At 45.9% G+C, this 64699-nt stretch overlaps 2 protein-coding genes across 6 annotated transcripts; both read right to left on the bottom strand.

Annotated features, from left to right (window-relative positions):
- Positions 1 to 12325: 12325 nt before the first annotated feature.
- On the bottom strand, positions 12326 to 28807 carry LOC309570921 (cystathionine beta-synthase-like; the record flags this gene model as incomplete). The annotated part of the gene is made up of 16 exons (XM_082277992.1): positions 12326 to 12455; positions 13772 to 13856; positions 16412 to 16520; positions 17432 to 17566; positions 18275 to 18349; positions 19100 to 19205; positions 19402 to 19486; positions 20194 to 20319; positions 21171 to 21262; positions 22828 to 22897; positions 23417 to 23551; positions 24001 to 24080; positions 26611 to 26745; positions 27494 to 27600; positions 27841 to 28052; positions 28766 to 28807. 16 exons carry the CDS (start codon positions 28805 to 28807, stop codon positions 12346 to 12348), a joined length of 1704 nt encoding a protein of 567 aa, XP_082134118.1. The 3' UTR covers positions 12326 to 12345.
- Positions 28808 to 42059: 13252 nt separating this feature from the next.
- Positions 42060 to 58755, bottom strand: U2AF1 (U2 small nuclear RNA auxiliary factor 1). 5 transcript variants are annotated; one of them, XM_082278518.1, is made up of 8 exons: positions 58615 to 58755; positions 56162 to 56249; positions 53288 to 53354; positions 49060 to 49109; positions 48376 to 48474; positions 47078 to 47211; positions 46681 to 46773; positions 42060 to 45031 (listed from the first exon to the last, which is right to left on the bottom strand). In XM_082278518.1, the coding sequence occupies exons 1-8, from the start codon at positions 58656 to 58658 to the stop codon at positions 44893 to 44895; spliced, it is 714 nt and encodes a 237-aa protein (XP_082134644.1). In that variant the 5' UTR covers positions 58659 to 58755; the 3' UTR covers positions 42060 to 44892. The 5 variants fall into 5 exon arrangements, with proteins under 5 accessions (XP_082134644.1, XP_082134643.1, XP_082134647.1 ...); XM_082278517.1 differs by lacking the exon at positions 53288 to 53354 and adding an exon at positions 52386 to 52452; XM_082278521.1 differs by lacking the exons at positions 53288 to 53354; positions 58615 to 58755 and adding exons at positions 52386 to 52452; positions 57292 to 57456.
- Positions 58756 to 64699: the final 5944 nt, after the last annotated feature.

Genomic DNA, 64699 nt, shown 5'->3' with positions numbered 1-64699 from the left:
TCCCTTCTCCCAGGGAGCGAGTGATGTGACAAGAGGAAATGGACTCAAGTTGCCCCAGGGGAGATTGTACATTAGAAAAAAACTTAGAGCATACATTAGGAAAAAAATTTCATAGGAAGGGTTGTAAAGCATTTGAACAAAATTCCCAGGGAAGTGTTGTAGTCACCATCCCTGGAAGTGTTCAAAACTCGTGTGGATGTGGCACTTGAGAACATAGACTAATGGTGAACATGGTGGTGGTGGGTTCATGGTTGGACCTGATGACCTTAAAGGTCTTTTCCAACCTTAACAATTGCTTGATTCCATGATAAAATTACTCTTCTGGAGTGGTATGCTAGACCCCCTACATCGTCTGGGCATCTTCTCCACTGTATCTTCCTCATCTCAAAATCATCCCCTCCACTAGAAGATGTTATGTTCCTAATTTAATTATTTGGTCAAGAACAGCATTTCTCACCCTAGCAGTGAGGAACCTGCAGGTAAATCCACCCAGGAGTAGTTGGAAAATACTTTTATGGTGGTGGTGGGACCCAGAGGTCACCTCTACTCTGGCATCCAGGTGTATTAAAACTGAGACAAAAGAACCAACAGAAATAAAACAGCAAAGGGCAGCAGAGGTGCTTGGGGGCACTGAGCAACTCCCACAGTAAAACAGCTTAAAGAGAGGAGGATTCATCAGACTGGACATGAGACAAGGGGGTGGTGCTGAGAGCAGGCTGCATCCTGGGGGAGCTGGAGAAGGTGCATCAAATAATAAGCAACAAATAATGAGGCAGAATGGAATTACCAGGAACAACTACAGGGGCAGAGCAGGTAAAAAGTAGAGTGAGAAAAGGATTAAACAAGTTTGTAAAGGTTGAGTTCAGTAGCATATTTTAAGCACACAAGCCCTGATGGCATCAGTGCTCTGTAGGAAGGCAATTTGCTGTGCTGTTTTCTCTTTTGCTGGTTCATATACAGACAAAAGGAGGAGTCTGGGCTTAAAGTTTATTCTCAGCTCCTGCTATGGAACAATAGCAGAAACAAGGGTTAGAGGCAGATTTGGTGTGACTCCCTCTGCTTTGATCCTCTCTGCAAACCATCCACCACCGGTCTGTGCTAAGGAAACAAGCTGCATGGAGAAAAACCACGATTTTTGGCACCTGGAAGTTCCTCTTCTGGCTTGTTCTCAGAATGAATTTACCTCGATTCATCCATTTTTGAATAAAGGGACCTTGCAGCTCTGTAGGGTCATGGATGGAGACTTGTGTCTCACTTCTGTTGATGATGAAAGCTGCTGTTAAGCTGCTTGTCTGCCCTGTCTCCCTACACCTCTGTGGGGGTGCATTTTGCAATTAGAGCTGGTGTAACCCTTTCATTACCTTTGCTGCAGCAGAACTGGTCAATGACATGATGTTGGACCTTTCTTCTGCATTTAACTTCAGATTGAGAATTATGATGTCATTTTGAGACCCCAGAGAACCAAACCAGTTCAAAGAAGAAACATCCCATTTCTAAACACAGAGAACTGCCTGCAGTAGGGCCAGACCTGCTGCCACGTGGCGAGGATGTGGGAAATCCAGTTTAGTTAGGGAGCATCATCTTCCCCCCGGCCATAAAGCCACAGCCCTGCCCCTCCTGAGTCCCCGGGCTCCCTGCAGTGGCTGTGACTCACAGTGGCCAGCACGCTGTTGTGGCTGGGTCCTGATTATCTGAATTATTTGTGGCTTGGCATATGAGCCCAAGGGCAGCCTTAATTACCATTTCTGCCATCCTCCTCCTGCTCTCCACTCGTTTCACCCTCCTGGTGAGAGTTTCTTTGCAGCAGCGTGGCAGGACAGCCCGAGCTCCGCGCTGTGATTCCCTGGTGGTTTCCAAGCCAGCTGGGAGGATGGGGCTGGGGTTGGGTCCCTGAGGGCTGGGCTGTCCCTGGAACACAGAAACACACCACACCATTACTCCAGCAACATCAGAGGGATGCAACAGCCCGTGGTGTGTGGCTGAACCTTCTCCTTATCCAGAGGCCCCGCAGCATCTCCGAAGATGGAGGTCAACAGTCTCGTGTTGCAACCTGGCCCCACAACTAAAGCAGACAGGGAACTCTGGTCCACCTCCCCTCTAGGCCCTGAGCCACGTTTTCTATTCCAGACACCAGCCTGAGAAAGCAGCAGGAAGCCATGAGGGCACAGGGCAGTCACTCCAAAATGCCTTGGATCCTGCAGCCGACAAAATCTTTCCCAGCAAACTTTGCTTCCCGGTGCTCTTCCCCACCACTGACAAACCTGCTGCTCGTTGGGAGGGATTAAAGGAATAAAAATGGTTCATTTCCTTGCTAGCCAGGATTTGTGTCGGCCTTGAGTGTATCTCCCGAAGCAAATCTGTGTTTACCTAACGAACTAGCTGGGAAGGAGCAAAAGTCACCTGTGGGTAAAGGAGAGATAATCTGCAGTGTACCAGAGGTGGTCAGCATGCTTTCACAACTGAGGCCACCACGTACCACCCAAAATGCTGGCAAAATAGATTTTATGAGTGTATTTCCACCCCCCACCCCCCCCTTTTCCTGGTGATGTCCATCTCTACTGTAATCATGATGGGGTGAAAAGAGACAGGGAGGAGGGTGAAGTTATTGGGGCTGCAGGGCCTCACCATGCAAGCCCCCTCTCCCCTCCAGCCCTGGTGCAGGAGGGCTTCATAGCTCCCCACCTTCTAAAATAAGGTTGCATTCTCCTCACCGTGTTCAGTTTTCCTGACATCTGGTGCAAAATGAAGTCAAGAATGGGGTTTTCATTTGTTCTCTCACTCAAAGCAATTACAGACCTATTTGCTAGACACACAGACAACAAAGAAACAAGAGCTGACCCTTGACTAGGTCAACATCTACGTTCCTCTCTGCTGGAGAATTCCTCATGTTTCTCCTCAAGGGCTGGGTAATTCCTGGTGCTGCAGGAATGGCATGGATGTCCTCCTTCCACTTGCAAAACACTCTCAAATCACTGCATTTCTGTGCCCACAGTCTGGATTCATATTTACATTCATATAAGTCCAAAAACCCACAGAGTGGCTCTGAAGGTAACCTTAAAAATTGCCTGAAGTGTAGAACCACCAAAATGAGATGGCAGATAGCCTGAAATGGCACCAAAGGATGGATACATCCTCTGTGGATCACCAAAACTCTTACCTGTGTCCCAATACTCCTCTCAGTCCCTGGCTGAAGCCTCAGGTAAGATCTGGTCAGCCACCAAACACACCTGACCCACTGCAGGTGTCCTGCCACAGCCCCGTTACCTGCTGCTGAATGGAGAATCTTGAGAGGGCACAAGACTGGGCAAAGGATGAATGGAAATCTCCACTGGAGCTGGGAAGCAGGCCAAGAGACCGGGAATGATAACACCCAGCTGCTGCCACTTGAGGAAAATACATGGCAAGGAGCACAGGCTAATGTTTACAGAGCACTTTGCAGATAGGAGATTGCAGTTATCAGGTTATCAGACTGCTCTGATAACTTCAAGGGGAAGAAAATCAAGACGCTCATTAAGTAAACTGAGGGAAAAATTAGATGAACTCAGCAAGGCAGAAAGAGGTACATGCCAGCTCTCCCCATGAGAAGCAAAATGCCTTTTTCTTGCTTTATTCTAAAGAAATGGCGTTGCTGTCACTGAGCAAGACAAATGTAACATCAGTTTAACAGAATGGTGGAGTGACCCAGGCTGGAAGGGACCTTGGGAGGTCCCACTTCCAGCCTCCTGCCCAGAGCTGAGGCACCACTAAGTTCAGCCCAGGCTGCTCGGAGCTTTGTCCTCCTTAGATCTTGAAAACCTCCAAGGATGGAGCTGTACAAGCTCTCCAGAAGACCCTCTCCACCACCCCACTGACCTCGTAGTGTGAAGCCAAATCCTCCCTGCTTGCCTCATTTATTCAGGACTTCCTGAAAGCGCAGCTACTCCCCAGGTCAGAGTCAGCCTTTGCAGGGGCTGCCCAATTCCAAGTCTCCCCACAACACCGACAGTCCCCATTTCCCAAGGAGTCTGCCAGGAGATAATAGATAAGCCAATACTCACCCCTGCAACCCGTCAGCTGAGTGCCTGAGCTGAGCCCCAGCCCCAGTTTATATGGGCTGGTGGCAGCAGACACCCGTGAGCTCCGGGAGGGACGCGATTGGGTCCTGCCCCACACCTCACTGTGCCCAGCACCTGATTGCTCTGCGAGGGGAGGTGACTGGGGTATAAAAAAAAAGATAAGCAATTTATTGTTTGTTTTAATTAGTACTTATCTTCAGGAGTGCTCTGAACCCTTCCCCCAGCAATTTGGTGCTGGTTTTAGAATTCCGCTGCTGTTCTGGTTTTGTGTCTTGTGCTGGAATTTAAACCCAGCTCATCTGTGTCAGCATGGGCCTTGCTGAATCAGGCACAGGTGGTGACAGAAATGACATATTGTGTTAGGTGCTGCCTGGTGGGGACTCTCTGTGTCCTCTGGGATCCTAGGATTAGTCTCTGCACCACCTCCAGCCTAAACCTCTGTCTCCTGCTTCTCATGAAACTGCTTTACTGTTAAATTGGCTGAGAGCACTGAACAGCTTCTGCTCCATGGTGATTCCTGAGCACCAGCTGGGGATCAGGAAATTACCTGGATGCAGATTTTGCTTGAAAAGGAAGAGCCCATGAGAATTTCAGCCCCTCCTTTCCCCACTCCTGCCCAGAGCCAGGGCAGCACACAGAGCTGCCTGGCCTGGGCTGGGGCCGTGCTCCTCCAAAACACAGTGGTGAAGGAAACTTCACCACTGCTGAGGTGATCAGGCAAGAATAAGCCTTGTCAGAATGCTTATTTTGGAATTAAACTTTTGAAGACAAGACTGGTGTAGGTATTAGCACAGGGATGACTTTACCTTTGGTCTTTTTGCAATAAATGAACTCTCTGGAAAACATTGCCAGAGGTAATCCATCGCAGAAAACTCTTGTGGGCTATCTGATGTGACAGAGAACATGCAGGTCTCTTGTGGAGAGGCTGCAAATAACCCCAACCCCAGCAAGAATTGTGTTTTCTGGGCATTGCAGTTACAGAATAACCCAACCACCCCTTCCTGGTTGTCTCCTGTAGCAGCGTGTGCTCAAAAATTAGATTCTTCCCTTCAGTGACCAAACTGCAAGAAAGGGAGATCTTTTCAACCTGAAAGGAAACAATATTTAGATGGTTATTGGAGGGACAGAAGACAATTTTGAAATAAAATGCTTCCTTTAGAGAAATACTTTTTTAAATTAAATACTTTAAAGAAAAAAAAAAAAAAGGTTTAGATGGCAAGTTTGGGGACTTTGAAACAAAGAATTCCCCTTTTTGGGGGGCAAGGTAAAAGCTGCTCACTGCATCTGACCAGAATGCTCAGGCTTAGTTGCTGGCTGGGTTTAAACCATGAGAGGTCTTTTTGGTGCCCAGTGTGGGACTTTTTGGTGCACCTGGGGGATCAGTGGCTGTGCACGAGGTCACCCTGGAGCACCTCAGAGTTTGTGGTCATGCTTGAGCCCACCACAGCACAGGTCCAGCCCTGGAGGAACTGAAGCCAGGGGTAAGGCTGTGGTGGAGCAGGAACATCTCTGGAGGTGGTGTGGCTCGTGGAGAAGAACATGCACCCCACCAGACAGGGGGCTGGGGATGCAGGAGGGTTTGCAAGGAACAGCTGACCCCAGCTGACCCAAGGGATATTCCAGACCATGTGGCACCGTGCTCAGCATGTAAAGGTGTGGGAGAAGGAAGGAATGAAGGCGTTTGCCTTCCCAAGTCACCATGAGGTGTGGTGGAGCCCTGCTGTCCTGGGGGGTGGCTGAACATCTGCCTGCCATGGGGAGTGGGGAATGAACTCCATGTTTTGCTTTGCTTGTGCACACAGCTGGTGCTTTACCTGTTGCTTTAACTCAGCCCACGAGTTTTCTCAGTTTTACCCTCCTGAGTCTCTCCCTCATCCCACAGTGAGTGGCTGTGTGGGGCTGAGTTGCTGGCTGGGGTTAAACCATGACATTTTCCCACCACCACCATCCCCAGAGCTGCTGTGCAGTCGTGCTCTTTGGCATCCCCAGCCCCACAGTCACACACACAGCTGGTTTTGCCCCAGCAGGTGAGCACAGCAGGTATTTTGGGGTGGGTTTTCCTGCTTTGCCTGTGCCTGGGTTAAGCGCAGAGGAGGAGCTGGGCTGCAGGGGAATGGCTGGGGTCTGCACTGGCATCTTTGTCATGCTTCCACCCACACAGGAACACCAGGTATTTCACAGCCTGTACACATAATAAAATCTAATTTTACCTTGCTGTTCTGCAGTGCTGGTGTTACTAAGTTTAAAAAACACACGGCAGCACAGGGCACAGGTGCCCATTCCCCAGCAGCCCCATCCTCTATCTGAAGAGCTGTCTTGCAGCATTTAACCTGCAGGATTCCACTGGCTAAACATCACCATTTCCAACAAGAGGAGAGAGCAGTCAGCTGGACAAAAAAATGGGGAGAGATGACTGAGAGCACTGCGATGGCTCTGAGCTTTCACAAGAAGGTGAGACACAAACATTCATGCACAGGGAGAGGGACTCTGCTTTTAAAACAGTGTCAAAAATACTCCTTGCAGAGGTAGTTTTATAGTACTCACCTCATCTTCCCTGTGAGGGTGGGGAGACCCTGGCACAGGCTGCCCAGAGAAGCTGTGGATGTCCCATCCCTGGAAGTGTCCAAGGCCAGGTTGGATGGGACTTTGGTAAACCTGGGATAGTGGAAGGTGTCCCTGACTATGGCATGGGGTTGGAACAAGATGACTTTAAAGTTCCTTCCAACCCAAACCATCCTGTAATTCTGTGATCCCTGTGGGGATGCAGCACTCAGGTTTTATTGCTGGGCACTTCCAAGGAGAGACCTTCCATCACCACAGTCATCCCTCCTCAGCGAATTTTTCTCGTAGAGGAGACAATCTGGTATTAAAATGTTCCAGATTCTGCTGTACCAAGAGCTAAGAAATTCACATTTTCCCCTCCCATGTAATTAATATTCAAAATGGCTTTATCAAAGCAGTTGAAGCTCCACATCAGGGCTTGAGAGGATGTCAGGAGAAGGGTTAGCAATGTTTTGGGAGGGCCTAGCAAATAATTCAGGTCAGAACAGGCTTTCCTTGGTTCTTGGCTTATTTTTGGCCATCAGAGAAAAACCATCTTGCTGTGAGGGCATGAGGTTAAAACTGCCACTGGTCGAGCTGTATTGGACTGTGAGTTGGAATACTGGTGATGGTGCCTGCTGTCTGAATACTGTGGGTAAACTGGGAGAAAAGGAGGCTGTCACTTGCTGTTAAAAATATTTTTTTTTTACCTGATAAGCACACTTGGTGTAGGATTCTTACTGCAGTGCAAAATGATGCCAGCTGAAACACGATTCCAGCTGTCACAGGCCAAGGCAGGAATGGGTTAGAAAAGTTACATTTTTGTCACTGCTTTGGAGCAGCCATTCACACCCACCTCTTTCAGGAGAGGTCACCATTTCTTTGTACAACTCACGGAGTTTGCAGTGCCTGTGATGAGCCTCCCTTGATGGTGCATCTGCTGCTGGTGGCTGTGTTGAGAACGATGCTCCAGAGACACCCAGAGAAGTGCAGACCTGCTGGCTTTTCCTGGCAGGACACAGGAAGGAACCCAAGGCACAAACAGCTCCAAACACACTGGGTTTCCCACCCTTCACAGGTCAGACCTGCTCTGCTTGTCCCATGGGGCAGATCAGCTCATTCCTGTGTCCTGCTGTGTCCGAGAGGGTCTCGCTGTGGATCAGTCAGCACATTGCCTGCTCTCCAGCTTCCCCAAGGACATGCAGCGTCTGTGACAGGGACTACAGGCACAGGTGGTGCCCACAGGCCCCTTGCCCTGTTTGTTTGGGCACACAAACCCAGCTGGCCACCCCAAGCCTGGGATTCAGCAGGTGGGAGAGGAGCTATGGCGTGTTTTTAGCTCCTGAAAGAGCAGTGAAACCTGCACTGTACACAGCACTTGGCTTTTCCTCTAACTAGAGGTGGATTTTTCCATAAGACAGGGTGGTGGCAGGTGAGTTGGCTGCTCTTCTTGCCCTCCACGTCAGATCCTGTGGGCTCTCCCCTCACTCACCATCCTCCAGCACGTGACAAAAGGTAGCAGCACTTCCATCAGCAACATGAGTGTGGGTTGGTGGTTGTGTTTATTTTTTTTTTTTCTTCCCCAAAGGGAATTTATTGCTTTCATAAGGCAGCTTTCTGGACTGAAGTCCTCCCTTTATCTGCAGAGCCAGCACAGCTGATTGTACCCAGTAATTTTCCTGCTGGTGACCCGCGAGGAGGGGCAGCTCCTCAGCTGGGGACAGCTCGGTCCCAGGGCTGTCATTAGGCTGTGACTCAGCTGTCAGGAGGTCTTGCAAAAACGGGGTGTGGGCAGTGCCCTGCTCTCAGCCCCAGCCTGGAGGCTGCTGCTAACAAGGTGCTGAGGAGCCCTGATCTCTCAATGGCTGCACCTGCTGAATCCAGGGGCCGGGTTCAGAGCCTGATGTACCTCACCAGGATATTTCTTAGGCTGTCCAGCTCCGTGTTCAGCCTGCTGGAAGGTGGAACTTGATCCTTCACGCTTCCTGCAGGTCTCTGTGCCTGAGCAGCCTTTGGCCTTTTGCTGCAATGGTCTCTCCATGCCCGGGAGTGATGCCGGCTTTCTGCCCCTGGGGCTGTGACAGCAGGATCCCTTCTTCCCCCTCTGAGTGAACTGCCAAAAGGGAAAGCAAAGGCAGGGATCTGCACTTGCTGCCAGCAATGGCAGCATTTCAGGTATCACATGAGAAGGATGTTCAAGGTAAAGTCACCCCGTGCTGCTGGATCAGGGGTAAGGAGATAAAGCTGAGGACAGAGCACTGTGTGTGTGTGGGGGGGGAGGTACCCGAACACCTGGCATGAGAGCAAGGGGTTCATGCTGGCAGGACTGGCCTCTCTCTGGAGACATGGAAAGAACTGCAGTCTCACAGGCCACACACTGAGAGCGAGGGGTCTTCTGCACAAATTTCTTAGTGTAACACACACTTATAAACTTGAACTGGCATTAAAAAAAAACCAACCCAGAGCCATTCTGCAATCAAACAGCTTTTATTGAACTCTTCATATTGTACATTTGTGAATATCTGTGCAATAAATACAGCTCATAGTGTTGGTTTTTCCCAGCTCCTTGAAGCATAAGAAGTCTTCCCTTTCCCTTAGTTGACACTACACAGTAAGAAAAGCTGTTGGATGACAGGGGCAGTATCAGCAAGCTCCTGACAGTGAGCCTTGTGTGAGATTTATAAGAGCAAGCAGAAGTTTTCAGAAAGGAGCTTGGTGTGCAGATGAGACTGGTGTGGCTGCTTAGAGGAATCCCTGCTAGCCAGAGTTCTGGAGTCAGCCACAGCTTGTACAAGAAATGGGAAATAACACTGGACACAACAATGTGAAAATGATCCTTAAGTCATTGCCTGGTAACCACTTGCAAAATATTGTACAGGTTTTACTGAATAGTTGCCTTCAGGTGAGAAAATAAAAAGTATTTTTGCAGAGCTAACATTAGGACTGATAATCTCTGACAGTGACAAATACAGCATAAATTGTTGATAAAAATATCCATGTGCAAAATAGGTTTCAGGTTTAGTCAGTGCTTGCATAAGCAGCACAGGTAAACAGAAGATGCGGGCACCCACTTCAGAGAAAAAAAATACAGCTCTGTTCAGGCTCTGGCCTTCGAGCTCAGGTAAAAGACTGAACAAACTGCAGTGTCTTTCTTGGTCTTCAGAGAATTTGAAACAAGATAAGCCCAGTTTTAATCAGCCCTACCACAACTAACCAGGACCGGCAGTGAGATCCTCAGACATGCAAAGAAAGCATCACACTTAGAAGCTTTTGCAGAGGAACTTCAGCCCTTCTGGATTCCCTGTCCCCTTCTCTTTGCTGCCTGCATCCCTGCCACGGGAAAGAGCTCTGGAAAGTTTTTCAGTTGTGCAGCAACTCCATTTGTTTACCCAATTCCTCTGGTCTCACCACGGTGCTGCTGTGAATAAGAGGGGCTGGTGGCTGTCTTTTCCTCCCTGTGCCAGCGCAGAATAGGAGACTGCTCCTGTTCTTCCCAAACCACAGGGGAGCAGGTGATTTCTTTGGATCCTTTGGCTTACTTGGAATGCTTTAGACTCCCATCCCCTCTTCCCCACCATTTCTAACCACCCCCTATGTCTCAGTCCACAATGCTGCCAGTTTTCATGGCACAACAGGAATTAATGTATGAACAGTGTACTAGAAAAACAGATTAAAAGCCTCACACTTCTTTATAACTGACTAATTTGCTGCTCCACCTTTAACTCCTCTCTTGTGCTGCTCTGAAAAGCAGCTTTGGGAACCTCCTTCTACCATTTTTGTATTTCCTGCTGAATTCTGTTAGGTCAGAACATGAGCTTTTACAGGGGAAAAGGACAAACCTCAGCTACTCAAGCACCTCCCTCCCTGCTACTGTGAGTGAAGGCCAGATGGCAAAGGGGGAAAAAGTAAAAATCAGATAAAAGCCAGTAAAGTAAATATTCAAAGGCAGCAGTAATGCCAAAACCTAGCAGCAGTGACATCTACAAGGGCAGAAAACACTTCAGGTCATAGCATCTAGTGAAGTACATGGGTCCTTTTGCACGTGTGGGGATCAAAGGATGTAGTAAAAATAAGTAAATCAAAGAAAGAAGTCTGTTTTCCCTGTAAATTAAGATATGGAAGAGTATCTGACAGTAGTATTTGAAGTAATTGGAAAAGGGGTTTAGAAGTTTAGCTGGAATACTGATGTTTCAAGGGGTACAACTGACCATTCACAGACTCCTGACACAAAGAAGCATCAAGGATGTCAAAAGCATGAGGATCAAGGACCCTGCCCCTAACTGTGCTGTCATTTATGACCTTGTGAAGCAGCTCAGAAATACAGTTTGAAAGATGAGTTATGAGGCTCTGCCAAGCAGCAACTGAGGTAGGACAGAGCTGTTCAGCCTAGAAAAGCTACCATGGATTTGAACAGAGGGTTTTAACACACAGGTGCACACATCTGGCACTCACACAGGTTCACCTTTCCACTGGTCAGAGCACCCAAGCTGGGGTTGCTCCTGCAGTGAGGGGCAACAGTGAAAGAGAAATCACTGAACAGCAAAATGGGAAAAAAACCCAAAAAACACTAAAAAAAAAAAAAAAAAATCTATCACCCTTTAGAACCTTTCAATTATTATTATTGAAGTTGTATATTTTTAGACTTCATAGCAGTTTTTTCTCCAGAGCCTTGGGAAAAGTTGTCTTAAATCTTAAAGAAGTGTATGAATTCACTGGTAAACCACAGTGTAAGGTAAGGATGGGTCACTTTCCTTCAGCAATAACCCTAATCCAAAGGGGTGGCCAGTGCAGGGCTTTTCTCCTGGAATAAGGAACTACAGGGTAGGAGTACCTGAGTGAGACTTGAAATTTACAGCTCTTGACAGATTATCTTTGGCTGTTCTAAAAGAGGCACCAAAAAAGGACACTTTGACATAAATAAGAGGGTGGGGAGGGAAGAGGAAGGTAATAGATGAAACAGCATCATTTTAAAAAATCTTCAGGCAAGGAGCTTGATCTTACCTTTTAAATCTTTCCATTTGTGCTTACTTAACGGGATTGGGAAAAAAATAGGTCTGTCATGGCAGGGAAAGCTGGTGCTCTGTGTAAAACACTGTCACTGTGTTATGTTTGTCACTTCACTGCCATGCTTCTACTCCAACTAGCTTTTCCTCAGAGCAGATGGCTGGAGCGATTCTCAGCTCCAGCCCTCAGGATTTTCCTTGTTTTACACTGATGCCACCAAAAGGGAAACCCTCCTTTCTTCTCCCCATGCCCCAGTCCCAATTTTGTCTCCACACAGGTAATATCTAACTTAACACCCTTGAATGGGGGGAAAAAAAACCATCCAGAACTTTCCAGAGCTCTCTTGGGCCTCTGCTTCAGTAACTCTTTATTTCAAGACATTTTATGAATCTGAAACAATGTTTTGGAAAGCCAGCCTTTAGACATAAGAAATAAGGAACACACCAGTTAATTTAGGCAATATTTTTTACACATACATATACATATATATAGGTAAAAAAATAAATTGTCTTGATAAGAAATATTGCTTAACCTGATTAAGAAACAAGTCCCAGAAGCTGTGCAATACAGCAGGACACACTGGCTGGATAGCTGACACCAGGATAGCTAACTGCTTATTTTCAGAATTTAAAAAAAAAAACAACAAAAACCCAACAAAAAAAACCCACATTCTACTTAGGACATAAACCTGATTCTTTGTTGGAGATTGCAAAATGTTGAAGAGGCTCCACGTTGGTGCTTGGCTTTAGTTGGATTTCCTCTCCCGCTCCCGTGCGGTTACAAAGTTCAGGAGGTCGATGGCTGTCACGATGCCAAACACCATCTGCCGCTTGCTGGAGGAGCCATCCGTGTGATCTGCACAGAGAAAAAGGCAGCTCTGCCTTCAGGAGGCACAAACACACCCCCTTCTGCTTGGTTTTAGTGGCAGTGTTTGTAAAAGTGGGGGCTGAGCCATCCCAGGTCCACAAGCCTGGAGCTCTTTGGTGATCCTGGCACACAGAGGGGAAACACAAAGGGCACCTTGGCCAAGAGTCCCAGAGGAAGTGACAAGGATTTTCAGCTCAGAAAGGCTCCTCATCAAAAGGGACACTGAGACATTATGGAAGGAAGGATAAGAGTCTGCTGCATTTATTTTTCTTGACACAAAAATTCAAACCAGGCCCTCTGCCATAAAGTGTATTTTCCTCAAACATTAATTACTTGAAACAGCTGCAGGTGGCATTACCCCATTGGAAGCAGGAGCCACTTGGACAGCCCAGTGGAACCACATTTTGAGGAAGAAACGTGACACAGGAAGATGGTTATCCTCCTGCATCCCTGTCAAATACAGAATCAGTATAAAAACCTTAATACCCCATTTATATCCAAAAAATTTACTATCCATTTAATCTGTGCTGCATTGAGAGCACAGGTTCAAGTGATTTTCTCATTGTGAGCCTAAGCCTTGACCTGGGACTCAAGTGGCAACATGACCTCTGGCCCTTTATCTATTGTCTAAATTCCTTGTTCCTAAAGTCTGCCTGTACTGAGGTGTGTAGTCTACTTCTATAACCAGTTTTTTCAGTCAGCTGGACTGCCATGGGCTTTTTATTTACCCATCTCTGTTCCACTGCAAGCTTTCAGTGAGATTCTAGGTTTATAAATAGTCAGCTCAGAGCCAAGAGCACATCCTTATGGAGATTATCAGGAACAACCCCAAATCTGATGGCTCTTCTTCCTCCAGTTGTAATTGAGAAACTAAAGATAAATTTATCTGGCACAACTTAACATAGTTTTGACTCTTGTTTCTCAGTGTTTGTAACTTTGCAAGCTGTCTGCTGTAAGGAAGATGAAACAGGACAAAATACTATTCACATATAAGAGTAATATACCCCAGATTTGAAGATTTATTTAGTCTAATTAATCATAGAATGGCTTGGGTTGGAAGGGATCTTAAAAATCATCCCATTCCAATCCCTGCCACGGGCAGGGACACCTTCCAGTAGACCAGGTTGCTCCAAGACCTGTCCAGCCTGGCCTTGGACACTTCCAGGGATGAAAATGAGTAGCACATAGTCTGACACAGAAAGAGGATTTTGCTACTGCAGAGCTCATTTACTCATTCACACTCCCCTTGCTTCTTGTTACCACTCACAAATTTGCTCTCACAAGGTGCAGTACTTTGTACTCACATTGAATCTGTTCATGAACCACTAGAGCAAAGTGGTCTATTTCCAAGATGTGAGAGAGTTTCCCCAAGTTGTCTTTCAGGTTAATCTGAGGAGAGAGTTACAAAACTTGAATAAAACAGTCCTTTCTACGTTTAGTGGTCAATAATCCCCACACAATTCATGCAGAACTAAAATCAGTACATCAGCATTTGTGTGCTGCTACCACCTGAAGCATTAGAAAACACCAATAAATCAAGGCCAACTTAAAAGATCCATTTTCTTTGTTTCTAATTTTCAAGAAAACGAAGCACTACATGAAGTTATTCATTCTGACTCTGTAAACATAATGAATATAATGAAAATCTGAAAAATGCTAAGAATCAAAGAAGGTCTCAAGTGTTCCATGTGTCTCAACAAAAGAAGTTACCATAAAACTCTTTATATTTGGTGATTTTTATTCCAAAAGGATTGTGACAAGGTGAGTGAATCAGGCTGCAAAGCACTGGGGAAGGGAATATGATCTGCAAAGGCAGAAAAACCTAAACAAGCCAAAAACGAAACCAAGGGTGAAAGATTGCTCAGCTAACACTGGATTTGGGTGCAAATCAAGGAACTGAGATTTAAGAATTCATCTTTTGTGAAGTTCAACTTTGCTAAGACTGAACAAGAAAGCACCCTGTGTTAATTCTGCAAAGAAACAGATACTTGCAAAACGCTTCAGCAATCACCTACTGCAATTATTTAGAAAAATGTCTAAAACTGTTCAAACATAATTTAACATATGAAGAAGCAGCCACAGCTCCATTAACCAGGTGACTCTCCCCAGCACCCACCATCTGACATACTTTTATTAAAGGAATTCACACGAAAGAAGAGTCTTGCACTGCAGATTCAAAAAGCCTTTACTCTGTGAGAAATAAGTGCCATGGCATGAACAGCTGGGCTGCACTGGAACACAGAACTCTGTTTCCATACTGGGAGTCAGAGGATTCCCAGCAGCCTGTGTTTAAGGGACCAGCTGTAGTGCAGACTGAGGAACCAATCCTTAAACTTGTGGGCCAGGAAAGGAAGGAGGTGGGAAATCTGGATCCGCTGCCACATGGAGTCACCCACCAGTCCCAAATCTGTTTTCAGGGACTGGGCAGGTTATGGACAACCAGGACAAGCAGCCTTTAGCAGCACTGGGACAACCACGAAGACATAAACATGCCTAGAGATGCTCAGTGGAAATTTAACAGAACCCCCATGGAGTTTTCACCTGTCTCCCTACTGCTCATTCAAGCTCCTTAAACATTTTGCCTACAGGTTTTCTCACATTTAGGCTTTTTTTTTAAAAGCTTACTAAGTCTTTAAAGCAATGAGTCTATGCACATGGTACTACACTGCACATGACTGGGAACCCACACCACTGGAACTAACATCTGACTCCACAAGGACAGCTCTTCCCTCCACTAGCACTTGTTTGGGTTGGCAAATTATCCTGTGACTGGTGTTTCAAGTCCCTAGAGCACAATGGTACCAGGGACTTTCAAAAAATCTATAACCACTCTGCTTCCATTCTAAGAGATTGCCCCAAAATAATTGCAGGGATCCTATCAAAGCAGGCTGCCCATGTTAAACAATCACAGAATGGTTTGTGTTGGAAGGGACCCTAAGGATCACCCAGACCCACCCCCCTGCCATGGGCAGGGACACCTTCCACTGTCCCAGGTTGTTCAGAGCCCCACCCAGCCTGGCCTTGAACACTTCCAGGGATGGGAAATCTACAACCTCTCTGAGCAACCTAAAAAAGCCAAAAGATCCATCTTTCCAAAATGTACCTTTGCCCTGGTTTACAGGCTAAGCCTCTTATTTGATGCAGCTGTGGTATCCCATGTAGGCTATCAGAAGTCATTTTGGTGACACAGATGATTCATTTTCCCAATTTCGCTCATGAACAAGCCAAATCCCCTTGACTAAAGTGGTAAAAAAAGCAAAATCCACAATACTTCTGAGGTTATGTGCATTCCACTATGTTTCTCCACTAACCCATCAATTCAAATGGAAAAATAACCACTTTTAGTTAACATGTCAGCAGCACCACAGCTTGTGCCACTCCCCTTCCAACCTCCACCAAGAAAGTACCAGAAATAAAGTGAAAAGAAATGGTTAAGCTGTTCTTGACTGAAGAAGCCTTCAAGCTGCCCATGGCAAGAGCCACAACCTCAGAAGTGCAGAGAATTGGCACCAGAGCAGCCACAGAAACCATCAGACACCACCAGCCCCAGAGACTCTCGAGGTGTCCAAGTGAGGGAGAACGTGAACTAAGTGGTTGTGTTACGCACCACATTTCCCCACGATGCTGGATTGTCTGTCTGGGGAGGAAAAAATAAATTTACATTTGTCCATAAGGAACCAGCACCCTTGCTCAGCCTCAGGGTGGCTCACAGGTTGAGCAGAAGCATTACACACACTTCCAGAACACAGCAGTTGCTCCACTTTGGGGCAGTGTTGAAACTTAAAGCCTAGTGAAAACGAAGTCAAGCATTTCACGTTTTTTCAAAAGAAAATTCTGTGCTCAGTAACAGCCCAGGTAAACCTCACCCAGCCTGTGTAGTGTGAGCACACCTACTCCAGTTCTTGCAAGCAGAGAACCAGGAGCTGCAGAATATACCTGCCTACCTGTTGGAATTGCTTGTAGATTACTTTTCTGACTTCATCAGAAGGCTTAACTTTTCCAACAAGCAGTGAGGAAAGCATGTTACCCAGGGTAACCATGCCCAGAATCACCCTGAGGAAGGAGAGAGAAGGTAGGGATAAACAACACAAAAGCCCCAGGTGTTCCTGTAGAACAAAGCACCCACTGTAAGCCAGCCTGCAGGAGTCAGTTCAGCTACTTCATGGCAATAATGCAGCATTATCCATGGGACACTTGGGTTCTGTGTGTCTGCAGGAGACAGAGTACAGTTCTCAGAGGTCCTGGAGATTCACACACAAGGCAGCAGGTGCTGCAGGTCCTTCTGAGCACCAGGCTCTTTGTATCTCTGCTCCTTGCAGCTGCAGAGGGCTACCTGCAGTCTCAGAGAGCTTTTGGAAAGCACAAACTTTTCCCACACTCTGATCTGTCCTTTTGAAAGCTCACCCCAGTTTGGCTCATGTCCCTTTTTCCTACGAGGATCTACAACAATTCATCCCTCAGGTCAGCACAAATGAGCAACTCTTCAATACTCAGCCTGTCTGCAGGAGACCTGCAGGGTGGTAAGGCACATCCCAGCTTGCTGGGGACACCCTGGTTTGTAGGGGTCACTGCAGCACTGCACTATAACACAGTGTGCTGAAGAAACTCTGTGAAAGCTCTGATAGAGGTGGGCACGTTCAGGCTTGGTTGTTTGAAATAGGAGTTTTTGCTTTGTTACGTTAAACTGGTATTATTATTAAAAGAAATTAAATTATCCTGCAGAGACACACTGAGTAAGCACATCAAAATAATCATTAGAATCGTGTGAAGGGCAGGACAATCTGGCAAGAAAACACACAGTCCAGCATTGGTGTGTTCAAGGCAACATTTCCGAGCTGCGTTAATCAATGAAAAAGGATCAGTGAGAAGGCAATTACACTTCCAGCAAGCATTTAAAAGACATCCCCGAAGAGCTGGCAAGGGAAGTGATACATATGGATGAAGAGTGATATATGTGGACATACCCAGATTCATCAACAACTGGTACCTGGTCGAATCCCTTCTCCCGGAGGATTTCCACAGTCTTTGCACAGGTAACAGTTGGAAGCACGGTCAGGGGGGCAGAGAGGCTCAGCTCCTGAATACTGATGTTCCACCACCTGGGGATGGAATGAAAAACAAACCCATGCAAGTCTTCTGGAGAGAACAGAACCAGTTCTCCATGCACTGTGGCCTCCAGCACCACAGGAATGACAAAAGGCTGCAAGGAAGAGTCAGGATTCAGCCAGAGTCAATAAAGCTTCAGGGCTCTCAAGTTTTATCCCCAATATCAGAAAGTCACTGAAGTGTGAGAAGGCTTGAAAATCAAAACCCTTTTCCACATTTCATCTGCTTTCTGTGATTACAGATAGTTACTGGAGAGCACTAACCTCCTCAATTCCATTATTTATATCTTACACAGAAATTTTGTGCTCCTACTCAAAGACCTATTTACAGTCATTGCAGGCAACAATTTAGGGAAGATTCCCTCCCACCTATGTAGACTTGCAGTGCTTTGCACTCAGGAACTCTGATTTTGAAAGGATTCTTTGTATACTACCTTTTCTTTTATTTCAGATATAACGCTCTTCATTAAAAAAACCAATCTTTAAGTACCAAATTTTCTTCTGCTGCCATACAACTCAAGGAAGGATGTCAACTAATTAGAGCAGATTTGATTAACAGCTGCAATTATACATCAAGACAATAGCATGGAAGATCAGCTAAATCAAAGGAGAAGTGTAAATTGAAATGAGCTTTAAATTAGCAACTGCCATAAACTCGATTGAGTAGACTCATGGAGATCCAAATGGATCTGACAGGCTTACCAAGGTTTGTTGCCAAGGTCTTCTTCTTTCATGAACCCTTTCTGAATCATCCATTTGTCACTCAAGAACTTGGACCTGCAGAGCACCAGGAAGTGAAAATCTCATTAGCAGGGGCTGAACATCTGACAGCAAACAGAGGCAACTGTTCACAGCTCACTGTCACCAACAGCTAAAGTGTAGCTGGAAATAGCCATCATTTGCCATCCAAGCTTACCAGCCAGGGACATGGGGAAGAAATACTCATGGGAAGAAAAAGGAATCCCATAGGAAACAAAACTCCCAACTACATCAGCCCCTTGGAATACGATAGAGACAAAGCCTGGAATGGGGATGTTCCAGGCAAGGTCTGTCTGCAGCTTCTGTCTGTCTAATATTGAGCTGGATGCAGCAGAAGTCAGGAAACTCAGCTAAAAATACCATGTTTTGGGATATGTTTTCTCAGCACAGCTCGAAGCCCGGGGGCTGCCACCTGCAAACTCACCCTGAGGGTGGCTGCTGGGCTGCAGGAGTGCTGGGTCCTGCTGTTTGGGCACAGGGACCCCTCCAGGAATGGGATAACCAGTGATCCCCCACAAATGACACAGTGAACGCAAAGCCTTTGCTGTGAAAGGTGCTAACCACTGATGATTATCTACTGAAATCAGAGCTCAACTTTAAAAGGGAAAAGATCATCCCTGCTCCATGTCAGATGCTTTTTAGACAGCTCAGAACTTGTGCCCCAAAGACATTCCTTGCTGGGATACCTGGGTGTTACAAGGAGGTCTGTAAGGAGGTCTGAGGGTCTGCCTCACCCCTTTCCCAGAGGGAAAACCAGCAGGTCCTTACATGTAGTTCCTGATGGAGTCAGGTAAGATGACAACGCAGCGCTGACCCTCCTTCAGCTCCTTGGCTGCCTTCACGGCTACAGACATGGCACTGCCCGAGCTGCCACCTGCCACAACACACAGAGGGGCAAAACCGTAAAACCGCGAAATGACAACGATCAAAAGAGAGGAGCAGGAAGAACAGAGGAGCCCAGAGCGAGGAAGACAAGTTCTGAAGTGGAACAAAGTCTCTGTGATCTGCACAAGGCTTCAGCCACCCAAGGACTACTCAGAGAAAGCCAGAGGGGTCCCGCCTGCTCTTACCACACAGCAGTCCCTCCTCGCGGATCAGCATCCGTGCTAAAGCAAACGACTCCTCATCATTGCTCTTGTACCACTGGTCCACAGTCTGGGGAAGGGCAGGAGACACAAACAAGGCTCTGTTTGAATGAGGAGAGACAGGGCAACCACACAACCAGTGTGAATTCAGCCCTGGCTCTTTGAGGGAACAGCTGCCCTGCTGAGCCCGGGTTTCCATCCTCCTCCAAATGCCAAGAGGGGTTTTTTGCCAAGGTAAGATGATCACATCAGCACAAGGGGCTCCTTATTGGCACCCTGCTGTGAGAGCAGGCTGCTGTGAGTCAGCCTCAGACAGCATCAGCTTCCTCCCCTCTTGGAGGGCTTCCCAGGGACACAGGATCTGCTCAGGACGCAGTCACACCACTTTGTCCACAACGGGTTGGGATGCTTTGTTGGAGGGGATTTCTTTATTGCTTAGTTGTTGGGTTTTTTGTTTGTTTGTTTTTATTGTGTGTGTTTCAGGATTGTTTTTTTCAGGTGTGTTTTGGGGTTTTTTTAAGCATAAAAATAAGTGTGTGTTCTAGGAAAACGTTATCGACTTGCAGCATTTTCACCTGGCATTGTAAAACAAATGTAGCCAGTTCAGAAGCCTTTCAAGGGCTGTTTTTGCTGATGGAAAGAACAGGAATAGCTCTGCCTGCTAGCCCTTCCATTTCAGCTCAAAGAAATACTTCCCCAAGTTTTTCCTCTGCCTTTAACCTCACTCCTGCATCCCAGCAGAGGGCAAAGGGCAGTAAACCAAGCAGTGTGACTTACAGATCTATCCAACACTGTGGGGACAAAATCATATCCAATTCCTTCCACTTCATACATTGTCTTGTCAGTCTTGTTCAGTTCTTCTGGTTCAGCGAGGATGGAGCCTTCAGGATCCACACCTATAATCTGGAGAAGCAGTTTCCACTCAGGCCACCGAGACACACAGCTTTGGAGAGCACAGCCCCTGTGAGCACTGGCTTTGTCACAGACGCTGGTAGCATACAGCCAAGTGACAGCAACCTGGTCTCCTGTTGATTTCCTCCTGGCAACATTTACCTCCCCTGGGAGCAAAATGCTTTGCTGCTTCTGACCCCTTGGAAACCCATCCCATCTCCTCAGGCTGTGGACACTGATGGCACCACTTGTTCTACACGAGTTTTACTTGGTTTAACAGAAAACAGGGCTTCCCTGAGACAGGGCTGTCCTCATTCACATGTCAGACATCATTACAGACAACTCAGTTTGTGTAAAGTGCAAGCAGATCAGTTTTATTTTCCTTACCACTCCATGCCTGCATAGGAAAATACTCATGATTGAAGCAGGATCACAAGTTCTGTGAGGAAATCTATCACATCATACAGGAGAACACACAGGCTGGTGTGTGCAGCGACAATTCCACTGGGCAGAACCTCAGCAGCTCCAGAGCAGTTGGGGAAGGCACAGCCAGGGAGGGAACTCAAGGCTGCAGAGCACACACCAGAGAAGGAAGTTTCCCAGACACCCCATGGAGGCATCTGAGGGTCACTGTTCATCTGCTGAGCCAAACCTGAACTCTGGTCACCAGTGGGAGCAGAGCACGGTGATTTCAGACACTCTGAAACCCTCTCTGCAGCCAGAAGTACATTCTAACTGATTCTAGCTGAGAACACCCAAGAGCTTCCCACAGAGACCCAGGGCAGGCTTACAAGGAGTGGGATGTGCCAAGTGAGGCAGTTTGAGGAGACACTAAAGAGAAAAGCAGTGAGCTTGTCACTTACTTTGCATCCTGGACACTTCTCCTTCAGCTTCCTGGAGATGCCAGTGATGGTACCTCCTGTGCCAGCCGTGGCCACCACCATGTCCACCTTTCCTGTTTAAGGGGGTGGGAGAGAAGTGTGAAATCTCCAACAGAATGATGGATTGAAAGCTCACTTACACCCAAGGACAGACTTCCTTCAACAGAAATGCACAGAGTGGCTGAAAAGGGCACAACAGGGCTCTTTGCTTACCAGGAGCTGTTGTGAGACCTGCCTTGAAACTGCATTTGCTCAATCATCATTTTCTCCAACAAGGGTTTTGAAATGTCCACCCAGAGGCCTGGCAAGGCACCAATCTGTGGCACTTTGGACACAGCTGGAGGTGGCCACAGAGCTGACAGCTGCAGTTTTCCTGTTACTGTATTTGCTGATACAGACAATTCATTCTCTAAGTTAAACTGAGCAGCCCATTATGTTTGTTAATTAACTGAGTGAGTGCCAAGAGCATGGGATAGGCATCCCTGGAGAGAAATGCTAACACAACTACTCCCTCATTTTCATGTGAAAAGGACTGTTTGAGTGTGGATGTGACAGTTCATCCCCCTGTCACCACCTACAGCTTCTCTGGTGCATCCACACGACAGCTTTGTTAATTAAAAAAAAAAAAATTCAGTTTTTAAAAGGTCATCAATTCACACACAAAATCAATTGCCTACCAGCCAAAAGAATAACACCCCACCAGGCAGGGGTAGCTGAACAGTGCCTGGCCTGTCAGGGGAAGTAAATAGAAATAAGAAGCCTAAATCTGGAGCTCATCTGGACTCTCAGTCTGTGGGATGGCAGCTTGTAAAAGTGTACTCACTTTAACTCTTAAGTTTGGCACAGAAAGACAAGCCAAATCCTCTGAAAAGCTAGAGATTTAGGAGGGAAGAGAACCTTTCACATGGTCTTCACCTCAATGAGAATGAATTTAATAGCTGCATTTCTTATCAGGGGGTCCAATCAGAAAATGTACTGCTTAATAAGGCAGGTCTGCAGCCTTCTGTATGAACCCCTTCTATCCCCTATGGAAATGCCCACGTGGCTGCAGCATCACATGGAATGTCTCCAACAGCTCTCAAACCAGCTCCTGAGCTGAGGAATGAGCCCAGCTGAAGCTCTGCTGCCACAGCTCAGCCCCTTCTGGTGCTCAGCTGCCCAGAGCCAACACTGAAGAGAGCCCTGCAGTGCCAGAGGGCCCTGCTGGTGACAGCTGTGACACAGAGCAGTTTGTGCCCCTGGGGACTCCAAAGTGAAGATGCTTCCAGTGTACTGGAGTGCTTGCTCTGGGAATGTTAAACCAGCTATTTCTCTGTCTGTGATCAGAGAAGAATGACCCTATTCCATGCCAGTCTACGTATGAAGCTTTTTCTAAGGTCACTTAAGCACTGCTTTCTCCATCTCATCACAAGCAGGGGAATCTAAAAACCAAAGAATTCTTCTTTAATGGAAAAAAAACATCACGACTGTGACTTCTGAAATATGGTAATTCTCTAATGACACACAGGATATGTATGGGGTTGGCTTTATCAAAATCTCTGCATTTCTCATCCAGCCCAGCTCTCATTCCCCAAGTACAGAACAACAGGGCACTACCAGGAGCTTGTTGAAGGGGGGTTTAGCAGCAGAGCAGACCTACCATCACACTGCTGCAGGATCTCCTCAGCTGTGGTGTCATAGTGCGTCAGGGGGTTGCTGGCATTGCGGTACTAAATTGAAAGACAGATCAGCCATGAAGTAAACCAGAAATACAAAAATCACATTTTGAGGCAGTTCAGAAACATTCCAAACAATCCCCAAGCCCCAGAACACCTAAACATACTCTTTGCTGACTGTTGCATTGTGTATTATCTGGAGCCAGGCCCCATAAGTGACCTAATTTAAGCGCAGTCTGAAGGTGCCAGCACGCTCCCGTGCCAAAATCAGTCCTGTCTGTGGGACAGCTACTCTTAGCAACATGACCCCTTTGTCCATTCTTTCTCACAGGATTGCCAGCTCAGTGGAAATAAACACCGTAAGTGTTGTAGTTCTGGCAAACACCAGCTCGTTGCTGCTCTCTAGTGACTGTAAAAACTTCCTTTCCTACAGTCCAGTGAATGCTCAGCTCCAGCTCCAGATTTGGGGCATCTTCTCCTCCAGAGACACATGGAGAGTGCTGAACAGACATCCCAGGACACTACAGAGACTCCTCCATGCCACACCTGCACTTGTGACACCTTGGCTCTCACCTGGTCTAGGATGTGTGCGTTGGGGATTTCGTTCTTCAGCCTCCAGGCCACTCCTACGTGAGATTCAGGAGAATCAAATCTGGCAGTAGTTGGGGTCCTCACAATCTCAGCACCCAGAGCTCTCAGGACATCCACCTGCAGCAAATAAAGGTGGTCACGAAACTCCAAAACCCCCTCAACAGGCTCCCTTCACACTCAGCCCCGAGCCCAGAATATTTGCAGAATATTCAAAGCTTCAGCCCTGCCTTCCTTCACCCTCTGCCCAGCAGCTAACAGCTAACACAGGGCACAGGTAACCATTTCAATGCACCAGGCAAACCTCAGGTTGTCTTGACACCTGTATTTAAAAGTTATGGGAGTTTTCAAAGTGGCAGTGCTGTGGGGATGGGTCTTAAAGCCATTTTCTATCCATGGCTAGCTAGCCTGGATTTCTGCGAGCACTGGCAACAGCTCCTTGGCAGAGTTTTGCCTGGCCAAGAGCCTGCACCTTTGTTGCTGAAGCCCCAGCACCCATCTGCAGCAGGAACTCTGCGAGTGCAAACATGTTTACTTTTTAAATTCTTCAAAACAGAGGCAGCTCTGACCTTCTCCATGCTCATCTTCTCTGGCATGACAATGATGCAGCGGTAACCCTTCACTGCCGCCGCCAAGGCCAGCCCGATCCCTGCAAGCAAAGGCAAGCAGAGCACTCAGTGAGCAGCAGCACAGCACAAAACCCACAGTGCCAGCTTTGGCACGCCCTGGCTTTCATCACATTTTCACCAGAGGCTTGAATAGAGTGTCTCCAGAGGGGTGGCAAAGGGAATGTTTCTGCCTGTTGGGGGGAACTGGGTTTACAGATGCTGATACTCGTCTGAGGTTCACAGCAAAGAGAAAGTTTAGCCAAGGGAGGGGAAACTTGACATGTGCAAACTGCTGGCTTTACCACAGGCACATCACCTTCCTCCTGTCTCACCCACTTCATTTTTCCAGAAGTAACTTGGGAAAGGAATGTGCTTTAAGCTGGAGGAGACTGGAGGAATCACTTTGATTCTGTCGAAAGATCCGTAGGGCCTCTATTAACTCACTTCTGCATAAATCCCTATTTGCAATGTGCTGAAACTAAGTCCTGTCTAAAAAGAAATTATTTAGATGCTGTTTGTGGTTGAGGTTCTAATGCACTGTGTCAGCTTGCTACCACAGTGAAGCACCCTGGCTGTTGGAGACAGACATCTCATTTCTACTCTGAAAATCTGCACCTCCAGCCTGATTCCTGCCTTCCAGCTGGTCACCTCCTGCTCCTGAAGAGCTGAGCTCAGAAGTGTGGAAGAGAAGCTTACACCTGCTATCAGATCACCTCTCTGCTGGACAGGCTGAGCTGATCAGGTTGGCTGAGAGGTGTGTGAGGTCAGGCTGCAGCTCCCCTGCTGTTCTGGGCACCAGCACAGGACCAACACATGCAGCTCAACTGCACAGAGACTTGACTGTTCAAAGCTGGCTCTGTTTATATGTTTTTATGTGGATCGTCTAGGGGAGAAAAAAACCACCACCCTAATAATCTTTAACTGTTCCTCTAGGAGAAGTATAACTCACACCTCAAACAATTCAAGTAGTGTTTAATATATTAGGAAAGGAAACAACTTTTCTTAGTATATTATAGATAAATATGGATGCCCAAATACCAAAATAAATAAGACAGCAACAGCCTCATTGAAGCCAAAGGCTGAAGAGAAGTCATCCAGATCTTCCTTATGGTTGTGATGAAGAAAGGATTTTGAGACCTGAACTCTAATACTTTGTACTTTCTGCTACTGACCTGGAAATGCAGCAAACATCAAAACAGGACTTTGGCTGAGAGAGGACAAAGATATAACACATTAGCTCTCACATTCAACATACTCAGTAAGCTCTGAGCAGTAGAGAGCAAAAGCCAATTCTCTCAGCTTGCTGTGTGCCCTGATCTTTGCTCTTATATGACCAAAAAAAAAACCAAATCAGCTTTCCAAAGTTATTGTCCTGTATCTCCTTCACTTCTGTCTTTTTGGATTCTGTGGCAAGGAGAATCATTTATCAGGTACTGACCCAGAGAGGGGGATGTCATGGTATGACCTTGGACACAGGAGGAATGCAACACACATGGATATTTTCCACTCCACACCATTGTTCAGGCAGGAGGTACAGCCACACTCACAAAGGCTTCAGCTGCCCTGAATGCCCCTAGAATCCCCTGATCCATCCCCCCAGCAACTGCTGAGCAAACAGCAACAGATGTGACTTCCCAGTTTTCTGCTGCAGGCTGGGGAACTGGTCACAGAGCAGCTCATCACCCCAGTCCCTCCAGTAACAAAGAACAACATAAAGATCTGCCTGGTCAGTGTCTATTAGAAAGCAGCAGTGGGTGGAAGCCCAGGAAAGAGTTTAGGAACAGGATCAGACACCTCTCCAGAACACATCAGGCAGGAGGGCAGCTTGTAGCTCACCCCATGAACCTCCTCAGAGGAGGCAGTGTATGTCATATGTAACTATCTATATTTAACTGTGTTATGTGTTTTATATTTGGCTCAAGGGGGAACATTCCAGGTGTGTTTGACTCCCCACTGGTAGAGCAGCTTAACACAACTGCGACAGCTTTGACACGGGAGCTCCAGACTGCTCAGATCATCAGATGCTCTGCCCTGACTTATGGGGACTGTTCCTCCCTCCAGCCCTCCAAGGAGGAAATGTGGACCCAGGTGGAACCTGCTGACAATCCAGGGGCTCTGTCAGGCAGTGCTGTGGGGATGCAGCTCATCCCCCATCTCAGCTGCACCAGCATGGCTGCTCCTAAAACCAGGCCCACCTCACCTGACAGAAGGTCCACGGGACTTCCCCAACAGAAAAAAGGGGAAGACCCAGATCCACACCAGTCTTTTGGGTGCTTTTTTCCACAAAAACTTCAGTCAGACTTGAATTCCAAAGGACTCTAGTGAGTCTGGCCTAGCACCTCTTTCAAAGCAAAGAGGCTCTGTAATTTAGCAGAACGTCTTCCCAGCTGCTCTGGTCAGCAGAGGACACTGCAGAATTGTTCCTTGTGTGAGATGGGAGAGGCACTGCTCCCTGCAGGCACGGAGAGATCCCCTTTCCTCCTTGCACAGGCTCCCATCTCCAACCTGCCTTTTCCAGGAAAACCACCACAGCACTGCCCCCATGCTTTCCTGAGTCTCTCCATCCCCTACCTGTGTTCCCAGAGGTTGGCTCTATGATGGTGTCCCCAGGCTTCAGGATCCCAGCCTTCTCAGCATCCTCCACCATCCTGAGGCTGATGCGGTCCTTCACGCTGCCCCCGGCGTTGAAGTACTCACACTTGGCCACTGCAAACACAAACCAGCAGGGCTGGAAGGGACTTCAAAGCTCATCCAGCTCCACCCTTGCCATGGGTAGGGACACCTTCCACCAGACCAGGTTGCTCCCAGCCCCATCCAACCTGGCCTTGAACCTGGTCTTGCTCCTCTCCTGGTAAGTTCTCCAGCCAAAAAACGTCTGATCAAACTGGAAGTTTCTCCCCATGCTCAGCCTGCACTTTCACTCCAGTACTCCCAGCAATAATCCCTTCAGTGGTGTTGGACACCACCTTTCAGGGCTCTGACCACAGCTCCAGATGCCTCCAGTATGGTTGGGTTTAAGACCCCAACCAAACAAAAAAATTATTCACTGACAGTTTCACCCCTTTAATCATTTTCAGTGATCCTTAGTGATAACTGCAGAGCTGCATTGTGCACACACTGCTGAATACTCTGAATAGGAGAAGCAGTCCAAAACTTCACACAACTTCTTTACACTTAAAAAATTATTTTCTATGAAAAACAGTTTGCTTTCTCAAAAAAAAAAAAAAGGGAAAAGCTGCAGGAATTGTTCTCATGAGGTCCAAGCTGACAGATGTTTTAGATAACCAAATCCTAAAAACCTGAAAATCTGCCAATGAAAGCCAGGATTTTTTTCTCACCATTTCTTGTCAATTACCTGCACTCCTGTGGCCAGGTTATATAACATTACTAACCAGAGCTGCCCAAGCTTCTGAAACAGTGTTAGTTAGCTTGTTCTCTGCCTGCAGCAACTCACAGAGTTCACACTTGAGCCCAAAGTGCTTCCCAATCTTGTTGATCCGCACCAAAGGTGTGTTGCCAACTTTATTCAGGATGTTTGGCAGGATCTTCGGAGGCTCTGGCCTGGTACAAACACAAACAAAGCCAGAGTATTCACAGAAGGGTCACAACAACAACCACACAGCATTTCTGGTGCTTTTTATTTCAACCAGCTTTCTCCTTTAGCAGGCTGGTTATTTTAGTTATTTCAGTTTAAAAGAATATCCATTGGTTACAAACTCACAACATCAAGTCCTTGATCCAAAGCAAGGATTAATCAGACCTGGATTCATGCTGAAAAACAGCAAATAAAATAACACTTACAGGGTGGCATGGTGATGGGGGGAGGCAGAGAGGGGTTTCCCAAGCTTCCAGGTGCATTTGCTGGGTGTATCAGGGCGGATCCACTGCCTTTCCTTCTCATTGGCCTTGCAGTTCTCGGAGTCCACCCCACCAGAGACAAGATATTTGGCAGGTGCATGAGGGCATGAGTTCATATCTGGCTTCTTCTGGGAAGGAAAAGTAAGGATTTCATTCTTGGGGGAGGGAGAAGGAAGAGAAGAGAAAAAAATAAAAATAAAGGAGTTGATGTTTCCATAGTACTGTGAAGATGGCAAAGGGTTTCAGCATCATCTTGGTTTGCCAAATCCTTATCACCACCATGAGAATCTTGCAGTGCGAGTTTGGGAGCAAAAGCTCACCACAGTGCCCTGCACAGAGATAATTTAAACACATGTGCTCAGTGCAACAAGCCTCCACAGATACCAAAAAACCAGGACTATTCTCATGGGAGACACTCCTCCCACACCAAAAGCTTTCTGAAACAAAATCTCCCCATTCCAAGAAGACTGGAATGCAGTAAGACTGCTTGGTGACTAATTAGATGTGCCAGAAGACTCTGCATTGCTGCTGGTGGTCAGGGAGAACTCTTCCAGAAAGATTTCAACACCTCAGAGCCCCATCCAGCCTGGCCTTGAAACCTGGTCTTGGCCCTTCCATGAAAAGTTCTCCAGCCAAAGAGCTTCTGATCAAACTGGAAGTTTCTCCCCTTGCTCAGTCTGCACTTTCACTCCAGTACTCCCAGGATTAATCCCTTCAGTTTATTTTATTTATTTTTATTTATTAATCCCTTGCCTCCACAGAATTTCAGCAAAACAACCTAGAAATCTCCCTGGAAACAGACAGGGCTCTCCCAAATCCTGGTGATGCAAAGATGGGCAAACAGTATTCCCCAAAGACCCAGGAGTACCTTAGACAGAGGAACAGGCCTTTCTGAGACAAACTTCTCCATGGTTTTTGGTGGAGGTGGTGGCACAGGAAACTGGACTTTCTTCAGGAGAACGAGTACTGTGGCTCACGAGACTGGAATCCTTCAGAGCTGCAGATCGTGCAAGTTAGAACAAAAAAAAACCTGTCTCACATTGGCAAAACCACACACATCTTTTTCATAGGGGGAAAAAAAAGGAGCTGCGAAAGTGAAGACAACTTGTATAAACAGGATTAAAAATAAAACATGCAGCAGAGGTGTTGTGCAAGGTTGATGGAGGGTCCCCTGACCCCATCCTTCCTGCATTACCTAATCTTCCCTCTGCCACGTCCTCCACAGCTCAGAGCCAGAAAAGTAAGCACAAAACCTCTTTTATCGGACCTTCTGCAACTCCAGAAGCTTGAAAGCCACAAGAAGTAATAGGAAATACTTCAGTTCACAGGAAATACAGTCCTAGAGACACAAAGGGCAAAAGGGCTTTGGTGCCGTCCCCAAAAAACCCTGTACACAACTTTGGGAAAGGCTTTATCCAGGAACAGAGGCCTCTCCACCCTCGAGGACAATAAAATCTCACAAGTTCCTACCCAAAATTAATTAGTGTTGCATGCACAGCTACAGTGATGCTGGATATAACACACACAGCAAACAGTTAATGCTTCTAACAGCTTTTTGCCCAAAAAATTAGTAAATACAAAACAGTCAGTTCACTTCTCCTACCAGTTGTTCACAGAGCCTGTCTCCTTCCTTTCCATTAAAGACAAAAATCTGGCTGAAGTTTTGGAAAGCATGGGTTGTTTTTTTTTCCCCTAATATTTGTTTTCTTCATCACTGTTTTGCAGCAAGGTTCAGCTCTTTCCATTACTGAATTATGCTGGAAAGGGTCCTTGGCCTCATCCTCCTGACAGATGCACACGAAACACACACTTGGGTCTCACAGAGCTGATGGTCTGGTGAGAAAACTGGGAAAACTCTGAATCATAGCATCAGTGACCTTTAGTATTTGATCCTGCAAGTTAACACGGGCCACTAACCACGGCTGCCTCCGGCACACCAATGCCCTTCCTGCATGCTGGTTTGAAGAAAATGCCTAAAGCACTTAAACTGCTCTCCTTGGGGGAAAAAAAGAACTCTGAAAGGATCAACTTTCCAGACGAAGACTTGAAATAATTTTCCTTCAAGATACAAAGATTTCCATGCCACCAAAATGATACAATTCTATTCAATCAGGTTAATACATGCCCAAGAGCTAAGGTGGGCTATAACCTGTCACAGACTACTGACCAGGGTTAGACTGAGACACACCAGTCTAAAAAAGCAGAGATCCCCTGAATACACAGAATCTAACACCAACCAGTCTTTGCTACCAGAAATCAGCTTGCTTCCAGCTCCAGAGCAAACCCAGCCCTCATTTCTCTTTCTGGGAGGTTCCTGGTTCACAGTTCAGAGTATCAGTGGGGATTTTTTTTGGTTAAAGGAAAAATACTGGAGGAGTTTCAAGGTTTCCTATGAGGTACATGGTCCCTCAGACAGCTGGCATGAAACACTGGATACAGACACTGCCTCTGCCACAGGTAACACTGACAATATTGACAAAGTCCAGCTGAAAAGGGGGCCTTGCTGCCAAAGGATCAAATCATTTCAAAATGCAGGAGGAAAGTAGCAAGGGCTTAGAGAGAGGAAACTGCAGATTTTGTTCCAAGTTATCATAAAATAGGAGAACAAAACCTCTAAAAGCTTTAAAACACCAGCTCTCAGTGTCTTTCAAGAGTGTCCAAAACCTGAAAGAGGGAATAATTCATTGCAGAAAAAAAATTTAAGAGGTTTTCAGTACTCATTCCTTGTATTGATGGCAGGAAAGAAATTAATGTGGCTCTAAAAAGCTGCCTTTTGGAGGATTCCCTCTGGACAAGGCAAGGCAATAGCATCTCATCTCCTTTACTGTAAGGCAAAAAAAAATTAATAATTTACTAACAGCAACTCCCATCTCTTCTTGAACAGCAGAAACTGAGGAAAAGCTGTATTTATTGACTTCAAATAAGCTGTGAGATTCTCTCATATTTTTAGAATGGCAACACTTGATGTTTGATCAAAGCTTCAATAATGGGGCTTCAACTCTGAACAAAAACGAGGAGAGGGACAAAAAGCTAAACACAAGCAATGCCAACAAAAATCCTGTGACCAAATACTAACCTTAAGCAACGTAATTCATTGCTTACAGCCCTAGATGACACAACCTCAGCAAAACAGGAGGCAGAGGTGGTCTAGGATATCCAAATCCCCATCCTGATCCTGCCTACAGACCCAAAATAGCCTTTTTTTTTGTGGGAATGAAGACTGGAGAGACAGGACAGGAAGATGGCAACTCTGCTGCTGTAACTGCAGCTGAACACTGCTCAGAAGAGGCTGAGGGAGATAAAGTGCAGGAAGAGGTGCCCATTGTTAGGAAAGAAATCCTGCCAGCCTGAATTTAATTTTCCTGTAAAGGAGAACACTCCCAGAACTAGTTGGGAGTGTGGGTAGTCTAACTAGAAAAGCCTGACTAGTTCCTGCCATTATATCTGCAGATCACACAGGAAAAAAAAAAAAAAAACAAAAAAAAATTAATCAGAAGGACAATTTACAAAGGCACTTAAACCTAAATCACGCAGGAGAGGGACTCAGAGGTGCGAGATCCAGAAAGTCTCGTGGGCAAGGCTCACATCCCTGGAGCCATCTCCACAGGGAACCCAAGACCCAAACTATTTCTCAGCTCCTAGAGAGCAGGACTGAAGGCCAGTGAGTGAAATTAATCCCCAAGCAGCCTGAGCTGAACTCACTGCACGGATGAGTCAGGAGCTGCAGTCTCCTCAGCTGTTTACAGTGTACGATATCAGCTCTAATGTACTGTACTATTTAAACATCCCAGTGTGCAACAACCAAATTAACTGGGGTCTGGCCTGGAGCACAGACAAAGCTGTCTCAAAGGCAGCTGTAAGAGCTGGATGAGAGGGAGATGCCCCCAGGGGTGACTGCTGAGCGAGAGATGAGATACAGAATTCCATCATGCTGCGGCCTGAGAAAGGGAAACTTGATGACTTTAAGCAGCCACAAACAAACCACTGCAGAAGAGTTGTTCTGCTCACCCACAGGTTCTTACAGAGCTGTAGGATCTTTGTAGACAACCAGATGCAGCAGTTCCCATCCCATTTGGGAACACCACAGCTGTAACAGATTCAGGGGCGAGTCAAACGTTTGGGTTGTTTTGCTTCTGTGGTTTTTCTGTGAGTGTGAGGGTGTCCTTGCTCCTTCCTCAGGAGCAGCCATCCCTCCTGTGTCAGGAGATATCAAATGACCTGAAGTAACAGGGGAATGAATTAACATCTGGCTCTGAAAGAGATCCTTCAAGAATCCAAAGTGTTATTTCCATTTTTTCCTACAGAGCAGATGAGCACAAGCACATCCTCTCAATGCTCACTCTTTAGAAGCCAGACCGGCACACTCAGAACGTCCTGACAGGAAAGGGGCAGTTCTTCAGTGCCCCCACCTCTGTAACACTGCAAAGATTACACTCTGGCAGCAAAGCAACTTCCACTGCTGTGGCAACTGTTACTCCAGAAATCAGCCAGGGAGAACAGGCAAGCGGCCAGTTTGCTGTGCCCCCATGGAAGGGAAGCTGTGCCTCACACAGGTGTCTTCTGACAGCTCCAGTTCCTCAGTTCACTCCAACCCTGTCTAGACTTGACCTGAAAAGTCTTCTGAGTGAAGACTGATGTCTTCAGGAGCACGGCAGCATCAGAGAAAAGACTGGAGAATGTTCTCTCTGCATTTTCACCTGTTGCAATCAGAAGCTTCCAAAGTATTTATTTCCCTGCTTCTAGCTCCCCCTCCTTAGCACATAGAGATGGACCAACACTGCAGCCTGGACAGTGCTCTGGATCTGCCCAGCCCACCAAGCACAGGGAGACGAGGATTCCAGGTAGGGTGACAGAGGCTCACAGATTAAACACGTTGACCAGCATGACAAAAAGAGGGAGCTGGAGCTCTGCTCTCAATTTCTGAGCAGGTCTGTAAGACAGGCAGAAGCACAGCTCCCCTTGCCCAGCATTATGGTGCCTCCTGCAAAGCTTCACAGCTTCTGTTAGCCCAGGGACCTCTGATAAAGGCTGGCAGAGAGCTGGGCAGGAAAGCAGCTTTTTGGCTGGTGCATGTTTTGTGGGAAAGACCAGCTGCCACTCTGGCTGCACCCAGGGAGCTTTTAGCAGGATCCTCAGAGCAGCCACAAGCATGGCACTGCTCACACACAGGCCACAGGTTAGTAGCCAGAGGCCAGCCCACGCCAGCCACCCTGGCAGGCTGCCATGCTGCCAGCACCAGGTCAGTGACATCCCTGAGCCCACATGCTCCAGAACACGGGTCCCTCATGACCCTGGCTGCCACCACCCTCGTTAGAAGCACAGTCTGGCTTCAGGAAAGCTGGGTAACTCACACACAGAGGGTATGGCAGGATACTAAGAGCCACCAGCTGGCATGGAAAAGGATGCTGAGTGCAAATACCCCAATGCTGGGCCTGCACTGGCACCGAAACCACACTTCAGCAGCAGTGATCTCACTACAGCCATTCCCCTGCTGAGAAACACCAGGTTCTGAGCAGGTCCCAGTTTCCCAGGAAACACCTCTCCTCTCTCACATAAGATCCCCAGGTTTCACCTGTCTCCGTGCTCTGTGTTTTTCTGCCTTTCCACAGCGCAAGCTTGGCAGAACATGGAGCTCCCACACCTCAAATCAGCACAGACTCGTGGCAAGGGTAAACAGTGTGAGCAACTTTGTTGGAACAGGGCCCAGCACTCCAAAAACTCCATGGTCAAAGGCTTTAGGATTACAGAGACACACAGCAGGCTGGATACTCAACCAGGAACAGGAGAGGAATCACTTGTCTTTCAAGTTGTGGCTGGTTCAGGACACCGGGAGCATTATTTACACTGCTACTGAAGAGCCCCCTCAGGTCCTAGTCAACTTCAGATCCTTCCTAATTGGGGAGGGGTAGTATATGAAACCAAATGTAAAAAATAAGCATCATGGTCCAGTGTATTAGCCAAACTTGCAAATAAAAACCTTGCAGGTGAACCTCATGGCACCCACGAGAACAATGGGCGACAAGCCAAGACCAGCTGGAGAGCCGGTGCCAAATCCCAAAAGAAACCCGAAAGGAACAAAGTCATCTGGTGAACCTGTACGAAAAGCAGAGAGCCCATCTCTCCTCTGGGCTCAGAGGTGGCGCTCCCAGGCACCCTCCGGCCCGTCATGGGCATCCCCAGCAGAGCCAGCACTTCCCAGGGGCGGCTCCGGGGCTCCCCTTATCCGCAGCCGACTCTTCCCTTCACTACAAAACCAAAACAGAAGCCCAGCTGGGTGGCACCACCAGTCACAGAATGGGTCAGGAGGGAAGGGACTGTACGGCATGTGGTCGAAACTCCCTGCGCAAGCAGAGCCATCCCGGAGCACGTGGCACGGGATCGCATCCAGACAGTTCTGGAATATCTTCACCCAGGGAGACTCCACGGTCTCTGCGGGCAATCCGCTCCAGTCCGCAGCCCTCCATCCTCCATCCCCTCTGGGATGTGGGGCACGGCCGGCCCCAGCCCTCTCCCCCCCCCGCGCTACATCCCGCTCCCGCGGATGATGCAACCTGCGGCCATCGGGATGCGGCGGCCCCCGCCCTCCCCTCCGCTACGGTCTCCACCTCACCTGCGCGATCCGGACGCTGCCCCGGACACCGCCGCTGTGGGGATGGTGGGGGCGGTGACTGTGAGGATGCTGAGGATGCTGAGGATGCTGAGGATGATGAGGAGCAGAAGGAGGATGAGGATGCGGAGGATGCGCGGGGTTTAAGAGGAGCCGCCGACCCCGCCCCGGCCCCGCCCCGGGCCCCGGGGGGGCGGGAGCAGCGCGGCGAGCGCTGATTGGTCAGCGCGGGGGCGTCGGCGACTCCGAGCCAGCCAATGGGAGCGCGGTGCGCGGCCGCGGGGCCGGAGCGCCCGGCGATGTCCGGCAATGTTCGGCAATGTCCGGCGATGTCCGGCCGGATCGCTGAGGGAAACCCGAGGGAACACCCACAGGGCCTTCAGACACTGTGTCCAGCTCTGGTCGCCTCGGTTCAGGGGGACGGACATTCAAGGAGCTTGTCCAGAGAAGGGTGACGGAGCTGTTGAAGACTCTGGAGAGGCTGAGGGAAATGGGGGTGTTTAGCCTGGAGAAAAGGAGGCTCAGGGATGACCTTATCACTGTCTACAACTACCTGAGAGGAGGTTGTAGCCAAGTGGGAATCAGCCTCTTCTCCCAAGCAAACAGCAAGAGGACAAGAGAAAATGGCCTCAAGCTGCAGGGGAGGTTTAGGCTGGACATTAGGAAGAAGTTCTTCACAGAAAAGGTGGTTAGCCATTGGAATGGTCTGCCCCGGGGGCGTGGTGGAGTCACCACCCCTGAAGAGACTGGATGTGTCACTCAGTGCCATGGTCTGGTTGACGTGGTGGTGATCAGTCAAAGGTTGGACTCGATGATCTCAGAGGTATTTTCCAGCCTAATTGATCCTGTGACCCTGGGGAAAGGGCTCTGCCGGGGCACCTTTGAAGGTGTTTTACTCATGTCCCCATGGGCAGTGGCCATAGTGGGGACACACATGTGGCTGCCAGTGGCCTCCTGTGGTAGTGGCTGCTTGTCTGGTTTGGGGGGCGAATACCCACTGCATCTGAGGGGTCTGTGAGGGGCTTCATGCTGGGGCAGCAGTCAGCTGCTCCCCCTAAAAGGGCCTTGGGGTTGCACAGGCATTGCCCAGGCATCTCAGCTTGCCCAGGTCAGCAACAGGGGAGAGAGGTGCAGATAGCCCTAAAAATGCCCATCCCAAGGCAGGGAGCCTGGTGAAGCATGGAATGGTTTGGGTTGGAAGGGACCTTAAAGCTCATCTTGTTCCACCTCCTGCCATGGGCAGGGACACCTTCCACTATCCCAGGTTGCTCAAAGCACCATCCAACTTGGCCTTGAACACTTCGAGGGATGGGGCATCCACACCTTCAGGAAACGTGTGCCAGATCCTCACCACCCTCACAGGGAAAAATTTCTTCCTAATATCTATTCAGACCTACCCCCCTTCAGCCTAAGGCCATTCTGATGGTGTCTGAGAACTTGACAATGAGTTATTCACCTGGGAAACAGCTCAGTGTCACAACAGCTGCATCCTCACTGTTGTGAACAGGGCTTGATGATGTAGAGCACGGGGTGCAGGTGAATTTAATACACTCTGTGCAAATTATTCAGAGTAATTCTTAACAAGGTGCTCTAGATTATGCAGAAAGTTTAAACAAACAAACAAACAAATAAATAAACCAAACCAGAAATCCTCTCATGAAAGCAAAAGATGCTGAAAGGTCTTACCAGAGAGAAGTGCCTCAAGAACGCAGCCTGTGGCTCTGGAAAGCCCAAGCAGCAATTTCTTCTGTATCTATAAAAAGTACCAATACAGAGAAAAGCAGTTCAAGGTAGTTTATTTCAGGACATGATTCACCCTGAAGTGTTCCATGTGTTTCAGGTCATTGAAGGAGTTGAGACAGCTGTATGTCCCCATCTGCACATATACTACATAGTATATAGAGCTATTTGGAGAGTATTGCATGCTGCATGAATATGAAAAACAAGAAATAGGATGTTTTAATCAAGTGGGAAAAGTGACAGAAAAGACTTTCCAGCTGGGTGTGACTGGTCTAAAGCTTAGGGACTGGTTTCAGCATTAAAAAGTTAAGGGTCTGTCTCTCTGGTAAGAAAATGGACCATGACTAGAATGTGGGGTGAAATTTATGAAAAAAAAGAACCACAGGAAAAACACTGAGCAACTAAAAACAAATCAAGAGAAGACACAAATATTTTATATTTGTCTTAAATAGAGACACTGAAGCAGCTGTCTCATTACATTGTTAAAAATTCACAAACTGCAGAGAAACATCCACATCAAGGACAAATTACAGAATCACAAGTGTCAGAAAATTCTAAGTTGGAAGAGACCCACAAGGTTCATCAAAATACAACTTCTGATTGAAATGACACTGTTTTTTCCCTACCCTCCATATTCTTATTCTAATTTTACTAAAGAAGAATTTACTAGAAAATAGTGTTCTTAAACAGAACAATTATTTACTCTAAATCAGAGTTTGCTTAGTTAATTACATCTGAAATATGCTATAAGTGACATTTGCACAGGTAACCATTAGCCCCACCGGTAAAACATCAGTTGGAAAAGCATGTGGAATAAGGTTGTGGCTTGCATCTGGTGCAGCTACATGATGGAATGGCACAAGAGCAATGCAGAGTGTGAAACTGGTGATGTGAAGAAAGCCTGGCCCTTGATTTGGATCTCAGAAAACCACGAGATGCCAGGGCACACACGAGGCCCAGCTGCAAGCGCAGCTATGCAAAAATCCGTGAATATTTGGAACAGAAGGAGTGCAAGCACTTACAAACTGAAGTCGTAGCCAAGGAGGGATATCCATAGCTTTCATGCCTTTCAGGAGGGACTGGGGAAGAGGTCCTGAGTCAGCTGTTCTGTCTGAAGAAGTGCCAGCCTTGCAGCAACCACTGCAACTTCAGGCAGATGGGTGTCGAGGTATGGAATCGTCAGCACAGATGGATGTGCCAGATCCTGAGAGATGTAAAACAGACACCTCAGAGGAAACTTGTAAGACCAAGTGACAGTGCCAAGTGTGTTGGAAACTATCTGAACATAATGTGTGAGGCTAATTAGAGGCATTTGTCATTGCAGCACAGCTCTGCACCGAAGATGCAGTCTCCTTCACCTATGCAGCAGCCGGGTGAGGAATGGTTTGGGTTGGGAGGGACCTTAAAGGTCTTAATTCCAACCTCCCTTCCCCATGCAGGGACACCTTCCACTATCCCAGGTTACTCCAAGCCCCAAACAGCCTGACCTTGAACACTTTCAGGGATGGGGCAGCCACAGCTTCTCTGGGCACCCTGTGCTAGGGCCTCCCCATCCTCACAGGGAAGAATTTCTTCCTAATATCCAATCTAACCCTGCCTTCCTCCAGCTTAAGGCCATTCCCCCTTGTCCTGTCATTACATGCTCTTGTGAAAAGTCCCTCTCCACTACAAAGGAGTTTTGGCATACATAATAAACTGATTTAAAAGATTTCCACAGCAACACCAACCCTGCCATTGGCATTAAAGGCATTAAAATCAATCATGGTGGCTGGGAATGACTACACACCACTAATTAGATCCATTAGGGCTTAGCCCAATCAGTGGGACACATAGATTACTCCTCATCCCAGCCTTGAGAGTAATTCCCATTAATCAGCACCAATTTCATAAGCAGAGCCACTTAATCCATTTCCTGAGATCTGGCAGTGGTTGGGTTTATTTCTCTGGCAAGGGACAAGAGGGGCTGCAGTGAGGGTTGGTATAAAAGCAAAATTATGATCTGATCAGCCTAGCAGTGATGCGACACCAGCTGGAATATTAACATGGAAATAAACAGCTTGTTTAGGAATGGCAAGCAGAGAATGATGTCTCTTGTATCAGTGACGAGTAGCCATGCTGAAGACTGAAAGGTCGAGAAGGGGAACCCCTTGGAGAAGCAGTCAGTGATCAAAGGGAGGGGGAGGAAAAGGTAAGAGCTGTTGTGGTAGGATCACTGAGGGAGGAGATCAAGTGGAGGAGGCTTTTTGTGAGCAGCAACTGAAGCCACCAAAAGAACCAGTGGAGCTTTGGGGGTAGCCAGAGCCCTTTTGGGAAGGGAGAGCACAAGCCTACTGCACAAGGTCATGGAAGTGTTTTTATGCAAAGAGAGGAAAACACAGCCCGAAAAGAATCACTCCGTATTTTAACTGCATGGGATAAACCACAATTTGTACAGAATCATATTTCAAAATGATCTTTGGCAGACTGGAGAAATCAGCAGAGAAAGTAAAATAGGAAGTAAAATGGCCAATAAGGGCAAATACAAAATTTTGCAGCCAGGCAGGAGGAATAAACTGCTTGAGTGGCCACTATCTGGACAGTAATTGTGCAGAGTGGAAGGTATGACTGCAGTGCCAGGCAGGCCCAATGTGAGTCAACAAGGTCCTGCTGTTGTGTAAAAAGCAAACATCGTACAGGGTTACGCAAACAGGGATCCAGCCTGCAGGACACATGGCACTGTCAGCACCTGTGTGCTGTGTGGAGGTGCCTTGTGTGTCCTGCCTGGAATGACGTGGCCCATGTGCAACACGGCCTGGGGAACAAAAAGGTGTAGTGAGAAATACGGGCCAGGAGTAAAGACTGAAAGAAGTGAAGTTGTCAGAGAAGAGAAAACAGACTCTGTCAGCAGCCTTGCTCAAATCAGCTACAAGTACTACAAGGAGGACATAATTTGCTGCTTGCTCTGCACTGCAGGTCTATTCCCTTTGCTGAAGATATTTTTTCTGTAAGGTGTAACAGCTGCCACCACAAGTGTGCTTGAGAATCCCAGAGTTGTCCAAAAGACCAAGGCTGGCCTCCTTGGAGACTGAGCAAGGAGGGCAGTTAAATGTCTCTTTGTTGTGGTCATGTGAAAGGGTAAAATACAATGAGTCAAACCCCTGCAAAATGAAAAAAATGGCCCAGACATTAACGAGACTGTTACTTGGTCAGATTTTGGTCTGTCAGACTTGGAATTTCCCTCGCCCATCTCCAGTCCAGCACTGCAATAATTAATGTTGCATGCAATCCCCAAGGCAGTCAGGCTGCCAGCTCACTCTCCACCAGTGCTTTGTCCAGAAATCAGTTCTTCTTGTCTTGCCTCAGAGTCCTGTTATCAAGTCCTCTCTCCAGGACTTTTTTCCTACAACACAAGAGGGAACCTTTCACATGCTCACTCAAGAAGAAGGAAAAAGGATGATGGAAGATGCAGGACTGTTTTAATGCGTGAGGTTCTCTCTCATTTCTCTCTGGGACAGGAGCAGTATTAGCTCTCAAGGAAAACGGGTGGGTAGGGGAGGGAGGAGCAGTTGCTCCCCTTGGCTCTTCCCACAGCTCCCAGGCCCAGGAGCAGGCTGGTGCATAGCCTGCAGTGGGAGCAGCTCCCTCCCTTCTTCTGCCTGGCCAGAATCCCAGACAGCGCCAGGAGGAAAGTGAGAAGGATCTGAAACACATCCAATATTCAGCTGAATAGGTAGCAAGACTTGAAATGAAGCCAGGCACTGGCAAAAGCACAGCAGGCCTGAGCCTGGCAGACTAAAGGCTTTTCCATGAAAAACAAGGAGGTGGGGAAACTCCACTGGTCCCTGCTCCCTTTCTTCCCACTTTGTCTCGATTCGCAACCAGAGCAGAAACATTTCCTTTCCTCCAACCTAACTACACGTGCAGTCATGGAAGTGCAGAGCTGGAATCGGCCTACAGTGCTTGGGTAAACAGTGCCCTGCCTACCTTTGTTATTAACACACGGGTTTGTCCCAAAGGAACACCTAGATCACAGTAATTGTGTCTTCCTAGAGGGAACAGCTCTCCGAATGCTGGTAAGACACTGGGATCAAAGGGGCAGTCACACAGACAAGCTGCTGCTCACCCCTTAGTCACATCCCACCACAACTGATGAGTTGTCCTGTAAAAACAGTCTAGTTGGAAAGCAAACACCCAAACAACACAAATGATGCAAAAGTACTGGACCCAATGGTTATCAGGGCACCAAGAAGTCAGCACTTGTATCTGAACAGTCGGAGATAAGCACAACCTCCCCCCTCCCCCCTTTGATACCTCAAAGGAGCCGCTGGCTGCAGGAGCCAGGCTGCTGGCAGCTGACCCGGGCTCCTGGCTGCCACCGTTCCACCCGATCCCACACATCCAATTTACAGTTGAAACTTGAGATCAACTGAATTAATGCCACTCCTGGCAGAAACCACCAGCAGGGAAACAGGGACCTTCTAAAGCAGTTCTACCGCTGAAGAACCACAGGGCTGCACAGTGGGACTGTGCTGTCCTCTCGCTTGGGGCTCTTCTTGCTGGAAGCTATAATTTTGTAAAAAATAAAACATGAAAAGTTAACAGGGGATCAGAGGTGTTTGAGTGATGAGCACATTGCTGACAAGGAAGGACTGTCTACATAGCTGAGGAGATATACTAAATTTTTCATACAAGTGCATTTAACAAAAAGACAACCACAGAAAAATAAAACCAGTCTGGAGACACTCTCACCACTGACAGTGCAACACAGGTTGCCCAGAAAAGTTGGGGACTCCCCACCCCTGGAAGTGTTCAAGACCAGGCTGGAAGGGGCTCTAAGCAACCTGGTCTAGTGTCCCTGCCCATGGCACAGGGTTGGAACATGATCTTTAAGGTCCCTTCCAATCCAGATAATTCTATGATTAATAAAAAACAACATCAGCTAATTGGAGGAATTCAGAAATACTAGTGGATGGCTTTAGAAAGCACCATGTATCAATTCAACGTGAAGATACATGTTTATTCTACAGGCATCTGGATGTAACATTGGTTTTTTAAAACTGAAATCCAGTTGCTCCAGGGCACAACAGTGCACTAACACAGCTCAGCTTCAGCCTTGCAGGAAGTGGCAAATGCAGGTACAAATATTCTCTCCTGTGACAGCCTTGCCACTCAGCCATTACTTCCTTACCAGCTGAAAAGAAACCACAACTCAGTCCTGCTTTTCAGCTGGAACGCTTCCCGACCAGGACTGTTTTTAGGGACTCTTCAGCACAGCAGTGTCTGGAGAATGAAATGATTTACCCACACCCTCCCCAGCTGCTATGAAAGCAGTTTCACTTCTGATGTATCAAAGACAGTAGATGCAGTTTAAGGTGCTGCTGCACAATTGTTAACACCAAAAATTTTGCAGCTTGAACAGTGCAACACCAGGAGGAATCATCTTTAAAAAATCATGACACCTTTTGATTACCTATTTCTTCAATTAAGCACATTCCTTCTGTCACAAATGAGCTTTCTTGCTCTCTGCAGACCACAACAGAAATTTGCAGGCTCTTTCTAACCCTACCGAAAAACCCTATCAATTAAAAGAACCCAAACCAACCCCCCCAACTCCTAACCCCAAGTTGCACTCTTAAAATTCAACTTTATCAAGGAAATATGGAGAGGCTAGCGATGTTTTAGCTGAAGACATGCTTCACCAGCTCTGGAAAACAGAAGGCAAAGAATTTCTCAAGTAATAGCTTAAGATCTAAGAATTTGAAACTTTAGTCTATGTCCTCATTAGATATTTAGAGAGCAGCATCCAAGCTAAAGTAAAGGGATAATTTTTGTCAGATTCTTATAAAAAAAGGCTTTATTTTGAACAAGTTTTCTCCATTTGGTTTTACAGTCTCAACATACATCATATTCATGGACAAGCAGCATTTTCACAGAATAAGAGCCAAATACAAAGAAGAGGAAGCCACTTGGGATTAACAGTTTCAACCTAATTGACTCAGACTTCAGAAAATCCTGTATGCTGTCACTTATTTGAGGTAAAGGAATTCCATAAATTAAGATCCACTGTTCAACAGAAGAGTCAACAATGAAGTACTTGAGAAGCAGGAACCTTGGGGAGGAGGGGAAAAAGACAAATCTTAAAAAGACATTGTGAGCAACAAGAAAAGGGGGAGGTAGGATTTCCACTTGGTTTGTATTGGTGAACCAACACTTGGGTCTATCAGGTGTAAATGTTTAACAAAATCGGTGCAGTTTAAATTTCAAATTTGATGAATTTCACTGGTAGCAGAGTCTCAAAAGGCAAACCTAACAAGATATGTCATGAGCTTAGTTTATGCTGAATGCTGTCACTAGGCACCCATTAGAGTATCCATTAAATTCCGCTGCTTTCAGTGCCCATTCTGACATATTCCAGTTAAATGGATAATTTTTGGGCAGCTGTGCAATCAGATCATAAAATTATACATTTGGTGGAATTCAAGAATGCTTTCTTAAGTAAAATTGTACTGGGGGAGAGGGAAAAATCAACCTTCCACTATCTGTTCATGCAAAAATATACCTGCAGTGAAACAGGGTTTAGACAAACAGATTAAAGCCATTCCAGGGACACATTTGTACTTGTGTTAAACTAACTTTATAGAACTAACTTTTAAACTAGCTTTACAGAGCAAATCTTAAACCTTTTAAATAGTGTCCACGTTGTATTAGATACTGTTTAAAAAACAAAAGCAAAGACTATCCTCACCTTTTGTAGCTTGAGATTTAAATTAGCTCACCCATAATCCTGAATTTCACTGAAGAGAAAAATGGAACTGGATGAATATCCTGTAAACTGCAAGAACTAAATTATCAATGTGAAATTCCTAATGCCCAGCAGAAATACCTTTCAGCTCAGTTATTTGATGCTAGGTACTGCTCAATTTCTTCCAGTAAAGCATCATTTGATTTATGTACTTAGAACAAAACATTGTGTGGAGATGGGCTTCGCTGCTTGAGTGATATTTCTTCAAAAAGGGTCCTGGCACACCAAGTTCCAAAGTCTGGTTGGCCAAACCACCCAGTGGGAACAAAATAAATTCAAACTGAACTGGTGCAAGAATTCAGTTGTAAGAAGCAAAGCAGATTAATTTAGAAAGCTCACTTTTCAATATCATTTTCCAATTCCAAGTTCCAGTGAGCAAAATGGTTTTGTATTTATTTTAGAGGCAGAGAGAAGCTGGTTTGTTAATCATCTATGTGATGCATCCATATCCTATTTCCTTTTTTTAATAATCACCAAGCAGATTTATCATTTAGCAGGCTATCTGGCTCAGAACTAAGGAAGCTCTAGTAAATTCTCTCCCCCACTGGAAAGCTGTGTTTTATTGCGTAGCTTCGTGTACATTAAGTTATATCTTGCAGAAATATGATCAGTGACCAAAACCCCTTGCTATGTTATACTTTGAAAAAAAGCAGACATGAATGAGGTGAAACTGCAAGTCAACCACTGCACAAAGCATCTCTCAAGATTCCAACACTTCCATGGAGCTTTAACACTTTGGGACACAACCTGTGATGTTCAGCGATTGTGCAATTCGAGCTCAGAAAAATAAAAGTATGTGAAGGAACTGCCATCTGTCCATTAGCTTTCATCATACTCCAGACTATCAGAAAGGTGGAAAAAAGATTTATTTTCCACTAGCATCCAATTAGATTTCTATGACCTTGAATGCTAACAAAATGCTTTTCATTAAATGACAGGTGAGAGCATAAAGAAAAAAAAAATCTCTTAAGAAATTTGATCCTTGTATTTAGGACCCTGCATTTCCTTCCACAGCACTTCTCTATCATGTTGCAAGAAGCATAATTTTGGTGATTTTTTTTCACAAAACCCTCACCTGCCTATTATGAATCATTGCAATAAAAATATTTTTTTCCCCACACTGCACTAGGCAACTTTCTTTCCAGCTCAAGAAAGGAATTTAGTCAAGAATTATAAAAACCTGAACTATGAACTCTGGCACAGCCAGGAGCAGCCACTCAACTACACCAGAGTGCTTAGAAAATAGGCAGCCAGGAGTAGCAACTCAACTACTCCAGAGCGCTTAGAAAATAGGCTTTAGATTTTACACCAAGAAATTGGATTTATTGTAAATGCCACAGTCACATTGATAGACAGAGCACAGACTTCTGGTAACAAACAAACATACATTTTTGTAACTAAGCGTTTCTACTCGGTAAATAAATGCATTTTGCACAGCCTTCCTCTTAAATGTGCCTAAACTAACCTAAATAAGCAGACAGCATAGCAGAAAAGGGAAACTTATGTGAGTAACTGTTTCTTAAGCAGTATATTATTTTTACTATGTATATAATATTTTATATTATATACACACACATTTTCATCAACAGTTCAAATTATACCCAAATAAAAAAAAACCTTAAACCAAAACTGGCGCTCCTCCAATACATTTACCACCTTTCTCTCAGGCAGACTTAATCCAGGTATTTGTCAAGATAGAGGAATGACAGTTAAAAAGACTCCCCCCACAAGAAACAAGTTACACAAAGAATACTGTATCACTACAAATTTTTTATTCAGAAGCCCATCTTTAAAAAAAATGTCATTATGAACTTGTTTGGTCAAACTACAACACTTTCTAGCAGACATACAGTAAAAATGGCATGGCTCAGAATCGACCGGATCGTTCACGATCTCTTGACCGCCTCCTGTCACGCTCACGGCCTCCTCCTCCTCCTCCTCCACCTCCACGACCGCGATCTCTGGATCTAGACCGGCGTTCACGGGACCTCGACCTGGATCTATGCCTTCAAAGAAAGTTTGGACATTTTATTGTTTCGTTCCAGGCAGCAATTTACTCGCAGTACCACACAGTGGAACGTGTAATTAACAATGGGAGTGATGAGGGAGAAGAAAGGCAGCGTGTCATTAGAAGGATTGGTTAATTGGCACTTGGGCTGCAAAACCCAATGCATTTACCAACTGCACGAACTTCATACTGGGGAGTCAGCACCAACAGGCACAAGATGGGCTGTTCCCTGCAGTCACCTGTTATAATGGATGTGCAAACCCCAAGGAAAGGCACGGTTACACTGCTGTTATTTAAAGCAGGAGAAGGGGACACCTGCTTTGGCAGACAGATCTCTTAGCAACACACACCAAAAGCCTACAGCTGCTTCTAAGTCCACTCACATTAAATCAATTGCATTAATTAGCAATTACAACCCAGTTCTCTGTTGTTGTTCCCCCTACATCATTTCTACCCCCCAGGACATGAGCACTGGCACATCATCTTCCCAGCCTCTTAGGTTGATAAATGCAGGAAGGGAGCTAAAACCACCCAGAACACAGTACCATCACAGCTACTACCAATCAGCATTACTGAATCTGGGAGTTCCATACTTGTAACAGTGACCAAAAGGTTAATATAAAAAGCACAGTTGGTCTTTTTCATACAGCATTCAAACATCTGAAGTTTTTTGAAGTTAAATTAATCCTCACAGATTCTGAAATACTGCCAGAGATATTTATAGAAAAACACATTCACAATCCCAGGCTCCTTCTGTGATTGACAGAAACCTACAAAAATTGTGCTTTATAGAAAAGCAAGATCAAAATTTTTATATGCCTATCCCAAATAGCAAGGTGCTAAATGCAAGCAGATTGAATCCAGCTCCAAGTGAACCATCACAGTAACAGCAGTGGTAAAAGCCTTTCTGCAAGGTACCTCACTAAATGAATAATTTAATATATAACAAAGTGTATTTATCTACTTTTTTTACCATTAAGCAAAATTACTTCTCCTTTCTCCTACTGGGAATTCCTATCAAGAAAGTCACACTGTGAAGTCAGAAGTGTGCTCAACAGAGTGACTGCCTGGTATCAATAGTGAGAAATGAATACAGGCTACAACATTTCACCATTAACAGTTAAAGGCAAATAAGGTTGGGTCCTGAGTATAATCTATAGATCTGCTTGACTGCACATAATGCTGAAAGCAGCCTATCTGATGCTGCCAAAATGCCTACTGGCCAACTAGCCTGCATCTAACAAAGGCCATGAGCAAACACATTTAGAAGAGAATAAAACAGAGGAGGCATAAAACAACTTCTCCCAAATAATGTCCATCTGTACAGTTCGCAGTTTGGAGATCTGAACAACAGATAGGGCCTATGTACTCAGTAACTCAGTGAGTTTTCTTCTCCTTGAACTCTGCCTTCCACACCAACCTTCAGAATCTACACTACTGCAGAGCAAGAAACACCGTATTTTTAGAGCTCTACTCATTTGTTCTAAACTGGCCACTTGCCAGCTTGACTTGATGCCCTTTGGCATGTGCCAGAAGTGCATCAGAAAAAACAAGAGGACTTGGCAGGAATTTAAAGATTTGCCTTCAGATCTTTCAGCAACTGATCCTTAAATTACTTCTTTTAGTAGTGCTTAAAAACAAACTTACTTTTTACGACGCCGCCCATACAACTCGCGCCTTAACTCTCGAGAAATGGGCTTCAAATGCATAAAGTTGCAGAAACCTCCTCGTGTACACTCTCTGAAACAGAATTCAAGAGGCACAGTTAAGAATTCCCAGCTCTACATTATCTGCTTAGATCTTTATGACCTCTAATATTAAACCCAGTAAATTACAAGCATCATTTACTGACAGTGCCTCACTTCTACAACAAAATCCCCAAAAGATGGCAGAAGTCAAGAGGTTCACTGCAGGTCCTCCACATTACTGTTACCTGAAGTAGTTTTCTTCCTACACTCTACTATGTAAAACCCACACCCAAGCACCCTCCCTACTGTGCAAACACCTCAGAGGCTGCCAAGGCAAGAGGAAGCCATTGCTTTACCCCATTTCATATTGACGGCAGCAGGCCTCTCTGAAGTCAGTCACAGGTGAGAGCTCGGCATGGATGGGCTGCCCATTAAACCAGCGATTGTTCAGGTCAATCACAGCCTTTTCTGCATCTTCTTCACGGCGAAACTAAAAGCAAAAGCAACATTTTCCTTACAATACAGAGAAGCAACAGGAGTAGGTAAAAGATTCCTATCAAATCAGTTGTGCAATACCTGAGGCTCACAGCCAGTAATGAAACCAGAAGCTACTTCAGGTTTCTTGGACAGTCCATCAAATCAAAGGTAAATATGCCAGCTTTTGAATAACTGGGACTCAAGGGCTCATCAAAACACTGATTTTTCTTTTCATTATGCTCTATTTGGCCTTTCAAGTGCAGAAGTCAGTCAAAAGAAGAGACTGAGTTTTCTTAGTACAGCTTTAAACCAAGAGAATGCTTATGATTACTTTCTGGAGCACCAACAGTCCTGATGTAATGCATTTTTTCAACTATTTAAGAGAAATTTATATTAAAACTGGAGCTCTTATTCATTTAAATTAGTATTTACAAAAATCAGATCCTGTTTTATGATGAATGTAAAACTTAAATTTGAAATGCCTTTTCACAGCTAGTTGTTTTAAGACAACTTTTTGTTTTGATTATGACCTACACAGTCAAGAATTTCAGGTGTGAAAATACTTTTCAGCTGAGGGAAGGTACGGCCAAAATATTCAAAGAAACTTTCTCACACCTCCCCAACACCGTGAACACACAGTAAAATTTCTGTGGCTGACAACTTTGTACTCATTATTCAAGAGATACCAATGACTTTTAGAAGTTAAACCTACGTACTCCAGTTTGCACCTTGAACCACCCAGCTACTGCCATATCTAACTTGGTTTCAGATAGTGTTTAACTGGGAAGTTAGAAAATTAATGCACCTGTGGCATATAAACCTCTCTCATACTGATGTGCTTAAAGGGCAGCATGATGCAAAGACAAATCCCAAATTAATCCTGCCAAACTAAACAGTCCAGTAGCGGTGACTGTTTATAACTATGTAAAAGAAAAAAAAAGTGTTAATCTTTCTGAAAATTACATGGATTTTAACTTTCTTGAAAGTTTCTCAAAATTTATTAAAATTTCTTTTGGATTCCTTTCACATTTTTATTCTACTTTAAATTGTGAAGTTGGAGAGGAGCTTATATACTGAAGATCTTCCCTTGCAAAGTCTACAAGCATAGAGTAGCTTTCAAAATACTAAATCAATAAATACCACCCCTCCTGATTACATGAACATCTCTTCATCCTACCTTTACGTATACATTTCCAACTAGATGATCTCCAAGGTTATCACAAACGTTCATCTCCTCAACTTCGCCGTATTTCTCCTCCATTTCTGTGAAGACCTCCTAAGCACAAAGCAACCCAGCAGAACTTTGCAGCACATTACTTGTAAGTACAGAAATATTGCACTTAACTCTAAGTATAAAAAGAAGACCTCCCTTGGAAAAAAGCAGGATCACTTTATTTTTTCTTTTACATTTTTGGGTTTAAGATAAGTATTTGCTTGGCCATCTGTAAGCACAGCACTAACAAGATACAATAAAAACCTATGGAAAACATGCACAGCATTACATAATACACAGGATGCACTGAAAGCACAACACAGAAACCCTGATGCTGTAGTTTCAGGTACTTTGTTTCTATACAAATAATTGAGTGTACTTTAAATGTATAAAAAAGGAGATTATACAATCAAAATGCTACAACACTTAAGATGCTGATTTTAAACAAAGTCTATTTCAAGCAGTCAAATTAAGGCCAAACTAACCAATGGCTACACCTGGAAATATTTCACACAAGGCTGTACACTTTATACGAACACCTGAGGAAGTGCTTTTTCCTGAATCCATCTAATTGTGCTATCTCCACTACATCCATTTAACTGCTTGGTGGTGACAGATCCCGTAACACTGCAATGCATCTTTACATACCTCAAAGAACTCATCGTAATGTTCCTGCATCTCAACATCGCTCACAGCACCTGCAAAAGTCAAAGAGTCAGATCGATTAGAGCCTGTCAGTAAGGAAGAGGAGATTTTGATCATTCTACAACACAATCTAGAGAGGCCGTCTGGAGCATAAGAGACGCCATATAGCATAGAGCTAACTAACAGGAATATTGCAAAATAAGGATGTATGAAGAGCTTTGAGTCCCCAAAGTATCTGTCAAAACATTAAATTGATATGATCAAATCAAAGCAAGTTTTAATCAGAGCCAAACTTGTATGCCACAAATTTAAAGGGGAAAAGAATTACTTTGGAATATCACTTAAAATTTAATATAGTATAGTTCCACTCTCTAACTACCAACAATTTTACCTAAACAGAAGGCAAGTGCTTTGTTACATTTCCATACCTTAAAATATTGTAACAATTTAGTATTCCTCTTCCTAAAAGCAGACTTTTATGTCCACCTCTCCAGCAAATCCACTAGAATTTGAGAGCTCACAATGTAAAACAGTCCAGGATATTTTTAAAATTTGCTCAAAATAGTCATTGAAATGACACACTTTTCTCAGTGCCCCTCAATGCTTTACAACAGAGCCATTTTCTAGTTTAAGTTTGAGTGTCACTTCATTTTTCTGTAGTCCTGCAGAACACCTTTTAGTGCAAAACAAGCCAGCCTTATACTCAAGATTATTTTCATGCTACAAGCTGGACTTCAAAAACAAGTGCTGCTTGCCTGCTGCTACAAAACTCAACATAAGTGTGGCTTATTTTTCAAAGCATTAAAAGTATAAAAATGAGTTTCATTTATTTCTTCCAGTCTACAGAACCTGAAACAAGCTGTATGCATTAAAGCCATTAGATTAGCTCTTCAGCAGTTAAGTGGTTTATTAGGATCAAGCGGAGCAGTTTTACAACAAACCCTGCATTTTATACTAGAAAAATATGCTAGTGTTTAAAATTACAAACCAGACTGGTTTAGTTCACAGAATGTGAAAGACAAGAAACTGAGCCAAAAAAGCTGAGTTTATTCACTTTTAGGCTGCCATGAAAAAAATTTTGGCTAGTATTACCAGTTGGACAAACTTTATGTTTTTCTTCAAAGGCTCTAATATTAACCAGCCACACTCTTTGAATTGCAGTTCCTGTTCTTCCACCCAGCTCACCTCCACAAGAGAGTAAGGGGCATTTGGTTTATAGTTTAGGCTAACAATGTGTCTGCATTTGAGACAGGTTTGCTTTTAAGAAATTTATTCTCCCCCACGGTTATAGCAAATTAAGGAATATCAAACATTAAACCAGTAATTCTAGGCAGTTTAATACTTAACTATATTCCCAAAGTTCTGCCAACACCACTGGTAACAGCTTACTAACACCTAAGATTTTTTTTGTTTTTAAAGGTATCAGACAGGGGCTCTGAGAGCCACAGTGGGAATAATTACTTTTTACCAGATGGACAAGAGCTAAAAACTTTTTTTTTTGTCAAATTAGGAGATCACAGGCAACAGTTAGTTAATGACTACTTCAATGACCTTCCAAAGTGGGAAGCATACATATGCACAGGCTTTACAAACATCCATATTCCAGGGCTACTGGTATCTGAACCATGAGAAGCCCAATTACTAATTAAAACTCAGGAAAACTATTGCTGTTCCAAACTAAGGTTAATCCTCTACGACGGCAATAGAAAGGAAGACAGTTAAGCAACAACGACAAGGCATTAAATAGCTACCCAAATTATCCATTTAAAATACATGCAATACTTAAGTAGGGACAAATATCAAAAACCAAGGAGCCAGGAGTTTCAGCAAACCTACTGCTTGCAGAGCTCCAGCTCTACCCCAGGAGGTACAGTCAGGCTCTGGCACACAGCTACTCGCTTGTCACGACAAACTAGAGTTGGATACCAGCATTTACAACACTGGAGGATCTGTGCAGGACTCTTGCAGCTGTAAATCTAAACAGCTCCACAGACCAAACTGCTGTAACTCTGTGCAAATTAGTTACCAGCGCATTGAGAGTTCAGGGAGACAGTGGAAACACCCAAATGGAAAAGTTTTGGTCTCCTAAAACAGCATTAACTACTAAGCATCTGCAAGGAGAGAGCCTATGAACCAATGGAACTGTCCAAGCATCCAGACAAAATTACACAGCTCATTTACATGTCCAGCTTGATTGTGTGACAAAAACACAAATTACATAATCGAGCCATTATTACTTTTAGAAGCAAGAGAGACAGTGTTGACTTTTAAGTTAGTGGCTGATTTCACAAAGCACTTCTAATCAAATGCTGGTAACTAATCTGAACTAGTCTATAAACCAACAGTCAAAAAAAAAAAAAAAGGATAGCCAAACAAAGCTTTATTACCACACAGTCAATACTCACTTCAACAAGAAATATTAGTTAGAAAAGAACACCGATCCTTTTTTGGTTCTAAAATTTTTTTTTTTTTAATCTTATTCTAATATTGATGATTCAATTACAATGATATATCAGTAATCGCCGATCAACAATCCTGGGCATTAACTGCTGCTAGTCTCACAGGAGGTGTGTTTGCTTATGCCCATTTGTATCTCACGAGAAGTCATTAAATTACTTCATGACCATACCCAAATTCCTTCCCCTCCTCAAAAATACGTTAAAAAATTACTTTTTCTTAGGTAAATATGCCAAATGGCATTGGAATTTGAATTTTCAAAGCATGGAAAGAATTTTAAGCATGCACCCATCCAGAAAGGACAGCTGCCAGAAGGGAAGCGTTGGTCAGTCATGGTGTATTCTTCCAAAGTGCACTCCCTAAACGGAAGCTGCATTAACCTAGGACAAATTTATGCATGCAGTCTGTAAAGTTTCAAATTCAAGTTCTCTTAACATTTACAGAGCAGGACATTTGCTCTGGATGAAGTCAATGTGTCATTGTCCTGCTCTTTTCGACAGTGTAACCTCATGGATAGCACAAAACATACAGAAAAACATTCCTAGGATGCAGGCAACTGGCAGGGAGAAAGGTGACAGAAGAAAAGCAGTGCAACCAGCACTGCTTCACAGGGGAAGTACAATTTCAACCCCTTTTGATTTAATAGTTGGTATTCAGATTCCCCTCATAGTTTTGGGAGTAGGGAGGAAGGTAGTGGGACAAAAATTTTGGGGCTTTTTTGGTTTTTTTTTTTGTTTGTGTTTGTTTTGAACACATGTAACGAAACGTGGTCAGTTTGATCTGTTAAACTAAAATGGCAGACCAGCTTAAGTCGACACTGAGCTCTGACAATCAAGCCCAGGGAACCAGTGAAGGAACTTGTATGAACTTACAGCGCAAACCGTCAGCAGACTGGGAAGAGTTTTGAGGGTTACGGTAAATGTTCAAGAGGGCAATGGTCTGAAATACAAAACGCAACAACTTTATATTATGGAAAATAATTTTAACAAGAAACTGGTTTCCTTTAGGGTCGCTTTAGCCGAGTCTGTGCTGAAAGAGAGGTGGTTATTCTCTCCCAAGCAGGAGAACTTGCACTTAGCTGGTGACCTTTCTACATCAACCTAACACTGTAAAGTAATAGAGATCTCATGATACTCCATTATTGTATTCTTAATTTTACTCCATTCACCAATATTGCTATAGAGGGGTTTTGCATGATTTCAGACAGCTCTGAAATAGAATCCAAATACAGCATTCACACTACTATAATAATATTATTATTATATTAATGTAATATTGATAATATTGAATTTGGTTTTACTGAATGGCTTCTTATCAACAAAATTCCAGGAAAGGAAGTAATACAATAATTAGAGCATAACATGAAATCTCCATTTTCCTAAAAAAGTTAAGATGAAAGAAAACCCAATTTTGGGAAACTTACCGTACATCACATATATACCTATTTTTTTTTTTTTTTGGGTGTTAAATCAAGAATTTGAGAAATGTCTGCAGTTTAACCCTTTCAAAAGAATGCAGTGTTACTAAGCAACCAAGTTTCACTTTGCAACACAAAAGGGAATCTGCATCAAGTCCAATTTGTGCAGTCACTTCTGCACTCAGAATCGCACACGTTCCACAAATTCTTGATCTGTGCGCAAGAAGAGTTCCGTCACTTGTCCTGTTTGCAACAGCTTTATGTCAGCAGCTCAGAAGCCAACATTATTTTCTCATAATTAGGAGTGGGCTCTTTAACACCATTCTTTAAAAAAATTTCTCCAACTGTGGGACTTACAGTGTGAGCCGTCAGCCGTCTGTGCACTGTTTTGGGGGTTACGATAGATGTTTTGAATCAAGATGGTCTGCGGGGAAAAAAAATAAAAAGGGGAATTCTACTGGCTGCTGTGCATATAATAGACAATTGCAAAGAGACAACTTGTTTGCAAACAGCTAAAAGTCATATTTTATCCTTAAGACTTCCTTTTGTATTTGCAGAGTATCTTCCAAAATTGCATCCAGACCATCATATTATGAAAACAGTTTTAATTAACCACCAAGAAAGAGCTGCATTTGTCTCAACAGCTATCCTCAAAATGGGAGGTGTGAGGCACAGGAACCTAAAATGTCACACGAGGTAATCTGGAGACCAGAAACTGAACTTTCGAGACCAGATTCACTATTGCAAGTCTGGGGGGGGGAAAAACAGTGTTATGCGCACAGCATGTAATACATAATGCCACAGTGTCCAAAATGCTACACCAGACCGTAAGGCCTTTAGGCAACTGCTACATCTCATTTTGTGCATCAGGAATTTCTTGGTGGAATTTCTGTTTAAATAATATAATAGCATCATAGGTTCACATGTTTCCGATCCTTCAAATAAGGACAATATCCTTTTAGCCCTTCTGCTTTTTACTTGAAGAATTAGCCCAGGCAGACTTGAAACCTTACATTTGTACCGTTCTTCTTAAAATCAAGTTGTCTGAAAAAACAAACCATGTTTAAGTTAGTAAACTAATATTACAAAAAAATTCCAAACGTCCATATCACTGTAAGCAGCTCAAAAATTGAAATTTGATTACTTAAAACACAAGCTCAATGTTAGTCAGTATGAATGGCAATCCCCAAGTAACTTTAGCTTAGACATTATTATTATTAGTCACAGTAAGAATTCAGAGCTTAAAGAAGTCACAGGCCCAGCAATGTCACACCTACATATGCTACCCGTTTAACATCTAAAAAAAATACATCTGTAACATCACATTTAAAATCACACACTTGTTTTATTATGGGTCCAGCCATACCAACCAAAGCTTTGTGCTTCCGTGCCCCAGGTTTAAACTACCTATGCTTTAGTCTACAACTGGAGAGTGCCAGAAACATGCATCTCATCTCGTTAGGGTGTTTCTGCTGACTGGGGGTAATTTGATCACCCTGGATTGTGTGACCTTTCCTAACACAGCTCTTCTCTAAAGTAGCTGCACCAGCAAGAGCTGCACAAGGTTAAAACATTGTGCTGGTAACTTCCCATTAGCAAGATCTCTGTTGTTCTATTTTCTATCACAGCTGATTGTCAACCTGCACACAAATAAAGATTTCTGCAGACCCCACACTGCCAGAAACCTGGGAGATGCTACAGCACAGCTGCCAGGTACAAGGCTGTGCAGTCCCAGACATCACTGGATGAATGGGATGTGCCCTGCTGACCCACTTCAGCTGGCATTGCTCACCAGGGTCTAAAGCAAAGCTAAAGGCTGCACTGACAGAAAGCTGTAGTTGCACACAAAGTTTTATTGGTAAAAAAAAGATGCAAGGGTGGCGGGGTTTTTTGTTAGGTTTTTGGGGCTTTTTTTAAACTTAAAAGACAACTACTGTAGAAGTTGTCTGCTTTAGAAACATTTTTTCGTAGCCAATGACCTAAATTCTGCTCTCTAAATAACCAACTGCACTTCAACTTGTGCTCCATGTAGGTCAGCAACATGGGATAGTTTAAAAATGGACAATGCTCTTTTGAAATAAAAGATCTGCATTAAAAATTGTTAAAATCCCAGAAGCAAAGAGGTGTTTTTGTTGCTTAAGTACCAGCAGAAGTCCCTGTCCATCAGTAACCTTGACGTTCTCCCCTGGAAGTCCCCCTGCCCACTCAGAGGTTAACTTTATGAACCTGTTACATGTAGAGCACTCCCCTCCCTAATTTCTCCCCAAATGAACATGAGCCCACGTCTCTCATCAACTTTGCTCCAAAGTAGATTAAATGAACTTGCAGAAGGCTCTGTTGTATGTGAACTTTAGCTCTGTAGTTAAAACCATTGCAGTTCAAACTGCTGTAGTTAAAAGTGCAGTAGTAACTTTCTAAGGCACTATTGCTCATGTACAAAATTCCCAAAGAAATTAATCTGTGTGCCTTGACAATCAGCATTGATAGAAAGAGGGAAAACATGCATTTCTCCAGGACTGTAATTTGTGAATACTATACAGCTCATAATAATAACAATAATGAAAACCCTGTCACTCCCTGCACCTTTTCAAATTTATTTTTATTTCTGGCAGACATGCAGTCACACATCATGTCTCTAACAATATTCACTGAGCCAAAGATTAAATAATCTGTCATGCCAATTGACAATTCACCCTCAGCAACCAGGCAAGTTGTTTTCAATAAACCATTTCTTCCATATTCAAAGGAAGTATGCAAGTCACACTTGAAACTTAAGAGCCTGGGTCAGAGAGCAAATGCAGTAACAGATGAGTCACTTTTATTCATTAATTAGTTTTCTTCTATTATATGCATAAAAGATTAAAGTTCCCACCTTTGGGACAGGTGGAATGTGCTGCCATTGTCTGTGATTTAAAAACTCTGGGATGGTTTAAGTGCCTGAACACCACTGAGAAGGCACACTCACCTGAAAGTTAGCACTGGTTGGTCTCTACTACAGGCAAGCTTACAACAGCATCGCTTCCTGCAGCCATTAAGGGTGACAGGAGATAATTAGAAATGCTGGGAGAAGCAAATGGAACACCCCAAAAAAAGCAAAGACCCAGATAAACTGGGGCCAAAACTGAACTAATTAATCTGGAGCTTGGTAATTATTCACTTGTATCTGAGAATCTACATTTTAAAGAAGCCAGAATATACTTCCACAAGAAAGAGAAAAAAGAGGAAACAAACCTGGCTAAATGTTGGTTTGTTGTGCAACCGAGAACATCTGTCTCCATGGCGACAAGCTCCAATTTTGAAATAAAATGAGCAGTTGACTCTGCAAGAAAAAAATAAATAAAATAGTTAGTCCCTGGCACAGAAAACAAGTTGCAAAAAAGCATATGCCCTAAATGTCTTTATCTTGATGTGGAGAAGTAACACAGAAAAAAACCCCACACCAAAACTGTACAGGAAAGCATTCCAACAAACCTGTCCATATTTATTCCTTTTACCCCTAATTTACAGCCAGTATCTGACCAATTTCCCCCAAAGTGGTTTCATGATCCACCACACAGAAATGATCTCTGTTTTACTCTTCCGCTTCTCCATTCTTGTCTTTACCTCAGTTTCAGTGGGTGATGGGATGGAAAATAATGAGAAAAATGGTCTGAAATTTACACTGGGAGCTCTGTGGCTGAGTTGATGCAGCCCCTGGTCCAGGCAATAAAACCTGTTTTAAAGCTGACACAGTCGCACCTCCCTCAGGTTTTATAAACCACCTGTTTAAGTTATACTCTAAGGGTAACTCACGCTGCTACCAACACAGTACTGGAAATAATTCAGGGAAGAGAAAATCATGTTACAGAAAGAATACACATAAGCAAAATAAATTCACTTAATTAAGCCATTTCCATGAATATAGTTAATGATTTTAAGAGTAAGCTGCTTTTTTTTTTTTAAACCACAAGCTTTTCTTGAATGATCCATCTCATGACACCTTGAAAACGATCCTGGTTTAGAAATACTACTAAAACTCCCACAGAAAGGTGTAATTCACACAGAATGATGAAAGAAACCACAAGGAGTTTTGTTACCTTGACAGGGAAATGCCAAATTCTGAAGGGCAAGAAAACTATTATAGACTACATATGGGTAAGTGAAATATTAGAATTCTCCTGGAAGAAAGATTATTATTCCCATAATTAACACCAATTCTTTCCACAATCCTGTGTAACCAACATCAACTCATGGACGGAAGAATTATTAAAGTACTAAAAAGCACATCTGATCTCTAGCAAAGCATTCTACTGTAAAATTGCAACATGCTCACTCTTCATTATGCTTTTGAAAACAAACACTTAGCATTATAAAATACTTACTGTCTTTTCTGACCTCTAACCTGAAACAAAAAGAAATATCTAACTATAAAATTTCCAATAGTGCCTCCAACTTCAGCACCTTCTGGAAGGTTCCGTCTGCTTTTTTTAACCAAAAACAAGAGCTGCACAGGAATTTCATGCCTGATTAAAACTCTTGAAACTGTAATGCATTAAATTCCTATGTATCTCCTTTGTGTGAAAGGATGCTACAGTAACAGAGCTCAAAAGAGAGGCTGCCGACACTGCTTTCCTGGAATGGCAGCACTACAGAGCAGAGCAGAAGCCCCACGGCCAGGGGCTGACAAGAGTAATTTAGTCCAGCAGCACATCGATGCCCCCTTTTCATTTTTACGAGTGGAAAAACACGCCGGTTTGGTCAGGCCGATGGTGACCAAATTTTCGTTAGGAGGGTTTTGTGTGTGTGCTTCCAACAACCAGAGAAACTAGAGGCGTTCCCGGACGCGTGGAAGGCTGCAGGCAGAAGCCTGTAGGATCAGGATGCAGCAGTCGGGGAAATCCTCCGCACCCTGGGGAGGGGGGAGAAATAACCAGTCGCTGTCCTTGCAGCAGAGCGGGAGCTCTCAGGCTGCTGCGAGGCTCAGGGACACGAACAAAAGGGGAACAGGAGGAGGAGGAGGCGCTTTCTGGCAGGAGGCGGCGGGAAGCTCCGGCACCCAGCGGCCCCGACAGGAAGGCGCAGCCGCGGGGGGAAGGGGGGAGGGCGGAGGGAGGACGGGGGAGGACGGCAGCGCGCCACGAGGCGCGGGCACACCCTCATGGCGGCCGGGGGAGGAGGAAGAGGAGGAAGAAGTGGGGGGAGGGAGTGCCCGAGAACGGCCCCGGCCCGGGAGGGGGGAAGGGGGAGCGGGAAGCGCGTGGGCGGGGCCGCCGGGCGCGCGCGCGGGAACGCGCGAGTCCCACGCGCCGCCGGGCGCGCGCGCTCCCGGGGGGGGTGGGGGGAGGGGAAGGGCCTGAGGGAGGAGATGGCGGAGGGGGGGGGGGGGGGAGGGGGACGGGGAGCGCGGCCGCCTCTCGCTTCCCTCTTCCCGCCGCGTTCCAGCGGGATGGGAAAGGCGCGGGACGTGGTCCCGGCGGCGCCCCCGAGGCGGGAGTGGAAGAAATGGGCGAAACGGGCCGGGGTCCCCCCGCCGGGAAGGAGGGGCCGGGAGAAGGGAAGCAGGGCTGACCGCCGCGATCGGAACAGGCCGCGTCCCCGCGCAACCCGCTACGGGCCTCCGGCCTCCCCTCGAGCTTCCCCCCTCCCTCCCGGGGGTACCGGCGCCGCGGGAGCGGCGCGGGAAGCGGGGGAATAGGGCCACTCACTTGTCCTTCTCGGTGCCGAAGATGGAGGCCAGGTACTCCGCCATCTCCCACCGCCCGCCCGCCCGCCGGACCGCCCCGGCCCCGGCGCTGCCGCCGCGTCACAGCGACCGCGCCGGAAACGCTGCGCTGAGGGAAGGAGGGGGGCGGGGGCAGAGGACGCGGGGTCGCCGCGGCGCGCGCGCAGGGGCGGCGGGGCGGGGCCAGCGGCGTCGCGCTGCGGGACGGGAGCGGAACCTCCAGAGCCCGGGTTCGAGTCCCGCCCCTGGCAGGGGCCGAGGGCGCGGGGTTGTTCTGGGGGTCGCGGCTTCCAAGGGTTGGGATAAAGGGATTCGCGCGAAGGTGGGGAGTGCACGGTCTGAAGGGGTTTAAATTAAAAAAAAAAAAAAGTAAAACATGCTTTTGAGTTAAAAGCAGAGTGGAGGGGAGAACCGAATTCTTTCTGGTCATTGTTTTGGGAGGTTTCACGGAATTATGGGCCAAAAGCTGCAAGTCTGAACCCAGTGAAGTGAAATTTTTGCAATGGAGCAGCAATGCATGCGGAAGATTCCAGTACTGTACATCACTGAAAAGCACATCGGGAAATAAACTTACTCGTTCTGCTGGTTCAGAAAACAAGACTGAGGACTCAGTGTGTGACTAACATTCATCTCAGATCTTTTGCGATTCCCTGAAGCAGTAACAAATACACTTTATAGCGCTCACAGCTCGGGTTGGGCCATTCATAGATTAGGGCCATTCATAGATTAAATAAATGAAGTCCGTAATTCCTGCTGTTATGTATAAAAATGAGCTGTAATAAAACTATACAGAGCCAGAGTTTCAAACCCCGCCCTCCACCAGCCTGGCTGAGAGGAAAATTTTGCAACACTAGAGCAGTTCTAAAGGAAGTTCTTTCAGCAGAGATGTAATCAATAGGTGAGGATTCCACCCCAGGTGGGGTTGGATCTTATCACCGGGACATTAACACTATGATGACCGCTACATCTCAGCCAATAAGGAATTGGACATTCCGGGAACTCCACTGAGGGTTCCAGGAATCGGAAACAGACAAATTCATCACCAAAGATGCACAATTCATCAGACCCAAGAAACACTTTGTGCAGTCCAACTTCGGGACAAGAAAACATCATGAATATGCTAAATTGCGAGAAGAATAGAATTAATTCGGACTCTGCCCAAAAACTGTGTAAGAAGGAACCAGCCGAAGCAGCATCGGTGAACTTGGGAGCTCTGATGCGATAGAGATCATCGGATCTATGCGTGTTCACCCGGCTCCGACCCCGGGCTCGGGGCTGCTTTTCTCGATCGTGGCTTTCTGTGTGACCGATCTTTCGGCCGCGAAATAAAATCTATTTCTTTATTAAATTTAATTTGGCTGAATTTCTTTACTTCAGGACCATTCATAGCATCATGGTTTGTGTTAGAAGGGACCTTAAAGATCATCTCCAACCCCCTGCTATGGGCAGGGACACCTTCCACTGGACCAGGTTCCACTCCATGCCTCATCCAACCTGACACCTGCAATTCCTGGTTTGTTTTGAGCTGTGGCCTGTCTCAGAACAGGGATAGTCCTCTCAGCACTGCTCCATGTCCTGCCCCATTCTTTCTGTGCTCTTTAGGGATGTAAAGCTCACCTGCTCCCCGCTGCTCCTTGCTTCTTCCGACAGACTTGCACTAATTTTTGCTTCAATGTTTTTGTTAAAGCCTTCGGCTGGAATATGTCAAAATACATTTTTCCTGGGGAATCAAAATAAGTTTTCAATATTTGAAACATGCTGGGTTTGTGTGGTGGTGTGAGTCAGGGGAAGGGATCTCTGCCTGGCATGGTAACAGCAGCCATTCTGTTCCCACGTTTCTTCTTTTTATAGCTATCTATAAATCTCAGGTTAGTGACTTACTGCAGGTTACTCCCTGCCCCACTCTACTTAGATTTATTGGGTTAAATTCTGTCACAACCCCTCCTCTGTTTTGCTCTGCCTCCTTAAGGCCCACTGTCATCACTGACACATCAACCCAGGACAAAATGATGACACCCAGATGTGGTTTGGAGATAAAAGGGCTGAGAGGAAAAATGGGGAGGGAAGCAGCCAGTTTTAAGAGAGGCAGAGCTAGCAGGAAAGGTGGAAAAAAAAATGGTTGTGAAGCAAAAGAAAGCAGTGCTTGGATACAGAAAAAAGATTAGAACAAACACAGAAACGCATCCAGGGATTCAGTACACGACGTACTTCACACATTCACTGGATAATAGCACTTTCTGGTTACCAGTGCCCAGAACAATGCACTAGACAGGAACCTGGAGTTCCGGGCCAGGGCACAGGACTTGGTTTCTCAGGTTAAAGGGTTTTTGCCAACAGTGCATATGCAGCGATAATTACTGACCCAAAGTCAGCAAGCCCTTTGAACAATTTTGCCAGCTCTCTGCTTGACACCTCGTGGAACAAGGCACAGCTGTGTGGAAAGAACCAATTTAAGATGCAATGTCAAAAAATTAATCTGTGAAGGCAGCCCATGTACTTCAGAACAGAGCTGTAGCTGGTAATCTCATCTAATCTACTTTCATGTCTATACTTCACTAATCACCATGGTTATATAAGCAGATCTTTGATAAGATCCTTAATTATAGCAACCCCAGGAAAGGCTGCACAGCACAGCAGAGAGAAGGGTGAGGTCTTTGGAGCCATACCTTCCATATGGGTCTGGGGAAGGACTGGCTGTGGCTTTGTGTCATCTCTTGGGGCAACCTGCACTGGCATAAAGGAGTCTGCCACCAAGCACATGGGGACAGACCCTCTCTGAGGCCCCCAGGTCACCGTCAGCTGAGCCCTGACCACCGTCGGTGCTGTGAGGGCACTGCTCTGATGCTGTGGCTGATGGTGAATTGGAGCAGTCTGGTACCAGGGGCAGCCCGTGGGGTTGGAGGAGTGGCAGGGAAGGAGAGGAAGTGCTGAGTCAGAGCCTTGGAGAAGCAGCAGTGCAGACACTGCAGAGCATGGCCGAGGGATTTGTGTGTCTTCGGGAAGCTTTTCCTTGGGGAGCTTTTGAGATCCAACCCCTGATTAGGAACACTGATCTGTTGCTGTTAGAGAGAGTTTTACAATGTGAACCAGGAAAATTAATAAAGTTGCAGGGCTTTTAAGTTCAACACAATATTTGATGTGATCAGAACTTTCATCCAGCAAGCTGCTGTGCACTCTGGGGTCAAGCCCATCATTATGGCAATTGCTGCTTGTAAAAAGCCCTCTTTCCTTGCCCGGAGGAGCTTAAGAGCTAGACAAAAATGCCATCCTCCCCCTTTGCTGAGAAGACATAGAGAGCAGGTGATTTTCTTAACATCAAGGTGGACAGGAGATGAGCAGAATCAGGATAAGAATCTAGGAATAGTCTTATTGGTTCAGATGGAGTGTTCACCAGGCTGCCCATGCAGTTTCCTCGCTCACACACAAGGCAGCAGGACCTCTTAGCTGGCAGTGAGGGTGCAGTGCCCTGGTAGGGGACAGAAAGGGGAATATTCTGCACTCAATGGTGAGCACTGGTGTGTTTGTAGCCTCCTCTCCGTGATGCCTCAGTGCACAAGTAACATCTGGTGCCCACAGCTGCAGCTTCACTTCTGGCTCCAGGACCACTTCTTGAGGTGTGATATTTTTGCACCCCATTGATTATACTCTCCTTATCTGGGTGCAAATCACTTGTTTTCTGCCTGTTCTGCCTCTCCATAGCCCTCCACCCCCCTTGCTAGGCAGGAACTCCAAGTTTTGTTCAGGATGTGTGCTAGCCTGGCCCTGAAGAGAAGATGTCAGTAGAGACTGCAGCGATACCAGCCTGGCAGGAGAGCTCCAAAGCCAGGAAGTGTTTATTCAAGGTGGGCCCCATCCCTTGCCCTCTCTCTGTGCTGATCCCTGTGCTTTTCCCACATGTGGGCAACTGGGCAGCATCACTGTGCTGTGGCCATGGGGGGGGGGGGGGGATGGCATCCCTGTTCACCATGAAAAGAAGAAGAAAAACCTCTTTTCTTCTACTTTCAGTGTCTGCCCCTGTGAGTTTAATCCTGGCTCTCCAGTCTCAGACCTCCTCTCCCAGCCTTCTGAAGTGCTGCCCCAGGGCTGCCCCTGGTCCCCCCTCCACACTCCAAGGGCCAAAAGGATTCACTGGAAAATAATCAAAGTCCATCAGATAAGCAAACCCAGCTGCTCCTTTGAGAGAAATTCCTCTCTGGGCTGTCCTGGGCAGTTTGGATGGAGCATTTTGTGGGAGCAGATGATGTCTTTTGACCTTTCTGAGTACTCTTGGAAAAATTTTCCAAGTGTTGCTTCCTTGCTGCCCTCAGCAGCAGTCAGAGGACCAAGAGGACACTAAGGCAGTGAAAGGAGAGTTTGGTGGGAATCTCTTATTACATCTTTCTTCCAGTGACATGTCCAGTGCCCCTGAGCCCATGCAAGCTCTTTGCATAGGAAAGCAGCCTGCAGATCTGCTATGCCCATCCCATAATTTTGTTTGTTTTCAGCCTGTCTTCATTTGGTTGTGGTTTCCTGGTACAGCAGGACCTTGCCTCACATGAGCTCAGCCAGGGTGCAAGGGGCAGGTTTCCCTTCACCCCTCCCAGAGCTTATTTTGTTCTGTCTCCCACACTTCCCTGGCTGCATCGTGAGTGCCTTGAACTGGCTCAAATGGCCAGGTTAATAAGCTGAATCATTTTATCTTGCAATCAGAACGGGGAAATGAAGCTGCAACGCACAGATGGGAGCACACGGCAGGAGGAGGGAGGGAAATCAGGAAGGATGGGGTAGAAGGAGAAAGAGAGAAGGCTTCTCCCCTTCTGTAGCAGCCAAGTTGTTCAGCTCAAGCCCGTCATGGGACTGTACCCTCACAGTGGAGCTTTTTTATCAGCAAATATTAGATCTAAAAATAGCAGGTGTTTCTGCCAGAGAACCAGAGCAGGGATTTGAGAGAAAGTTGTTGTAGGAGGGGGGGAAAACCTCCTGCACATTCCCTTTGCAATCTGGAGTTGAACTCTGCTCGTAGCTCCACATTCACAAAAATAAAGGGATCGTGCCAGACTTATCCTGAAATATATTTACAGAAAATTTTTCGTTTAAGGAAGGAGCCCAGTCAGAACAGCCTGCAGAAAGGCAAGGCACAACACACCCACGACAGGCTGCTTCCCTGGGTCAGACAAAGCTCCCCTAAATCCGTCGGGAGCTGTCCTGGGTCAGGCGAGGGTAGGAAGTGCAGGTGAAGAGGCTGTGGCTCGGTACTCAGGTACTCCATAGAGGCTCTAAAGCTTTTCTACATCGCTCTAAAGCCCGGGGCTTTAGTAAAGCAGCAGCCTGAGGTGTGTGATGGACCCCTCCTGACAGCAGAGGTGCTGCTTTCCATGACCCCCCCACGAAATAATCGCGGGCCTCCGGAGGCTCTGGGATGCCCGGGTGGAAGCCGCTGTTGCGGATGGATGCAGAGGCTTCCATTCGCTTTGCTGGGGCTCCCTCCGGTGGCATTCGGCTGGAAGGGCTCTCCTGCTGCGGAGCTGCAAATCCTCGGCAGGAATTGAGCCGGACATTGTCCAGGGCAGCGCTTCCCACCGGGACCCTGCTGACGGCATGAGGCGCTCGGGATGGGCGTCGAGGGGACAGCAGAGCCCAGAGCAGGGTTGTGAGTGATCCCTGCGCTCCAGAAGCAGCAGATTTGCTTCTACGAGGTGGTTTCTGCAGCGTGGACTCTCCACAGAGCAGCTGCTGCTGCCCTGTCCCCACCAGGAGCCCTCTGAGCAGTAGGGACCCCCGGAATGTACATCCCACAAGGAATTTTATGCCTCCATCTCTCTGGCTGGTGTGTGAAACAAGGTGCCAAGGGTTGTGCTGCCTGCATTCACCTCAGTACAGAGATGCTGGGTGATGCCAGGGGGGCCTGCTGTGTCATCTTGGAGCTGTGGGGATCCTGAAGGAACAGAGGATGCTTGTGGGATCCAGCTGGGGGAGGAGGGAGGGATAACTTGGGAAAAGCTGCTGGCATGGCAGCACTTAGGAAAGCATTACCAGATTAGTCTGAGTTGTGAGTTGCCATCTCCTGGTGCAGAGGGAGAAGCAGGATG

This window comes from Coloeus monedula, assembly GCF_965178545.1.
Source record: "Coloeus monedula genome assembly, chromosome: 3".
In the NCBI taxonomy this organism is placed as follows: Eukaryota; Metazoa; Chordata; class Aves; order Passeriformes; family Corvidae; genus Coloeus; species Coloeus monedula.
The sequence above is the reverse complement of the archived record's forward strand: the minus strand, read 5'-3'. Positions and strand labels throughout refer to the sequence as shown.

Excerpts from the sequence above, each read along its gene's own strand:
- U2AF1 (XM_082278518.1), bottom strand. The coding sequence starts at position 58,658 with ATGGCGGAGTACCTGGCCTCCATCTTCGGCACCGAGAAGGACAA. Across the intron at positions 49,110-53,287 it reads GACGGCTGACGGCTCACACT|GTGCTGTGAGCGATGTTGAG; the intron begins GTAAGTCCCACA and ends TGACTTTTGCAG. Across the intron at positions 47,212-48,375 it reads TTGGAAATGTATACGTAAAG|TTTCGCCGTGAAGAAGATGC; the intron begins GTAGGATGAAGA and ends TTTTGCTTTTAG.